At 36.3% G+C, this 72,089-nt stretch overlaps 2 protein-coding genes and 1 pseudogene across 2 annotated transcripts; all 3 read right to left on the reverse strand.

The window, feature by feature from the left end:
- Window positions 1-31,420: 31,420 nt before the first annotated feature.
- On the reverse strand, window positions 31,421-33,321 carry LOC113282531 (sec14 cytosolic factor-like). Its single transcript, XM_026531558.1, has 6 exons — window positions 33,099-33,321; window positions 32,731-32,995; window positions 32,595-32,631; window positions 32,390-32,510; window positions 32,188-32,298; window positions 31,421-31,989 (listed from the first exon to the last, which is right to left on the reverse strand). The coding sequence occupies exons 1-6, from the start codon at window positions 33,168-33,170 to the stop codon at window positions 31,843-31,845; spliced, it is 753 nt and encodes a 250-aa protein (XP_026387343.1). The 5' UTR covers window positions 33,171-33,321; the 3' UTR covers window positions 31,421-31,842.
- Window positions 33,322-40,199: 6,878 nt separating this feature from the next.
- On the reverse strand, window positions 40,200-41,708 carry LOC113279525 (CRAL-TRIO domain-containing protein YKL091C-like). Its single transcript, XM_026528218.1, has 6 exons — window positions 41,637-41,708; window positions 41,279-41,537; window positions 41,081-41,117; window positions 40,828-40,945; window positions 40,564-40,674; window positions 40,200-40,349 (listed from the first exon to the last, which is right to left on the reverse strand). Exons 1-6 carry the CDS (start codon window positions 41,706-41,708, stop codon window positions 40,200-40,202), a joined length of 747 nt encoding a protein of 248 aa, XP_026384003.1.
- A 17,210-nt stretch (window positions 41,709-58,918) lies between these two features.
- Window positions 58,919-60,417, reverse strand: LOC113277743 (annotated as a pseudogene).
- Between the last annotated feature and the right edge of the window lie 11,672 nt (window positions 60,418-72,089).

The raw sequence follows: 72,089 nt of genomic DNA on the forward strand, positions 1-72,089 counted from the left end.
ACCAAAATATATCTCAAGCTTTAAGGAAGATGGAGATACTACATAATAACATAGTTAAAATGCAACTCCTCATATCACATTATTTAGATGATATCACATAGTAATAAATACTTAACGCTCATCCTAGGAGATTAAAAAGATACAAGCATCCCCTTTTAAATTACACAGCCACACTCCCCACAAAGATATAGCAATTAAACACAAGTTCATTTAAGAACTCTCCCCCCCATAAATTGTCATTCCCGAGAGAACAATGTGATTGACCTTATTTTGTGAAAGATAGGGATTTTGGTGGACATTCAAAAATCACAAGGATTTGTATCCATAGTATCGACATAAATCAATCTCAACGCTAGTTTCGAACAACGAGACAATTTTACTCGATTTTACTCAACATAAGAGAATCTTACGGAATGTCAAGAAGCAAAACACGAAAGTGTGATCACAAAAAGATCAATGCTGCGAGAAAAAATATAAAAAAGTTTGTTCTATTTTCCGATTATAAAAAATAATAGATTTAACTTCTGAGCTTATATGAAATATTAACTCGATTTACGAAAACCTAAAGGCAAAATATTTCATAAAATTTTTGCAATAATCAAACCAATAATGATTACATCCTGAAATTTCATCTTCCAACAACTCTAGAATTTAAATAAATAAATCTAAAAACATGCAAGATGAAAAACGTTGGAATGGTTGTTAGAGCATTGCTCGGTCGAACTCGCATCCTTTGCTATCTCAAGCATGTTTGTCAATGTTAGTGATCAAAGCTATAAGTCTTGATTTCTAGTCTATTATAGCTAAGTCTCGGACTAGGATAGAAAGTGTAGTTGATCTCAAGGACTTCATGGCGATTCATCATACAAGTAGAAGAACTACTCAAGGAACCGGTGGAACTTCTCGTCAAAAAGGTATGTGAAGACTTGAACTTATCTGTCACTCAAAAGTCTATCTACTCTATCTCCTACTTTTTGAGACAAAAAGTCGTATGCTATATATATAGACTTAGATTATACACATTTGGTATTTTGAGACGAGTATACCTCGCCTATCTATATCTCTAAATATGTGTTGGTAAGCTTTTCGTTTCGACCAAGTTTATCTTTACCTAGTGACGAAAGTCATGATAGGTTTCAATCATCTTGAAAATTGCTTTGACGAGAAATGGTATAACAACTATATAACGTCCTCTAAGAATATTTCAATGATTGGAATAAGAGTTTAGATTACATAACCAATGATGGACATAAGCATTGTTGTGGAAACACATTTAGGGATAAATCCTATTCCTTGAACCAAAGTTTGCGAACTTTGTTGATCAAGAGAAACCGGAAGAATGGCTTGTTGCCAAGTCCGAAAACTCAGTCCCTGAACTGCCGAAGTTCTCAAACCCGAGAATTTCTGTTGGAGTTGACAAACTACTTGCGTGATCTAAGTCCGCGAACCCAGTCCGTGAACCGGCGGAAGGTGTCTTGCCGAGATTTTCTGCTGGAGTTTGTAAACTCTGCCGGTTGCTTAAACCCGTGAACCTAGTGTGCGAACTTAATAAGGTTATATATCTGAAGATGATTTCTGAACTTAAACTTTAAAAAGACTAAGGAATGCAGCTTGAAAACCGTGGCTATAAAAGTTCATGAATCGATTCAAAGTGAATCAAATCATCTTTGCTTCAATTATGGCTTGTGTAGTTACATAAGATTTCCTTGCAATTGAACAACTCTCTAACTAGTTCATTAGAGTCATTTGAACTAGTTATGGTGATGTAGTTGCAGGAAATCCTACACTACACCCCTCATATGATTTCATTAGTATTCAACTCATTTTTAGATTTAAAATCTTAATTTTATTGATGAATCTTTGAATATTCATACAAGAAAAGATAAAAGAATCAAGAATAACCTCTGCTCTATACTTTCTCTCTCATATTTACTTATTTATTACTCAAAAAATATCTCTCCCTCTTTCCTCGCAGCTGAACGACTATTTATAGGGAAATACATAGTGGATGACAGCTAATCTGTCCTTTATTTTCGGATATGGCTTGCGACATTCTCGCAACCTTACAAATGTTAATCTCGCAAACTCTCTAATTTTCGCAGGATCATCACATCTTTCTCATGATTTTAGTTGACGTCGTTTATTATATCGTTTCTGAAATTGTTCTGCGACGCTGTTGTGTTGTGTTGTTGATAATTTCGCTGAAATATTATTGCTGCGAGATTCTGATCCTACATCTTGCCTCTTCTCATATCTTCTCTGCAAAGTATAGAATGATGTGAGAAATGCCGCAGCTGTTCATTTCTTCATATTCTGCATTTATCACACGTATTATTTCTTCCATCTGTTTCTTGACACGTCTTTTGTAACCGCTGCTTTTTAACCGCTTATATCTTTCCGTATTAATCGTGTTTATCTTCTCGAAGAAAAATTACCTCTATATATACTCTTTCTCATTCTCTTTTTCTTTTTTTTTTGTTTCCTCTGCAACTTCATCGTTCTTCTGCAAATTCCGTTATTGCAACTTTTCCTCTTTCTTCTTCAATCTTTTTAAATTCTTCTTCATCTTCATACTATTTCCTCTGCAGATCTTCATCATTCGTAATTTTCTTCGAAATAATCTTCCTGCTAGTGTTTTCCGTGGATTCATCAAGGTTAGTTTTCTTTTTTCTTCTTTATGGGTTTTGCTGAAATTGATCTTGTTTACTGCCTTATTTGATGTTGTTTATGTGATTCCCATACTGTTGTTATTTCAGCAAAAGCGCCTCCAACACTAAATTTACGGTTCAGAACCCTAATATTCCCAAACCGCAACATAAGATTGTTGCGCATAAAAGAAAGTCTGCGAATCAGAAGGTAGTAAGAAACATTATCCTTTTCTAATAACAATATTGTTTCCTCTGTTTCTTATCTGGATTGTAATTCGCAGGGTGATAAGGATGTCAATAAACCTCTCAAGAAATCTTGCCACCTTATAACTGTTGAAACTTCTGTTCCATTCCACTTACTTATCTCTTCTAAATCTCCTGCAACATCTTCGCAAGATAAACCATCATCTCCAATTCGCGAAAAAGCTGCCTCAGACTTCATTTCTTCAGCTCACCTTTCAATGATTGAAACTCCCATTATTGATCCCTCTGTAAATGAAACTTCTTCTCTTTCTATTGATAATATTTCTCAACCTTCTATCATTGCCAGTTCTCTACCTGAGTCTCTTCCCTTTTCGAAAGAAACCGTGGAAGGAATAGATATTGCTTTCAAAGTTTTGTCTGAGGTCCTGGATGATGGCAAGAAGTCTTCCATTGATCCTGTCAAATCTAGTATGTGCGAAATTCTGAGTAGGTATTTCGGTTCTGACAGAGCTGCTTCGCAAACAGCTTTGGAAAAAGAGTGCAATGCTCTTCGTCTCGAAAATCAAAACCTTCAGAATGTCTTGTTGGATCGTGACAACCTTCGCAAGAAGAATGATGAATTGAGAGGTATGATTTTCTTATCTGTGTCTTCAATTTTCCTTTTTAATGGTTTTATCCTTCCCATATTTAATTATCCTTGAAATCCCTCTTTCGCATGTTAAGCCTTAAACCAGAAACGAATAATGGAGAGATATCAATTTGAATCTTCTGTTGAAGAAGCCCGTGTTGATAAAGAAATTTTGATGGATCAATATAACCAATTAGATAACCTCTGTTCATATTCTCTTGATCATATAAATAATCTTACCAATGAAAATACCCAATTAGTTTAGAGGCAAGATTTATTAAGTAATCAAGTATCTCGCCTTTCTTATTCTTTAACTAAACCTAATTTAGGAATGGAAACTTTATCAGGATGACAATAAAACCTTATCTCAAGAGAAGCGAACTTGTTTAAACAAGATGGCGATATCTTCGCAACAACTTAGTATTCTTCAGAAAGTATGTGATGACCAAGAGCAATCTCTTCGCTCTTTGAGAAATGAACTTAAAGAAATAACAGAATCATCTATCAATGAAAGAGATACACTCATTCAAGGTAGAATAGCTTTAAGTGTAAAGGCGAATCAACTTAAAGAACAATATTCCAAATTATAAGAATCTTATTCTTCTCTTGCGAAGAAAAATGCCTTTCTTATTTCTAAAGAGAAAAATCTTCAGTCTCAACTTAAAGGTTTAGTTGGAGATAAATTTGATGACGCAATGGACCGTTGGGAAAATAGTTGTCTGACCTTGATTCAACACCTTGTTTCGAAAATAGAAGGTAGTCATAATAGTTTGACTGCCTTAACTATCTTTTCTTTGTCATATCTTTTTGAGTTCTTCATCTTATTGAAATTTTGTATTCTACCTTTCGCAGAGTCTGAGAAGAATCTTCATTCCTCCATTTATGTTTTGGAGGCTAAATATTCCAAAATTCGCAAAGAAAATGCATTGCTCGTCTCTGCCCTTACTGGTTCTCGCGACCGAGCAGAAAGAAGACTTGATTTTTTTTATCTTGCGTATTTTAAGGATATTCAAGATAAGAATCATCAGAGAGCACTTCTTCGTCAAGTTCATCTCCGGGCTGAAGTTCTTGTAAATGATATTTTATTGTCTAAATATCTTCCTCCTACATCAATCGAACCTTTGGAAGTAGAAGATGATGAAGTTCCTTGTTCTGCTGATAGTGATTATGATTATGAAAGTGGTGCAGATGATAATCTCTTGGAAGATGAAGAAGAAATTCCTTCTAAGGAAGCATCTGCTGGTGTTAATCAAAATGAGAATGAAAAAGAAATCTCTTCTGAAGAAGTACTTGCTGGCGATAATCAAGGTGATAATCAAGGCGAAGATCAGAATCGAAATGAAGGAGAGGCTTGCGATAATAAGAACATTGGCGAAGAACGTCTATTATCTCCTTCTACTGGAATTAATATTGAAGCATGAGCTTTTTATCTAGTTCTATCTTCTTGAATTGTCTTATCTTTATTACTTTTTGCGAATAATATTCTTCAACCAACTTTGGAATCAATTTTCCTTTTTAGTATTTTGCTGGTGAGAAAGATAATGCTTCTTGTTTATTGATTCCCATACTTGCCTCTCATTATCTTTCTTGCGAAAAATAATCTGTTATGAATACTTATAAATATTTTGTTTTGTCATGTGGTCTTATTTTTCCTTCCTAATTAAAGGTCTTATTATGCCACCTCTTGTCATTGCGACAAAATCTCAGGACGTCCTTGCACTTTCATGCAAAAACCCATTGATCTTGCCTTAAAATTTTCTTTTGTATTATGGCATCTTCAGGAATGTTGCGACAATATGACAGGCCTAAATATTCTTGCGAAAATAAAGCCCCATGAAATTGCCATCTTGCGACGAAATCGCAGGACGTCTTCGCAATTTCATGCGAAAACCCATTGATCTCGTCTTATCTTTTTCTTTTGTATTATTGCCTCTTCAGGATTTTTGCACAAATATGACAAGCCTTAATACCCTTGCGAGTAAAAATCCTCATGACATTTGCGTCTTAAGAAACTTAGCAGCTCCCTAATGGAGGGTGCCGCCCTTATCTTCCCCTGGTTGCCCCTTCAAGGAGGCGTACTTCTACTATACAAGGTTAGCTCCTCCCATCCAGTCTTAACAACAACCAGTCTTAACAACAACCAGTTGTTTTCGCAGCCTCTTATCCCTTTTACCTATAGGGATTATGGTTACGAGACTGCACCCTATGTGGGGTTTTCTTCAGGACGAGTGCAGTATAAGCCAAGACTTGCCAAGAATGGCAAGGTACGCTTCAAACGCCCCTGGCACTCTTGACTCAACCGTGTACCTCGGCTCCTTGATCAGATATGCACTCCTTGGGAGAGTCCTTATTACCTTAGTCACCCAACCTAAGTCATATGCTTAAGCTGAGAATCCAAGGTGCCTCTCCCGGATGGGCTTTATTGACCCCAAATCTCCATGACTCAGGTTCCGGTGGCGGTGTAGCCTTTCCCTGAGCCATGCAACAGGTACCCCCTAATATGACGTACTTTAGGTCTTACATTTGCCTCTTGCGAAATTTTATTCGCGAACTAAGGTGTACGCCATAAAGGTTCGCCCCTTTCTTTTATGTCATTGTTCTGTGATTATCTCTGCGAAAATTTCGCACATCATGATCTTGTTTTGATATGAATAATCTTGCAATTATTCTTTCAGAATCCATAACTTCTCAAAGCTTCTTACGGATAATATTTTTTTAAGTACAACATGTTCCATGGTTTGTCAAGTCTATGACCAATATCTCTACCTTCTGGATCCATTAATCTATAAGCTCCTGTTCCAACTATCTCCTTAATGATGTAAGGTCCATCCCATTTTTTCGCTAATTTTCCACCATTTTCTCGCTGATATATTGGTGTCTCTCGCAGAACTAAATCTCCTGGTTGGAATTCGCGCACTTTGACACGTTTATTATATTCTCGGGCTAATCTTCGCTGATAATTCTCCATATGTTGTAAAGCTTTTTCTCTTCTTTCTTCTAATTCATCAAGTTTGTTTAAGATCAAACCCGCACTAATATTTTTCTCCCAAGCTTCTCTCTTTGTTGTCGGAATAACAACTTTTGTTGGTAACACCCCTTCAACTCCGTATGTTAAACAAAAAGGTGACATTCAAGTAGCTTCTCTTCTGGTTGTATTATAAGCCCATACTGCATTATGTACTTGTTCGCACCATGCTCTGTGATGTCCTTCCAATTTATTCTTTAATATATCTATGATTGTTTTGTTTGTTGCTTCTACCTGTCCATTAGCTTGTGGATACAAAGGAGTAGACTTTCCACATTTTATTTTAAATGCATTGAGTAACATTTCTATGTTCTGTCCTTCAAACTGTTTCCCATTATCAGATACCAATTGCGCAGGAATTCCTAATCTGCAAATGATATCTTCGAATATGAATGTAAAGATATCTTTGTCGCGAATATGTTGTACTGCCTTAACTTTTGTCCATTTTGTGAAATAATCTGTTGCGACTATTAAGTATCTTCTTTTTCCAGAACCTGGTAAAAATGGCCCCACAATATCTAAGCCCCACTTCCCAAAAGGCCATACACTGGTTGAAGATGAAAATGGTGCTCCAGGTGCATGTATTTTCTTTCCATGTCGCTGACAATCTTCGCAACGTATTGATATTTGTTTTGCATCTTCGTGCATGTATGGCCAGTAATAGCCTTGCATTTTTGCTATATGTGCCAAAGATCTTCCCCCGCTATGATTGCCAGCATCCCCACTGTGTAATATTTTTAGCACTTTTTCTCCTTCCTCTCGTGTCAAACATCTGAGTGATGGTTCATTAAAGTATTTTCGGTATAGCAGCCCATCTCTTAATTCATAATTCGTTGCATGGATTTTTAACTTGTGTGTTTCCAATCTATTCCTTGGTGTTTCTCCTTTCGCCAAGTATGCATGAATTTCCATTCTCCAGTCTGCGATATTGTTCGTTTGTTCTTCTTCTTCATCGTTTATTATCATCACGTCCACTTCTTCTTCTTCTTTATTGATTGATGGTTACATAAGTGTTTGTATTTTTATGCATCTCGCAGTTGGATCTGTCATCATACTTGAGATAAAAGCAAAAGCGTCTGCGAGTCTGTTATCCTTCCTTGAAATGTGCCTTCATTTTATTTTTGGGATTTTCGCTGACAATTCTGCAACGAGCTTCTTGAATTTCTTCAAAGATGGTTCATTTGTAGTATATTCTCCCTTTATTTGGCAATAACTAGCTGCTAATCACTAGTGATCCTGGCATTTTCTAGTTTCATTTCTATTGTGAATTTTAATGCATGTATCACAACTTCATATTCCGTTTCGTTATTAGTGGACGCGAATTCCAATCTGAATGAAAAGCCATCTTTATTCCTTCTGGCGAAATTAAAACAATTCCAACTCCATTGGCTTCTCCATTTGATGATCCATATACCAATATCTCCCATCTATTTGGTTCTGTTAATAAATCTTTTGGATCTCCGTGTTCTTCTTCTATATCCATCATTTCTTCTACCGCTTCGTCTTCTTCTAAAGGAAATTCTGCCAAGAAATATGCAACAACTTGTGATTTTGGTGAAGATAAAATTTCATATTTAATATCAAAGTGTCCTACTTGTGCATTCCATATCTCCACTCTTCCTGATCTTTTAGAATTCTTCATCACTGATTCAATTGGTACTTTCGTTAATACCTTTATCTTGTGCGCTTGAAAATATATGCGGAGTTTAAATGATGCATAAACTAATGCTAATATCAACTTCTCAATCTTTGAATAATTCTTCTCGGCAGTATTAAAAGTTTTTTTAATGTAATAAATGGGTTTCTCCAGTCCTGCGTCTACTCGCAATAACACATCACTTAATGCATGCGACGTCGTCGCAAGATAGATCAATAATTCTTCTCCTGATTCTGCTTTTTGTAAAATAGTTGTATTCATAAGGTGTTCTTTGATCCCTTGAAAAGCTTTTTCGCATTCATCAGTCCATTTGAATTTCGCACCCTTCTTGAGTATATCGAAAAAATATTTGCATTTGTCTGATGATCGCGAAATGAATCTCCCCAGCGAAGCTCGAAGCCCATTCAACTTCTGTACATCTTTTATTGTTGCTGGTGTTGGCATGTCACGAACTGCTTGCACTTTTTATGGATCAACCTGTATTCCTTCCTTTGATACAATGTAGCCTAAATTTTTTCCCGATGCAACTCCAATAGTACACTTCTCAAGATTCAGTTTAATGTTATACTGCCGTATTTGTTCAAAAATCTCCCTCAAGTCCTGTACATGGTCTTTAGCTTCTTTACTCTTTACTAACATGTCATCCACGTATACTTCTAATGTTTTGTGTATCCATTTTTCGAATACCTTCTCTACCATTCTTTGGTATGTCGCTCCCGCATTTCGCAAACTAAATGGCATTTTCGTGTAACAATATAAACCTCTAGGGGCAAAGAAAGTAGTGTGTTCTTGATCTTCTTCAGCGAGAGGGATTTGGTTATACCCTTTGTACCCATCTAAAGACGATACCATATCATTTCCCACTGCGGATTCCACCATTTGAGGAATATCTGGTAAAGGAAAACTATCTTTAGGGCAAGCTTTGTTTAAATCAGTGAAATCTATGCAAATCCTTATTCCTTTGTTTTTCTTTGGGACAATGACCATATTCGCTATCCATTCTGGGTATTTAGCTTCTCTTATGATTCCCGCATCAAGCATTTTCTGTAGTTCTTCTTCTATTTGGGAATGGTAAGTTGTTGCAATTTATCTTATTCTTTGTTTAAATGGTCTCACATTTTTGTTAATCTCCAAATTTTGGTATGCAATTGATGGATCTATTCACGGTATCTCATCCATGCTTCCTGCAAAAACGTCTTTATATTCTCGCAAAAGGTTAACAGTTCTTTCTTCTTCTTATACATCCATCTTGGTTCCAATTCTCAATATTATAGGTTCTTCTATAGTTCCAATGTTTATTTCTTTTGTTGGTTCTGCGGCAGTGTAACTGGGCTTGGGTTCTCCCATTGGTGTTGGTTCTTTTATTGTTTTCACAGGTCCTTCTCCTTCTTCCGAAATTTCGCTGGGTATTCCCTTGCCTTCTTTTGCCCTTATCATATATACTCTAAATTCTTCTTCTTTCTTTGCTTCCTTTGCCAATTGTCTGCGAAATTGTTTCCTTTTTGCTTGTCCTTCATAATGCTTTACTTCAATTTGATGACATAATTTCGCATTGTCAACATCTCCTCTGATTTCTCCTATTCCATTCAGTGTGGGGAATTTAATACATTGATGCAACGTTGATACTACACTTTTTATCGCATGTATCCATGGTCTTCCTAGCAATATTATATGGCGATTCCATATCCACCACGCATAATGTTACATGTGTTTCGATCTCTCCTAGTGGAATTCGTACCAATATTTCTCCTTTAGGTTTTGTTGTGGATTTTCCAAAGCCATGAACAAAATATGTTGAATTGGACATTTCTTCATCTTTAAATCCCATTCCCCTGAATGCATGATAGAATATTATATCCACTGAACTTCCTGTATCGATTAAAGTTCTGTTCAATATCCATTCTCCCGTAGATTTTGTTGTTGTCTCCTTCTCTTTTCGCGTAATAGGCAATGTAATAACCAATGGAGATGTGTGGTTCAAATTTTCTTTTGGTATTTCTGCCGCCATGAATGTGATTTTTTGCTTTTCCCAATCTTTCAAGGGTGATGTCTTTTCTACCGCCACAACCTTCCTTCCTTCAAAATTTCGTTTATGTATTCTTCCTTTGAGGTTTTCATGAAATTCATTAACCATTGTTTTTGTTATCATATTACACTCCAATCTTTTTTCATCTTCATTGACTCTAATCATTTTCCTTTTAACTGTTTCACTGATTTATTTAATCACTTTCTTGATTTGAATAATCTCAACAACAATCTTTAACTTTTGATCTTCAGCTTCCCAATTTCTAGCGTCATTATGTAGTTGCAGGAAATCCTACACTACACCCCTCATATGATTTCATTAATATTCAACTCATTTTTAGATTTACAATCTTAATTTTATTGATGAATTTTTGAATATTCTTACAAGAAAAGATAAAAGAATCAAGAATAACCTCTACTCTAGACTTTCTTTCTCCTATTTACTTATTTCTTACTCAAAAAATATCTCTCCCTCTTTCCTCACAGATGAACGACTATTTATAGGGAAATACATAGTGGATGACAACTAATCTGTCCTTTATTTTCGGATATGGCTTGCGACATTCTCGCAACCTTACAAATGTTAATCTCGCAAACTCTCTAATTTTCTCAGGATCATCACATCTTTCTCATGATTTTAGCTGACGTCGTTTATTATATCGCTTCTGAAATTGTTCTGCGACGCTGTTGTGTTGTGTTGTTGATAATTTCGCTGAAATATTATTTCTGCGAGATTCTGATCCTACAGGTGAAGAAGAACATGGTTGATATGAAATGCTCATATGGATAACCTTTTGGTTAACTATTGTTGAACCAAAAATGTACACGTTTGGGTACGGTTAACAAACCTAGAAGCGTGCAGTTCATTTGTGTATAACTGATAGACGCATTTATGTGTCTATTATAGATCATTTGTATATATTGTTAGTGCTCGATATCGTACTTATTTGGTTATTTTATTTATTTGTAGGTGTTTTTGGAAGAATAAGGCTTTGTGGAGAAATTGGCTAAAAATGCGGCATTTGGACCTCCGTTGATAACTACCAGAAGCACCTCAGAAATACCCCGGAGGAACCCCGAAAAAGTGCGGAAAACATCCCAGAAGAATTGCTAAAGGCACCCCTAAGTTGGATAAGGGGCACCCATTTCAGGGCATGTACTAAGGGGACATCAGGATTGGATAAGGGGGACACCTTCTTCACGGTTTAAAAGAAAAATTGGCGGGAAATGTTGTTGCAGTGAAGAACAGCGAAGAGTTCGAATCATTGGGCTATTTTTATCGTGGCTGGACTTCATAGAGGATAAAAGACCATGTACATGTGTTTGGACCCAGCCAATTGGGCTGGAATAGCCGGAGAAACAAAACAGAACCCAAACAGGTCACGTACGCTGCTGTTCAAGTTTCAAAGATTTGTGAGAGATATTTGGGAGAGTTTGACGCTGGAAATTCATGTATTTAGTCTTGTTCACGTCTTAAGAAGAGTTTGGCACCTATTTAATAGCTAACAGAGCGTGAAAAAGCAAAACAGAACGGATTATCGTTCCAACTGGCAGATAAGAGAAATCAGAGATTTGATCGAATTTAAGGGACTCTGTGAGCTATAAATAGGTGGTTTCGGGTCTTAGTGAAAAAAAGAGAGTTTTGGAGAGAGTTTAGAGGTCAGGAGAGACGAGAGAATCGAGTTACAGAGAGATATTGTTGCTGCTGCTGCCGCCATTGAAGACCTTCAAGAACACGAAGAATAGACAAGCTAAGGCAGTCGTTTTTCAACAGTCTTAAAAGAGAAACAGAGTGTCGTTGTTTTACAGCAACAAAAATATATCATTTACAGCTACACTTATCTTTGTAACAGTGACGCTGTAACACCATTACAGCGTTGCAAACTTCTTTTTACACTATTTCATCAATAAAAACACTTATTAAGTCATGAACACATCTTTTGATTATGTTTTGGGATGAGGAGCTAAACCCATTAGACGAGGCAACGGAGGAAGCCATTGTTCCAGATTAATTGGTATAATTCTATTTTTATTATTTATTTGCAATATTTTTTATATGATTATTTGCATGGAATTGAAATAGATAAATTGATTTTTATTGAGTAGTTGTGAATTATTTTGATGAAGCATGCTGGGTTTTTTAAAACTTTTGATGTTTCATACTCTGTGATTACAATTATTACTTCAAAAATTTATTATAGGCAAATATTAGAATCACTTGAAAAGGAAAAAAATGCATGAATATTGAATAGAATTTATCATTTAATGGGACAATGGTGGAATCCAGAGTCTTGGTGTTTTTCTCTATAACTTTGAACAACTTTATTTAATTGTCTAGTTTAATTTAAATCTAAAAAGTGTTTTCTTCACAAGTCTGAAAAGAACCTTTTTACCACTACTACAATCACTTTTGAAACACCATCAAATTTTTGGCGCCGCAGCCGGGGATTTGTGTTTAGGTAGCATTTTTTTAGATTTATTTTATTTTTATTATTATTTTTGTTCTTCTTTACGTTTTTGGGTTTTTTGTTTCCTTGCAGATTTTTGAAGATTGGAGCGAAAGACAATTTTGCCAAAGCTTGTGGTGATTTACTTAAAGTCTGGGAGTGAAAAGCAAAGCTAAAGGAGCGAAAGAAGAAGATTTTCTTTATTTTGTAAAAAAGAGAAAAAAGAAGAAGAGAGATTTCTGTTTTTTTTTTAGGCTTTCATTTTTATTTTTGCACTTTATTTATTTTTGAACATTGGGACTGTATTTATTTATTTTTTAAAACCCTACGGAAGGGTTAATTAATTAATAAAAAAAATATTTAAACTGTGTGCAGGGAAGGACGGTGATTACAATATCACCTCGGCCCCTCGGGTTCGCACATGACAAAGGAGTCGTGGCCCGAGTCGACTGCAACGGTTCATCCCCCGTCTGGTACGGGAGGTAAGTCCAATCGAAACACTCGCGAATCTCCTGCAAGCGGGTTACTATATTCCTTAAGGTGATAATTGTTTGAGGACGAACCAGACTGTATTTTTTTATATATTCCTAGTAAAGGGAAAGGCATGGCCTAGACAAGATAAGGGTGTGGATTTCATCACCGCTCCCTTTTTGCCCGCCTTAGGAAAATTTCATTATGATCAGAGAATTAATATGTAGTTCACACTACAAATACATATGGTCTTCGGAGTATTGACTAAGGGGGAGTGGTTTCCATGTGAGATGGAGTATTGACTAAGGGGGAGTGATACATATAACCATAGTATTATTGTTGAAGTTGTGATACAATTGAACTTTGACGATGTGTAATAATACTATGACACTGTATAACAATGATCTAGACCGATGCTTTCTCATTGTTATAGCTACAGATCTTCAACATCGGTGATGCTAAACTTACAACTTTTGGGATCATTGGAATACTTGGAAGTGACGAAGATTTCGAGGAATGTTGAAGATTAGACATGTGGAATATGAGCTACTTAAGTTTTTTTTATCTTTTTTGTATTCCATATGTATTGATAGTTTTGTCATTAAAATTGACAAAGGGGGATATTGTTAGAGCATTTCTCGGTCGAACTCGCATGCGTTGTTATCTCAAGCATGTTTGTCAATGTTAGTGATCAAAACTATAAGTCTTGATTTCTAGTCTATTATAGCTAAGTCTCGGACTAGGATAGAAAGTGTAGTTGAGCTCAAGGACTTCATGGCGATTCATCATACAAGTAGAAGAACTACTCAAGGAATCGGTAGAACTTCTCGACAAAAAGGTATGTGAAGACTTGAACTTATCTGTCACTCAAAAGTCTATCCACTCTATCTCCTACTTCTTGAGAAAAAAAGTCGTATGCTATATATATAGACTTAGATTATACACATTTGGTATTTCGAGCCGAGTATACCTCGCCTATCTATATTTCGAAATATGTGTTTGTAAGCTTTTCGCTTCGACCAAGTTTATCTTTACCTAGTGACGAAAGTCATGCTATGTTTCAATCATCTTGAAAATTGCTTTGACGAGAAATGGTGTAACAACTATATAACGTCCTCTAAGAATGTTTCAATGATTGGAATGAGAGTTTAGATTACATAACCAATGATGGACATAAGCATTGTTGTGGAAACACATTTATGAATTAGTCCTATTCCTTGAACCAAAGTTTGCGAACTTTGTTGATCAGGAGAAACCGGAAGAATGGCTTGTTGCCAAGTCCGCGAACTTCCGAAGTTCTCAAACCCGAGATTTTCTGCTGGAGTTGACAAACTACTTGCGTGAGCTAAGTCCGCAAACCCAGTCCGCGAACCGGCGGAAGGTCTCTTGTCGAGATTTTCTGCTGGAGTTTGTAAACTTTGCCGGTTGCTTAAGTCCGCGAACCTAGTGTGCGAACTTAAGAAGGTTATATATCTGAAGATGATTTCTGAACTTAAACTTTAAAAAGACTAAGGAATGTAATTTCCAAGCTGTGGCTATAAAAGTTCATGAACCGATACAAAGTGAATCAAATCATCTTTGCTTCAGTTGCGTCTTGTGTAGTTACATAAGTTTCTTTGCAATTGAACAACTCCCTAACTAGTTCATTTGAGTCATTTGAACTAGTTATGGTGAAGAAGAACATGGTTGATATGAGATGCTCATATGGCTAACCTTTTGGTTAACTATTGTTGAACCAACAATGTACATGTTTGGGTACGGTTAACAAACCTAGAAGCCTGCAGTTCATTTGTGTATAACAAGCTAAGCTTTCGATATAACGGTTGAGAATATTAGCTTGAATCTAAATCAGGTTTTCATCTAACGGTGAATATTGATTGCTTTGTTACCAAGGCAAAACCCTGATTTGAAAGACTATATAAAGGAGACATCTAGTATTGTGCAAAACTAATCCCCACACCTTACGTGTGATACTATTTTGCGTACTAGAGTGAGTTCTCCTTTAAACTTTGGTTTTCTTCTTCTAAAACCAGGTTAACGACTTAAAGACTTCATTGGGATTGTGAGCCAGACCGATACTACTTTTATCGTAGTTGTGTGATCTGATCTTGCATCTTCTATCGTACGAGTACAATCAGATTGATTGGCTTGAGATTTGATATCTCCGATAGGCAAGATATAAAAAGTAATCACAAACATCTTCGTATCATTGTTTGTTATTCCACAACATCTTGTTTCGCTACCATACGATTAAGATTGTTGTGAGGTGATTGATTAATCTAGGCTGTTCTTCGAGAATACAAGACCGGATTATCAATTGGTTCCTGTTCACCTTGATTATTATCAAAAGATGGAACAAAAACTTTAGGGTTTTTCTGTGGGAGACAAATTGATCCTTTGATAGACTTGTTTGTATGAGACAGATTTGTTTATTGTCAAAGCCTGCGATTTTGGGTCGTAGCAACTCTTAGTTGTGGGTGAGATCAGTTAAGGGAATCAAGTGCGCATTATCCTGCTGGGATCAGAGGCGTAGGGAGTACAAATGTACCTTGGATCAGTGGTAGATTGATTGGGGTTCAACTACAGTCCAGTCCGAAGTTAGCTTGGAGTAGGCTAGTGTCTGTAACGGCTTAATACAGTGTGTGTTCAATCTGGACTAGGTCCCGGGGTTTTTCTGCATTGGCGGTTTCCTCGTTAACAAAATTTCTGGTGTCTGTGTTATTTCAATTTCCGCATTATATTGTTTTATCTTTATAATTGAAATAATACATGTTGTGCGTTAGATCAATCAATTGGAGAATTCGACCTAACGGTTGTTGACTGATATTGATTGACACTTGGATATTGGTCTTTGGTATCATCCAAGTTGTTCCTTGTATTTGATTAGTACTCGCAGTTTCTGTTTGAGGAAATAAAATCAAGAGAGGGATATAAACTCGTTGATATACTTTTAATTGATTGAGTCATGTTGATTCTCTTAAAAGTATATTCGAGTTTGTCCATACAGATTGCTAAGAGAAATATTGGGTGTTGTTGTTAGACCCCCGCTTTTTCAATAGCTATGTGTAATCACAATCTTTGCTATACCAAACCCTAATTATCCTTCTCAAGAATAAAATCCTCAAAAAAAGTGTCCTAGTATATTAAGTATTTGAATAATTCATTATCAATGACTGGTAAAAGAGCATATCGTTCATGAATGAAAGAGTTAGTTCCTGGAAACCTGGTAGGCTGCTGATTGGCAAGAGCATCTTGTATTTTGAGAGATTTTTATAAAATCTTCTTTAGTCCCCACACCTCATTCTTGGTTTTCTTAAGTTCTTCCAGAATATTTTCAAACCTTTCTGATTGGAGTAATCCGATCTAGGTTTCTTCTGATTCTTCATTTTTTCTCTTAAGGGACGAGACCAAAGGAAGAGATTTATCTTTCTCCTTGTTAGTTAGAACAATATCAACAACCATTGGAGCATAGATTTCACGAGAAGATATCATGCTTGGAGCCTTCATGATACGTGAGAGCAAAAAATGGATTTGTGAAACACAAATGTATGGCTCAACAAGAAACGCTTCTAGTTAAGGAGATATCAGTCTTGTAGAGCAAGACATTTCTCATGCAGGATTTCAGAACTTATAAAAGTTCACGCACTGGAACATAAAAACCTAAAATTGAATGAAAATGTCATTTTTACCCCTTCTTTAAGTTTAGCAGACCAAAATTTCCAATACCATTAATTGAGACATAGAAAAGGATGAACAAATAAAGGTGGATATCCAAGTAAAAATATTCAATTTTGATCCCAAGAATTGATGTGCAAAGTTCTTATGTCTTCCAAGGGCACATGAGATAAGATGCACATTGCAACACAATTAGATTGTGTTGAGGTGAGCACTAGATTGTTCACCACCAGATTCCTGCATGGAATTTATAATATCCTTCAAAACGGAACGTTTAGTCCAGACTCTTCTCTTTATTTGCGATGTTTTCCTTATCCTTTGAATCAGTTAATTTCTTAGAAGATGAAGAGTTAACTTTGTGTACCTCAGGGTTGGACTTTTGAACAAGCTCAAGCGCATTTGCCAACCGACTAGCCCTCTGATGCAGTTTGTTGACATACCTTAGCTTATGTTTGTATTTGAAACATTGTAAGAGTCCGTGACTTTTAGTGGTACAATATGGACATGTGATCAGATTGGAGATTGTTTCAGGAACAGCCTTAGTAGTTAAACAGATGGTACATGGAATAATATCAGAACTCTCATTAGTATACGAAAAACCCATAACATTCTCCAATGATTTTGATGAAGAATCATCAATTAAATTATCAAAATTGATATGAGTATTGTTACAATTATCAAAATTTAAATTCCAGCCAAGAGTGCTACACTTGAATTTTCTTCCTCTTCGGAATCATAATGATATGAGGTTTCATCAAGTGTTTCAGCCAAACTCTTGTTGCCAGTGTATTTTCTTCGATTTGGACACTCATTGGCAAAGTGGCTGAATCCTTTACACTTGAAGCATTGTGGCATATCCTCGTCATCATTGTTCTTGGAATCTTTGTTTTTAGCAGAAATACGATTATGTGGTTTAGTTGACATTGGAGGTTTGTCTCTGGAGAATCGTTTATTTCTCTTCCTTAGAAGTTCTCTAAACTGTCTTATGATCTGAGAAACCGAGTTATCAAGATCTTCATCTGAAAAATCAGGATCGACAAGATCATCTCCAGAGTTGTCAACACTTTCACTTTTAGGGTTCTTGTGTTTTTTAGTGCCTTAAACGCAATATCCTTTCCGTTTTTGGATTGTAGTTCATGATCAAAGATCTTCAATTTCTAACAAGAGTGTTCCTGGAAAGTGTATCAAGGTTATTTCCTTCCATGATGGCATGTTTCTTAGACTCGTATCTTGCTGGTAAGGATCGAAGAATTTTCGTCACACTGTCCTTTTGGGAGATAGTCTTCCCTAATGCAAGACAAGCATTAACAATTAAAAATGTGGGGGTATAACAACCACACCCAATAATTCGCTCGACAATATTTATGGACTAACTCCAATACAATTCCGAGAGCTCTAACTTAATAGTAAGCTCAATCAAGGAATATATCAAAGAGTTATGTCTCTATTCTCAATACAATCTGCAATCGAACAGATAAAAATCTATGAGCCCGATTAATATGAGAAATGACTTGGACGGTACCAAAGACCAATGCCCAAGTGTCAATCAATTTATATCCAACAACCAAAGGTCGGATTTGCTAATTGATTGAACTACGCACAACCTGTGATATTTCAATTATATAAACAAATATAATGCGGAAAAAAATAAGACATACAGCAGAAGTTTTCTTAATGAGGAAACCGCAAATGCAGGAAAAATCCGGGACCTAGTCCAGACTTGAACACCACAGTGTATTAAGCCGCTACAGACACTAGCCTACTACAAGTTAACTTCGGGCTGGAATGTAGTTGATCCCTAACCAAGTCTCACACCGACTAAGGTACAGTTGCGTCCCTTACGTCTCTGAATCCCAGCATGACTCTATGCACTTGATTCCCTTAGTTGATCTCACCGACAACTAAGACCCAAAGTCGAAGACTAATAAACCAATCTGTTTCCCACAGAAAAGTCCATTTTGATAGATAAATCTTCTCCCACAGAAGTACCTATGAAGTTTGTGTTCCGTCTTTTGATGAACAAGAACCAATTGATAATCCGGTCTTATATTCCCAACGAACAACCTAGAAATATGAAACACCTCACAATAACTTAACTATATGGTAGTAGAAGAAGTTATTATGGAATCACAAAGAATGAGACGAAGAGATTTGTGATTACTTTTTATATCTTACATATCGGAGATAAATCTCGAGCAAATCTTAGAGAAGATAGTACTCAATACGATATAACAAGTAAGATAAGAATACACAACTACAGAGAAAATAGTTGGATATGGCTTCACGAATCCCAAATGAAGTTTTCAAGTCGTTAACCTATAATGGTTTTGGATAAACCTAGGTTAAAGGAGAATCGTCTCTAGTCGTATCTAGGATACAGGAAAGTGCTGGGATTAGGTTTTTTTAAGTTGCCAGAGTGCTATCAGGGTTTGCTTTCAATCAAAGCTAAGACAGCTTAGTAACAAAGCAGTCAATATTCACCGTTAGATGAAAACCTGATTTAAGATTCAAGCTAAGTTTGCTTAAAACCAAAGCTATATCTCTCCACCGTTAGATGGTCTTAACTTGTTACACACAAATGAAATATAACTTCATTTAGATATCGGTAACCGTATCTAAACGTGTATATTGAGTTGGTTCAATAACAGTTAACCGAAGTTAGCCATATGAACACTTTTGTCTTAACCACATTCATCTAGCACTTCTAGATCAAATATGATGATCAATCAATCATGAAAGATAATCAAATGAATCTAATTGTGTTACTCATAGAGTTGTTCAATTGTTTATATGTCATAAAAGTATATAAGAACCAACTGAAACAAAATCGGATTGATTCGTAATTGAAATCAATTCATGAACATTAAGCCACGGTTTGAAAAGATTGCATTCCTTAATTTATCAATGTATTTGGTCATGAATATGAAAACATAATGAACCAATTTTAGAACTTAAACCACTAAGTTTGCAAACTTGTACACAAACTATAGTTCCGGACTTTGGTCTTGTCCAGCCGTTTTCAAACAGGTACGCAAACAGTCATCCCGGACCTAACTCAGGTAGAACCGTTCGCATATTGGTATGCAAACTTGGTTCCTAGATTTTAACAGTTAATAACGTCCGCATACTGGTATGCAAACACGGTTTTCGAACCTGAATCATACCAAAACAGTTTGCATATTGGTATGCATACTGTGTTGTATCCAGACAAAGGTTAATTGTTATAAACTCCTATTTCAATCACTGAAACATCCTTAGAAGGCAACAATGACTGTCTCACACATATATTAACTCATAAGTAGTTCTCAAGTGATCGAATGATCAATACGAAACTTTCCGAGTCGACATCGAATGATTGACTCACGTAAATCATGTAAATGTTTCAAGGAAATTTTCACATGGTCATCTTTTGACTTATTATTTTCTTTCCAACAAATAAATTTTTTCCAACTAAACTCGTCAAGAATAATGATGAACGTAGCTAAAGAAAAAAGCTTCCAACACATATTTCGAGAAATAGATAAGCGAGATAAACTCGACACGAAATATCAAATGTGTATAATATAAAAGTCTATATAGCTATACGATTTAGTCTCATTAGGAGATAGAATAAAATAGACTTCTAAGTGATAGATAAGTTTTAGTCTCTAGATACCTTTTGTTGATGAAGTTCCTCCGTGCTCTCCTCAGTAGATCTTCGTCTTCAATCAATGTGTTAGAGCATAGCTCGGTCGACCTCGCATGCGTTGCAATCTCAAGCATGTTTGTCAATGTTAGTGATCAAAAGTATGAGTCTTGATTTCTAGTCTACATAGCTAAGTCTCGGACTAGGATAGAAAAGTGTAGTTGAGCTCAAGGACTTCATGGCGATTCATCATACAACGACGAAGATCTACTCAAGGAACCGTGGAACTTCATCAACAAAAAGGTATGTGGAGACTTGAACTTATCTATCACTCAAAAGTCTATCTCTTCTATCTCCTACTTCTTGTGAGACAAAAGTCGTATGCTATATAGACTTGATCATACACATTTGATATTTCGAGCCGAGTATGTCTCGTCTATCTATATCTCGAAATCATGTGTTGTCAAAGCATTTCGCTTTGATCGGGTTTATCTTCACCTAATGACGAAAGTCATAATGTTTCAATCACTTTGAAAATCGCTTTGACGAGAAATAGTGTAACAAATGTATAACGTCCTCCAAGAATGTTTCAATGGTTGGAGTGAGAGTTTAGGTCTATATAACCAATGATGGATATAAGCATTGTGTAGAAACACATATGTGCATAAGTCCTATTCCTTAATCCGAAGTTTGCGAACTTTGTTGATTAAGAGAAACCGGAGGAATTGTCTTTGCCAAGTCCGCGAACTGACGGAAGTTCTCTTGCCGAGAATTTCTGCTGGAATTTTCCAAAAACTCGTTTGCGTGTTTAGTCCGCGAACTGACGGAAGTCTCCTTGCCGAGATTTTCTGCCGAGTTTGGAAAACTCTGCCGGTTGTCTTAAGTCCGCGAACTTGTTTGCATACTTGAGTGGGTTATGATCTAAAGATGTGCTCTGAACATGAAACTTAAATTACTAAGGAATGCAGTATGCAAACCGTGGCTATAAAGTTCATGAGCCGATTCAATTGAATCGAATCATCTTTGTTTCAATTGTGTATTGTGTAGTTACATATCTCATAGCAATTAAACAACTCTCTAACTAGTTCATTTGAGTCAACTAAACTAGTTATCGTTAAGAAGAACAAGGTTAATATGAAATGCTCATATGGTTGACCTTTTGGGTTACTATGTTGAACCAACATACACGTACACGTTTGGTCACGTTTTTCACAAACCCAGTAAACGTATATCTCAAGTGTGTGAGACAAGCTAAGTTTTCGATCTAACGGTTGAGAAATATTAGCTTGAATCTAAATCAGGTTTTCATCTAACAGTGAATATTGATTGCTTTGCAACTAAGGAAAAACCCTGATTTGAAGACTATATATATGAGACATCTAGCATTGGGCAAAAATAATCCTCACACGTCTGTGTGATACTAGTGCGCTCGCTAGAGTCGATTCTCCTCTAACCTTTGGTTTTCTTCTCTAAAACCAGGTTAACGACTTAAAGACTTCATTGGGATTGTGAAGCAGACCGATACTACTTTTATCGTAGTTGTGTGATCTGATCTTTCATTGTAGTTGCAGGAAATCCTACAACACACCCCTTGTATTATCATGACTATGATTTCTAGATCTAAACTTATTTGATATGAAAATAAAGATAAAGATAATGAAAATAGAAAATAAGACACAAGATTTACGTGGTTCGATCAATTTGATCTACATCCATGGGGTTAGGTTTCACTATGATCATTGAATTACATATGAATTACTTTGAGACTCCATTAATGAGTATTTGGAGCTCTCTCCCTCTCTCTAGTTTTTGGGTAAGAATAAGAAGATAATAATAATACAAGTTCCCTTTCTCTCTCCTACCTTTCTCTTTATATAGGATACTATCTAGTGGATGACAACTCATATACAGCTAAGATTTCCCCTAATTTCGGATCTGGCTTGCGATGATATCGCAAGTTTACAAATGTTAATTTCGCAGATCTTCTAATCTTCGCAAAGTTATTACGTTTTTCTTATGTTTAAGCTAATATCACCTATTGTGTCGTTTCTCAAAGTGCTCTGCGACATTTTTGTAATGCGTTGTTAAGAATTTCGCGAGCGTATCGTTTTCGCGAAATTCTGATCCTACATTCATCTTCTATCGTACGAGTACAATCTTATTGATTGGCTTCATATCGTGAGAGTTCTCCGATAGGCAAGATAAAGAAGTCACAAACATCTTCGTCTCACTATTTGTGATTCCTCGACGTCCTCTTGTTTATACAAGTAAGACTGTTGTGAGGTGATTGATTAATCTATGATGTTCTTCGGGAATATAAGACCGGATTATCAATTGTTTCCTGTTCACCTTGATTTCATATCATAAGACGGAACAAAAACCTAGGGTTCTTCTGTGGGAGACAGATTTATCCTTTGATAGACTTTTCTGTGTGGGACACATTTGTTTATTATCAAGTATGCGATTTTGGGTTGCAGCAACTCTTAGTTGTGGGTGAGATCAGCTAAGGGAATCAAGTGCGCAGTGTCCTGCTGGTATCAGAGGCGTAGGGAATACACCTGTACCTTGAATTAGTGGGAGAATGATTGGGGTTCAACTATAGTCCAGTCCGAAGTTAGTTTGGAGTAGGCTAGTGTCTGTAGCGACTTAATACAGTGTGTATTCAATTTGGACTAGGTCCCGGGGTTTTTCTGCATTTGCGGTTTCCTCGTTAACAAAATTTCTGGTGTCTGTGTTATTTCATTTTCCGCATTATATTTTTTATCTTTATAATTGAAATAATACAAGTTGTGCGTTAATGTTTTATCGATTATAAATCCGACCTTGTGGTTGTTGATTTCATTGATTAACACTTGGACATTGGTCTTTGGTACCGTCCAAGTTATTCGTTGTATTTGATAAAGACTCGCTATTGTTTTTAGCTTGAGTAAAAATCAAATCAAGAGAGAGATATTAACTCCTTGAGATACTTTTATCTAGATTGAGTCTGACTTTCTAGTTGATTCTCTAGTAAAGTATTTCGGAGTTAGTCCATACAGATCGCTAAGCGAAATATTGGGTGGTTTTCTTAGACCCCCGCTTTTTCAATTGGTATCAGAGCTAGCAAACACGGTTAAGACCTTACAAGTCTGTGTTTGTAGCGATTTGAGTCTATGGACAAGAGTACTATCTCTGATAAACACGTTACCAGTAATAAAGGTTCTCTCTCGCCTAAATCTATTAAAGAGAAAAGTTTAATCTCGAATATAGAGAAACCTTGTGGTTCGACGAGATAGACAAACAATGGCATGAGTGTTTATGATTACCCTTCGAAATAGACCTTCTCTCCTAATGAATGGGATACAGGTGAAGAGAGTAAATTGATTCTAAATCTTGTTAGAATCCAAGCTGTTAGAATGAATCAGTTAAAACACCATGTCAATGCTCTTCTTGGTATTGTAAGAGATTGCAAAGTCCATGGCAACGCTGAAAATCAGTCTTCATGCTTGACTCTTGAGGCCATCCTCGAAAAGGATGCCTTGGATATTGAACGTCGCTTGAATAAACTCTCCATTCAAGGATGTTCAAAGAAATCTAATGTACCAAGAACTTCTGATGCTTTACATTCAGAAGTAAATACAGATGTTCCTAATGTTTCCTCCAATCATGAACTTGGGACATTCTGTAAAAGAGACAACTCTTCTGACGGTAATATTAAGACTACATCCTCCAATCATTCCTATGGTCAAAAGGTATGTCTTGTTTGTGATACCAAGTGTTCTGTTAGACAGAAGAGAAACTCCAAGTTGAATAAAGACTCCTTAGTTCAACTTCAACACACCCTAGATTTGATTCTCAAAGGTGTGACTGACATCCGTATGATTGAGCCAATTGGTTTTCGTACCTATCGTGTGTATGCAACCAGGAAAGTCAGTACAGTGAGTTCCTCCAATGTTCAAGGGCAGAATAGACGTCCTAATAAACATCGTCCTAAGGAAGTTCAACGCTTTGTCTCTAAATGAAACATTGTTCCTTTTGAGAAGATCATTCCAGGAGAAAGGAAAATTGATAAGATAAGAAAGGATATTAAAGAGATAATTGTAAGATACAAAGAGCTTGTCAACAGATTATCTTCTTCCTCATATCAATGCACTTCTGGTAAGAACTCTAATTATGTCTCTTACTTTGACGACAATAAATTTTATGATAATTTCTCATGTCAAACAGGATCCCTCTCTAAGACTAAGAGGAAAAACAAACTTAACCTAAGACATAAACCTCGTAATGAGCCTGTAGGCTCGCAATTGTGCTAATTAATCACAAGGTTCGAGAACTTACTCATATAAAATCTTGTTGAGTAAGCTGTGTTAAAAACAGGTATACTTGTTGCTTGCATCTGTTAAGTTAAGCTATTTTCTTATCGTCCATAGCTAAACTTTTGTTGACAGATCCGCTAAGATCAAGTATTGGTTAAGTCAAAAGAAAATGTTGCACACTGTCTTAAAATTTGTTTTTAGGACCTGTTTTCAAATGTTTGAAGGACTTTATTTCTTGCGTATTTGTTGTACTCGAACGGATTCCGTTCTGGCCCGAGTCAACAATTTATTTGAAACCCTAAATTGTTGTCCCCAAGGATAAAATATCCAACCTCTTAGGGTTACAAGTCACGTACGTGTACCTCTGGTGGTTTTTGGATTTTCAAAGAATGTCTTCCTCCTCTTCGTTCTATGGTGATTTCTTAACAAAAGTGTTGAGGTTGATTCCAGGAGGAAGAGAATACTTGTAGATGAAGATCATCCCAATGCTTCATGATTCTTTGCTTATTCTCATGAAGATGTTGAGAAGGATGATATGATATCTGCTGAAGTTGTTCATGACTTTCTTAAGTACTTTGGGGAAGCAAAACAACAGCTTGTTGATACTTTAAAAGGTCTTGATAAGGTGAAAACTGAGTTGGAAAAGGTTGTGTCTGACCTTGGTCTCATAAAATCTCAAATCAATGATCTTCGTAAAGAGAATCATCTCTCTGATGAAGCAGAAAAGGCTGGCGTTCACAATCCCGAAGACTCCATGTCTTGCGAGGATCCTGTACTTCCCATATCCCTATTCGCTTTCAGGGAAACGATGGAGTCTGATTCTCTCTAGCTTGTCTTTTTGTTGCCTAGTATGTCTTCTTTTTGGATTAGTTGGAAGAATAACTAGCGTTTTCAATAGCGAAGATTGTGACTACACATAGCTATTTTGTTTTCATCTTCTTATGTTTATGTTTTAGGTTTATTGGTTTTAAATTCTAAAAATATTTGGAGGATGATGTTATTGAAGTATTAATCTTTATGATTTTGTGATATTGCAATATTTTTATGGGATATGTATTTTTTGCGTCCGTGAACTTGAAGGTCCCATATGTTGTCAAAAGTAAAGTCGTTCATGAATTGGTTTTCGTATTGATGAAAGGACGAATGGACTTTTGAAAAATACAAAAGTTATGCCTATGCAATCATTTATTTGATGGAAAATAGGATAAAATCTTTTGTGTGACAAGGATAAAGTCTATTATGTCATTATGCATATAGTGATGGAAAGATAGAATAGATCCTTGTATGTATTCCACGGTATTGATCTTCATTGATCCATTCTTTTTGTATTACCGTGAAGGCACCATTGTGTGTCTTATGTTGAGCACGATAAAACTAAGTCGATTATTCTTATTGACTTTGTTGGTTGTTACATAAGATGCTACATGTTGAGCATTATGAACTAAATTAATCATCTTGGTTGGTTATTTAGTTATTTGCTCAGAAAGTCTTCTTTTGTCGAGCAAAACTTTTGACAATTAAATTGATTACCTTCGTGATTAGTTTGGTTGTTTGTATTCCAATTAGATTAATTATGGGTTCTCTTGTAATTAGTCTAGTTGAGTTTTCATATAGTCCACAAGTTCTTGTGTTGAGTATATGAACGGCTATATGTTCTATTGGTTGATGTAGTCGTATATTCTGTAAGGTTTTCCTTATGTTGAGTATGTGAACGATTAAGTTAGTCATCTCTGTATGATTACCTTAGTCGTAGCTCCGTAAGTTTACTTATGTTGAGAACAATCAATTAAATTGATCACTTTTTTGGTTTGATTTGGTTGCGTATTCCAATGAAATTAATCATGGGTTTACTTGTGATTAATTTGATTGAGTTTTGGATATAGAAAATCATTTTCCTATGGTTTTTGGTGTCCAATTAAAAATCCTTCTTTTCTTTCGAAATTAAGGTCGCTCTTGTTGTTATCTCGGGAATGACATCAAATGGGGGAGAGTTCTTTTGAACTTATGCTTAATGGTAATATCTTGCGGGTTGTGCGGCTGTGGAATTTTATAGGTCTTATCTTGTATCTTAAAACTCCTTGATAAATGCATTTAGCTTCGGCTTTATGATTGCATCTAAATTAAGTTGGTATGTATTTCTTCTTTTAGTCTATGAAATGTCTCTTCTCGGAAATTTCATTAGGAACCCGTTCTTGTACCTTTGCCAATTTTATTGACAAAAAGGGGGAGAATTAATGTGTAGTTCTACTATATATACATATAGTTTTTGGATCATTGTGTAAGGGGGAGTGGTTTCCATGTGAAATGGAGTATTGACTAAGGGGGAGTGATACATATCACCGTAGTATTATTGTTAAAGTCGTGATGCAATTAGACTTTGATGTTACATAATAATACTATGTCACTGTATAATAATGATCGAGAATCTCAATTTCTCTCTGTGTTATAGATATGGATCTTCAAAAACGGTGATGCTAAACTTACAACCTTTGGGATCATTTGAGTACTTGGAAGGACGAAGATTTCAGGGAACGTTGAAGATTAGACTATGGAATAGGAGCCACTAAAGTTTATTTTTTTGTATTCCATATGTATTAATAGTTTTGTCACTAAAATTGACAAAGGGGGTGATTGTTAGAGCATAGCTCGGTCGACCTCGTATGCGTTGCTATCTCAAGCATGTTTGTCAATGTTAGTGATCAAAACTATGAGTCTTGATTTCTAGTATGCATAGCTAAGTCTCGGTCTAGGATAGAAAAGTGTAGTTGAGCTCAAGGACTTCATGGCGATTCATTATACAACGACGAAGATCTACTCAAGGAACCATGGAACTTCATCAACAAAAAGGTATGTGGAGACTTGAACTTATCTATCACTCAAAAGTCTATCTCTTCTATCTCCTACTTCTTATGAGACAAAAGTCGTATGCGATATAGACTTGATCATACACATTTGATATTTCAAGCCGAATATATATCGCCTATCTATATATCGAAATCATGTGTTGGTAAAGCATTTCGCTTTCATCGGGTTTATCTTCACCTAATGACGAAATTCATAATGTTTCAATCACTTTGAAAATCGCTTTGACGAGAAATAGTGTAACAACTATATAACGTCCTCTAAGAATGTTTCTATGGTTGGAATGAAAGTTTAGGTCTATATAACCAATGATGGATATAAGCATTGTGTGGAAACACATATGTGCATAAGTCTTATTCCTTAATTCGAAGTTTGCGAACTTTGTTGATTAAGAGAAACCGGAGGAATTGGCTTTGCCAAGTCCGCGAACTGACGGAAGTTCTCTTGCCGAGAATTTCTGTTGGGATTTTCTAAAAACTCGTTTGCGTATTTAGTCCGCGAACTCAGTCTGCGAACCTAGTCCGTGAACTGGCGGAAGTCTCCTTGCCGAGATTTTCTGCTGAGTTTGGAAAACTCTGCCGGTTGTCTTAAGTCCGCGAACTTGTTTGCGTACTTAAGTGGGTTATGATCTAAAGATGTGCTCTGAACATGAAACTTAAATTACTAAGGAATGCAGTATGCAAACCGTGGATATAAAGTTCATGAGCCGATTCAATTGAATCGAATCATCTTTGTTTCAGTTGTGTCGTGTGTAGTTACATAAGATCTCATAGAAACTGAACAACTCTCTAACTAGTTCATTTGAGTCAATTGAACTAGTTATGGTGAAGAAGAACAAGGTTAATATGAAATGCTCATATGGTTGACCTTTTGGGTTACTATGTTGAACCAACATACACGTACACGTTTGGGCACGGTTTTCACAAACCCAGTAAACGTATATCTCAAGTGTGTGTGACAAGCTAAGTTTTCGATGTAACAGTTGAGAAATATTAGCTTGAATCTAAATCAGGTTTTCATCTAACGGTGAATATTGATTGCTTTGCAACTAAGGCAAAACCCTGATTTGAAGATTATATATAGGAGACATCTAGCATTGGGTAAGACTAATCCCCACACGTTTGTGTGATACTAGTGCGCTCGCTAGAGTTGATTCTCCTCTAACCTTTGGTTTTCTTCTCTAAAACCAGGTTAACGACTTAAAAACTTCATTGGGATTGTGAAGCCAGACCGATACTACTTTTATCGTAGTTGTGTGAACTGATCTTGTATCTTCTATCGTACGAGTACAACCTTATTGATTGGCTTGAGATCGTGAGAGTTCTCCGATAGGAAAGATAAATAAGTCACAAACATCTTCGTCTCACTGTTTGTGATTCCTCGACGTCCTCTTGTTTATACAAGTAAGACTATTGTGAGGTGATTGATTAATCTAGGATGTTCTTCGGGAATATAAGACCGGATTATCAATTGGTTCATGTTCACCTTGATTTCATATCATAAGACGGAACAAAAACCTAGGGTTCTTCTGTGGGAAACAGATTTATCCTTTGATAGACTTTTCAGTGTGAGACAGATTTGTTTATTATCAAGTCTGCGATTTTGGGTTGCATCAACTCTTAGTTGTGGGTGAGATCAGCTAAGGGAATCAAGTGCGCAGTATCCTGCTGGGATCAGAGGCGTAGGGAGTACAACTGTACCTTGAATTAGTGGGAGACTGATTGGGGTTCAACTGTAATCCAATCCGAAGTTAGCTTGGAGTAGGCTAGTGTCTGTAGCGGCTTAATACAGTGTGTATTCAATCTGGACTAGGTCCCGGGGTTTTTCTGCATTTGCGGTTTCCTCATTAACAAAATTTCTGGTATCTGTGTTATTTCATTTTTCGCATTATATTGTTTATCTTTATAATTGAAATAATACAGGTTGTGCGTTAAAGTTTAATCGATTAGAGATCCGACATTGTGGTTGTTGATTTCATACACTTGGACATTGGTCTTTGGTACCGTCCAAGTTATTCCTTGTATTTGATAAAGACTCGCTATTGTTTTTAGCTTGAGTAAAAGTCAAATCAAGCGAGAGATATTAGCTCCTTGAGATACTTTTATCTAGATTGAGTCTGACTGTCTATTTGATTCTCTAGCAAAGTATTTCAGAGTTAGTCCATACAGATTGCTGAGCGAAATATTGGGTGGTGTTGTTAGACCCCCGCTTTTTCACAATGAACGCGGTGAAGTCTAAAGCCTAACTACACATTCTATCATAATCCGAGACATAACTATAAGTAGACTAGAAATCAAGACTTATAGTTTTGATCTCCTAAACTTGACAAAAAAGCTTGAGATAGCAATGCTTGCGAGTTCGACTGAGCTGTGCTCTAACAATCTCCCACTTTGTCAATTTTAGTGACAAAACTATCAACACATATGGATTACAAAACAAATAAACTTTGTAGCTTCTCATCTAACATGCTTGATTTCCTTGGTTCTTCAACATTCCCTGAATTCTCGTCACTTTAACTACTTCAGCGATTCTGAACGTGTTCAACTCAGCATCATTGTTGTTGAAGATCTGTAACCATAACAATAAGAAAGTTGGTGGTGTATTTGGTACCCTCACCTTTTCACTTTGATCGATATGTTGTGCCATATTACCGAAGGATAGGTTCACATATTTCGGCAATGGCGGCTACATGATATGGTGAGAGGAATCCTCTAGTGCAGGTACCAGAGTAAACTCCATCACCAGGACCACGACAAGCACGAACTGGTTGTTATACTCTCCAACTCAACTGACTAGGCTGAGGCAGAAATGCACAGAACCAGGAGTGGTCATCCTTACCAGCAACAACATGCAGGTTGATTTAGAGCATGGAGGATAAGCTGAGAACAATGATGGTGAATTTCTCTAACAACTTTAATTTTCTGAACATAATTTCTTTCGGGTAACATTATTGGTGTGCTATTTTTTATTTATTTTTTGGATTATAGTTGTGTCCATATGTGGATGACGGTTAAGTTGGTGTTTGCTGAACATGGTTGAATGGTTTTTACCATTTTCTAGATTAGAATGGTTAGATCTATTATGGGTATTGATGGTTAATTTGATAGGGTGATTTCTTTAGTTGCATGAGTTAAAAATTGTGGATGGTTTGGTGTAAAGGCTTTATCAATTATAGAAAAGTTGATATAATTGATATGATCTTCACAAAATTGGTTAAAAAGACCAAAATCAACAATTCCTGGGTGAAAAGGACAGTTAGATTTTGGTACTGTTTAAATGGACAAAAATGTAAAAATAGCCAGGATGTAAACAATTTCATCCTACCCATTTTCAGATACTTTTTCTTATTTTTAATTTACATCAGGATGCATCCAGTTTCATCCTTACTATTTTTTAAGTTTAAGTCAGGATGAATCCAGTTTCATCCTTACTATTTTTTTAGTGTCCATTTCACCCATACTAATTTTTACTCGTCCATTTGAACCATGTTTTAAAAATATTTGGTTTGTATGATCTTTTATTGTTAAAATATTTTTTCAAGTAATGTAAAAACCCCAAAATTCTAATTTTGCTTTGCGATCATATAACACACGAGCGGCCCTGAATTTATTCTACTGGCAATAACAAGTAACAACTCATAACCCAGCAGTAATTTTTTGATTACACCTCTTTTACACTTGGGTGGTTTCACTTCCGGCAGACACTTCCTGCTTAGACAGTAGAATCTGGCCAACTAAACCTTTAAGTTTGTTCTCACAATTGTCAAGAATGTTGTGAAAGGAATCCACCTTGGAATGACCTTGAAGAAGCCATGTGAAGATATTTGTACCAAAATAGGGATCCACTTATTCGTGGAAATATTCAACAACCAACCAACATCACTTTTCCAAGTAAAAATGTGAGAATATAATTACAACATTTATCACACTAAGCAATGCGCACATGATGCAAACACTGTCAACTGGAAGATTTCACAACAACAAAGAAAAGCTGCAATATACCTACATTACTCTACTAAGAACAACAGTTGCCATCCCTATCCATTTTTTCTTAGTATAGCGCGGAATACCTCTTCATCGTAGTGCTGCTCTTAGATCACTGTGTATGTCATAGTTCCTTGAGATAAAACTAACTCGAAAAGTAGTCTTATTAGCAATTGGGGCTTTTAAAACTCAAATATTACAATACTGATACATTAATTATCTATTTAATTATATTTCTAGCAGCAGCAGCTCATGTTGGTTTTATTCCTTGAAGAAAAGAACAGTACTAAAAATTTACTAATTTGATTCCGGCAAGTGGTGAACTGTAACATCTTGAATTGCTGTAAGTTTGGCTAAACCACCGTACTCCTCAGGTAAAGTATCCTCTCCAATTTCGTTGATGAAGCTTTTTCGTTCATCTTCGTCATTGCCCACTATAACAATCTGGACACATACAACATTATAATTAACAACAACTAATGCCAAGCTAAATCACCAGAAGCTCAAAGCAGCAATTCTTAAGTGAAAGTGTTAACATTCACAAGTCAATGAGATGAATACTAGTTCATGTTTGTCATTTATGGAATCATCGGTCACTTTAGTATTGCACAAGATGAAAGCTAGTTACAGATGAATACTTACTTTCTCCAGAGTCGTTTTCTCTAAGAAAACAGAAATCATCTTCCAGACGCTAACAAAGAACCAGGGCATACTTATTATATAACACTTGGCCAATCTCTCTGGATAGTAACTCTGCAAAATTTATCATGCTTCATCAGTATGCCTCACAAATAATAGACAAAATGGGATTTGTTACTGAACACAGCTAAATGAAGTTACTTACCTGCAAGAATTGAAAACCAGTAATCAAAGCACGAGGATCAACATTTTTATAAGTAATATTTCCCAAATCTAGAATGGCAATCAGCTTCTCGTCCCCTTTTTCTTTGCCCTCCATGAAAGAGCTTCAAAATTCATGATAAATTTCAAACCAGTAACTTGCAAATTGCTTTATCCAAAAAAACTTTAAATTCTTTCACTAGTCTTACCTTGCAATTGATTTTTCCAAAAAATGTACTACAAACTCTGCATATTGATAGAAATGCAAAATTTTAACAAGTCAAATAGTGTGCAATAACTGATTTCAGGAAATTAACACAAGAGACAAGAATTTGAAAAAATTACTCTTGAATTGGAGTTGATCTTTGGATGAGAAATGTTTGTTAGTCTTGACAATTACAACAGGATGATCATGGGGTGCATTACTAGAAGGTATCTGCAAATAAACCTTTCTAGAGCCCAATTCATCTGGTACTTCACTCTCAGGAATGAAACCGGATGGCAAAAAATCATCCCTCCACTTTTTCCACTGAGTGAACATTTTAGCAGCCTTTTCTATGTCCATTGATCTTGCAATTAAGAACCTCATAAGTGTCAAATCATTATAGTTCTGTTGCAACACATGAAAATATCATCAACATTAGAAGTACTAGTGATAAATATGCTGCTGGGGTCAAACTGAGAGAGGAGGAGATTTTAATATTTTAGCTTACCTCCGTTGAGCATCCAAGCTTTTCAACTGATTTCCTCATTTGGGTTACTGCAATTTCATGTTTTTCCTCCATGATGATTCTGATGTTTTGCAGAAAGAGATAAAGAGTTTGTTGGAGTTGTGACTTCTGAAGTATGATGTCTTGAGTCCTGACCAGGAGTAAGGTAAGAGTGTTAGACAGCACAAGTTAGGAGAGCCGTGCACCACATGAAGATGATAGAGACTTTAAAAGAGAAGGGGGATGGGAGAGGAAAAAGCTTTAATTATTGGTTTGGTTGGAGTTGGACCAACATGCAGTTGAGAGCTCTTACTCTAGACATTTTAGTTTATACGTGGAATTTTTTTTTCTTTCGAAAACATTGACTCGATGATCTAGGCCGGGAATATTATGGATTAAACTAGTCCAGATTTTTGGATCAAACGTAAAAAAATTCTCTAGTTAAGTTTTAGTAGAGGGCAAATTGGCTTGTCAAGCTCTTTCGACGAGGGAAATCTGGACGGGTGAATCATTTCAATCAGCATAGGGGATAAAAATGAAAATGAATGCCAACTGATAAGCATATGAAGCTGCTTGTAAAGTATAATGAAAACAAATAGTATCGACCATTTAAACTTGTGCATCGTATGCATTTTCTTGACCACTGGTTCTGTAGTGGTTAGATTTTGACTTTTCATGTTTAATTAGCAAGACTTTTGTGTCTCTGGAAAGACCACGTAGAATCAATTACGGACTTTAGACCCATTTGTCTAGTGTCAAATTTGACCTTTTTTTTTTCACAAAATTGATTAAAAAGACCAAAATCAACAATTTCTGGATGAAAAAGACATGTAAAATTTGATACTGTTTAAATGGACGAGAATGTAAAAATACCCAGGATGTAAACAGTTGCAGCCTCTTGTAAAAGGAGAAGATATAGAAGGAGACACAAAGTAGATGGGAAGAAGAAAGGAGAAATCTTATTATCATGTGTGTGTTTACAAAGGTTTGGGACTCTATTTATAGAGTTTACATACTTGGTTCCCAAATAATGGGATCCCGCTAAAGTGGGCATCTACCAAATAAACTTCCGTTTATAACACTCCCCCTAGATGACCACTGTAATTGCCTCATTAAAACCTTATCAGGAAAATCCGAAGGGACAAAACCTGACTGAAGGGAAAAGAGTATAATTATTAGAAAACTTAGAACAAAGTTGGACATGCATATGTTGCCTCATTAAAACCTTGACAAAGAAAAACCCAGTGGGACAAAACCTTGACGAAGGAAAAAGAGTACAACGTGATAGTCCAGTAAAATACCTTTTATTATGATGCTCCCCCTGAAAAGTGCTTCAGTTAAATCTTGGCTTGCAAATCTTCGAATCAACACTTCCCAATTTCGATAAACGAATTTCTTGAATGTTGGAGATAAAAATGCTTTCGTGAAAAATCTGCCAGTTGATGAAGTCTTCTTTTGTTTAGTCTTTTAATAGTAGTGTTCTCGAGTCTTCATTTTTCTTTCAACACATTAAGTACTTGTGTCTGGATTGCAAATTTCTTGGAGATGATTTGGAGAAATAGTTGATGTAGTTTCTTCAACAAAGTGCCAAGATATGGATATTTTATCATACGTGAACAAAAATCGTATTTGTGAGAAGGATCTCCAAATTCTTAGGAGATGATTAAGTTGATTTGGTTAATCAAATGTGGGAATCCACTAAACAACCAAAATTGATACAACTCCCCCTTGGATGACCATCATGTTGAATTAAATTGCCTTACTAAAACCTTGCCAGTAAAACCCGATGGGAAAAAAATTAGGCGAAGGAAAAAGAGCATAAATATCAACATTTTGAAAGAAAATTAAACGTCAATGAGATGTTGCCTCATTAAAACCTTGTCAGAAAAACCACATGGGACAAAACCTGAAACAAAGGGAAAAGAGTACAACTTTTGACGTAAATATGGATGCTAACTCAACTACATGAGTTTTTCAAAAAATAAGCATCAAAATAATAACTCTAGTCTATCTTAAAGACGAGTTTGTGCTAGCATAATTCTACTGCAAATTTAAGAAAGGAAAAAAATAGAATTTATGCTGCTAAAACGTAGGTTTTTGTGTTTTTAAGGACCCTTCAAAAGACTTATAAAGTTGATATCTTCAATTGATTAATCCGGATATTTGGTTTTGTACCGATGTACCAAATTTCTAAAAAACACTTAAAGGATTGTTAAACCTGATAATTGAGTCAGGTGGCTGCCATAATATAATTTGAATCCTACAAGGATTACAAATACGAATATGGTATTTGGATACATACCAGTCATTCAAAGACTACCACGCCAAATGCATCATATAAAGAGAACAATTATTAAACCAATCCTGCGGTTTGAGGAAAAAAAACCCTCAAATCGTTTTTACAACGAAAATATTTCTCATATGAAGCCGCAATATCACTACACCAACCTGTAATTAATAGGCTTGGCATGTATAGGGTATTAAGTTTGGATCCAAAATTGCATCTATCGAGAAATTAATCCAACCTAATTGGATTTGTATGCCAACCAATGTCGATAATCATAAATGAACAACAACCGTCTTTATTATTTTAGTAACTACCATAAATGAACATTTGACAACCATGTTAGCTTATCACGATCTCACACAACTTCCAGTGTATGCATACTTTGAAAATTTCAAAATTTACTGGTACCAGCGACCATGGGCATGATAATCTCCTACTATTCAAATTAGGAGATACGAATTTTGAGAATGTGAATCGTATTATGATAGACTCTGTTGGAGCTATCTGTAGCCTATATAAAAATGATACTTGCTTACTATATGTGATTGAATTTTCTTTTTTAAACGACATAAGCTTATATAAAAGCTATATGAGATATTTTCACGCCTAGTAGACAGTCTTTTTCAATTTGATCAAAATGGGAGAGGAACGTCTGGTAATGTATAGTCTCCCCCTAATTATGGAGGAAATATAATCATCTCATATATGAAAACAAGTTCGCAGAGTATTATGCGATTAAATCGAGGACATATACTCGTAATAACATCTGGATTTTAACAACACCAGTTGGACCGTAGATAATGACTTCAAAAAGCCATAAAAGAAATGTCCAAATAAATAAATAAAATTGTAGTCTACTTGACATAGAAATTTAACATCAACCATGGATTCGTTGGTTAGAGCAATAAAAACATAAATCTCTAATGACCTATAGGGCCGACGAGATATTCATTCACCTAAGAATGAAATTATAGACACTTTATTTCATTCAAAGAAATTAATATTGAGACCAATATAGTCACCACAAAGACTAATTAATGATTTAGGCTAATAAGTCGGGGGCGCACCCATTGATTTTTTATGTCCTATATATTCCAATATCAAGTTGAATGGTCCCAATTTTGGTGAGTAGCATTAGGGAAGAAAAAATAATAATATAAAAAAAAATGCTCCATATCCCTCGAAATCTAGCAATTAGTGTTTGCAATTGTGAATACATAATAACCAATCTATCCTTTTAGGATCCATAGAGAAATCTAATTCCAATCGGTTTATATGATTTTTTTGAGGAAAATAAAGAAATCATTATCGTATTCTTTGTAGATAAAAATCTACTTTTTGGTTGATGAAGATTTCTTTGAAAGAACATAAATCAACCAATATTGGTTAAAAGTTTTTAGGATTACAATTTTTACATCTCATTAAGGAGAATTGATGGGGAAAAACCAACACCAATTGATTTGTACAATTCACAAAACTGTGTCGACAAATTAAAAAAATTTATCGTTTTCAGTATCGCATAGCCAGCTGACGGACGGTTTTATAAAAGAAAAAAAAAGAAACCATCAATCACATGATCTTCGTCTAATGGACTAAGATACCAATTAAATTGGACGTAGGTTTTTCAACCATGCATGTGAATAATTACCGTGAAGGTAATCAAATTGCATACCAATTATTTGGTGATTACAGTTTCATTAGAGGAATAGAAACTGTAAACCATCTTTGATGGATTTTTCTTTTCTTTCTCTATAGAAAAAAATTAGAGAAGAAAGAAAAATCAAACTTATTTTACAACGTTGATCACCTACACCCTAGATATATAGACGATATGTCTATTTAGGATTCACCAATGGATAGTAGCTACACCCAGATTAAATGGATAATGGGTTATAATAATGTTGGTGATGCGGATGTAAATAAAACCCATCCACCATGAGATCTTACACTTGGTGATTGATAGAGCCATCATCGAGTACATATAATACAACACTAGAAGAGAATAATATAAACTATTAATAACCTAGTTTAATTGGGGGCCCCAAAAAAAACAATTAGGGGCCTCATCCATTTTATTTGCACCCCAAATTTTTCAGGGGTGTATTAAAATTTTGTCAAAAATACTATTTTACCCTTCACTAAAAATTAATCTTAAAAATCTATTAACCCTTAATCCTAAGCCCCAATTCATTTCTAGTTCTAACAAAAAAATCACTCCCTCCCCTCTCACCCTCTCAACTCTTCTTTTCTCCACCATTAACGACTCCAAGAAAAGAAAAAAAATCTTCACCCGAAAAATTTCAGTTACAGTAAAAGGGTCGTCAATTCGACAAGCCTAAACCCTAACGATTTTTCATATGCATGTAGAGACCATAAAAAATCGTTAAGGTATATGATGATCAAGATAACGACCATATTTCTGGTTTTCATATTTTTTACCATAGATTAGAGTAGTTAACATAATATAGAAACCTATGACGATCCTGTATGAACGACCCTTTTTTAAACGTTAACGACCTCACGCGAAAAACAAACAGTCTCTCTGTCCCAAAAAATTTCAGAGTCGTCTTGGTATAAACACACAAAATAACGACTCTTTCTGACCCAAGCTAAGAGTAGTCAGGGTATATCATATTACCCTGACGATTTTTCATAACCTGGAAAAGTTGCAGGTTTGAGTTGTCATTTTTGGTGTCAATACATTGACGACTTTATAGATTCGTTGAGGTATACATCCCTCGACATTGACGACTCTTTCTCTGTGTTGTGACATATATCCAATCCATGAGAGAATTTAAGATAATCTTACCATCAACACAATCATCTTTGTTGCTTGAACCTTCCCAACATCATTTCCCCTACTTGAATTACTCATTTCTAAAATCCCTATTTCTTCCTCTAAAACCTCCTCTTCTTCTTCTCAACTCACAAAAAAAATAAAAAAAATTGATTCTAAAATCTGATTTTAATCTAACATAATCTAACCCCACTAATTAACTTAACTTGATCAAGTTTTAATACTAATCATTCAGGGGCATTTTAGCCATTTAAAAATATTTTGATTAAGGGGTGACTCAAATTAGGTTTTAATGATCTTTTTTGTCCTCTAGTGGGAGGCTCCTAATTATTTTTTGAGGCCCCAATTAAACTAGGATTAATAAAAGAATAGAACGAGCTATGGATGTTGTTTTTGGCAAATCTTACCACCCTGCACATCCACAAAGTGATACTTCCGTGCACAACTGCTTGTCTTACCACCACCTTTCAAAATCAAAAGTCGGTGCCGGTAGACTCCATATAGTTTATTTAGCACAAACCTATATTAAAGAAGATAAAATCATATCGGAAATCCTTTCAATAAATTAAATAAAAAGAAAAAAAGGTCAAACCAAACCAAAGAAAATAGAAGATATAATCAGTTTTTTTTTCTTTCTTATTCTTTTATTGGTAGAGCAACGTGCGTGATGACGTCTTGTAAAAGGAGAAGATATAGAAGGAGACACAAAGTAGATGGGAAGAAGAAAGGAGAAATCTTATTATCATGTGTGTGTGTTTACAAAGGTTTGGGACTCTATTTGTAGAGTTTACATACTTGGTGCCCAAGTAATGGGATCTCACTAAAGTGGGCATCTATCAAATAAACATCCGTTTATAACACATCCTACCCATTTTCAAATATTTTTCTTATTTTTAATTTACATCACGATGCATCCAGTTTCATCCTCGCCCTTTTTTAAGTTTAAGCCAGGATGAATCCAGTTTCATTCTTGCTATTTTTTTTGTGTCCGTTTCACCCATACTAAGTTTTACTCGTCCATTAGAACCATGTTTTAAAAATATTTGGACAAATGACCCATTTTCCGTTTTCTTTTTTTAGGTACAAGTCGATATCAAAAGTTATGTCTAACAGATTTTAGGAGAATTATGGATAAAGTCACTAATCAGAATCAAGGTGTTTTCGTGCACGGAAGATAAATTTCAAATGGGGCCTTAAAAGCATGATTGCTAAAGGAGGGTACCACCATTGCTCGAGCTGGTACAATCGAGATATTCAACCATGAGTATTATTTTGTTTTATATTGCATATGCCTGTAACAATCAAGATATTGTTTTATTATTTTGTTAAGTTAGATATGAAAACAGCTTCTAACAAGTGACATCTTGAACTAGGTATATTCTCTCACAGTTATGGGTTTTGGTTGGAAATGGAGTCAAGGGACTTTAACAAGGTAAGAGTGTTAGGCAGCACAGGTGAGGAGACCCATGCACCGCACAAGTATTCCTTTTGTGGAACTATTTTTGAAAACATGACTTAATCTAATATGTAATGTACAAAATCAGTGATGAGAGTTATTATTTTAAACATTCAAGTTCGGAATAAATTTCTTGGAGCAGTGAAATTCAGGTTTGGGAGTTAATACTAAAATCTCTCTCCAGATAAATTATAGAAGAATATTGGTGGGTGAATCATTTTCAATACTTGCATGTACGTTTGCCAAAACTTTGAAGGTGGGGGGTAAAAATGAAATTCAATGCCAACTGACTGATAGTGATAAGGCTATGGAACTGTTTTTTACATGCTTTTGCTTGACCACTAGTTGTGTAGTGGTTGGATTTTCAGTTTTTATGGTTGATACTTCTTTTATTTTTGTCGTGGCTTTAGTTACGCAATTTGGCGCCCAACCAAAGGATCAAAGTCAAAACAGCATACTTATAGCTGGAAAGAAAATATATGAATCCTTTCTAATCAAGTAATGCTGAGAATGTGGGTTAGTTTATTCGTTAAATAAAAAACTCGGTCGACCACGGATTTTTACTCATTTCTTGCTGGGAATTGGGAAATGATCAACTGTAACGTCTTGAACAAGTACAAGCTTTCCTCGACCACCATAATCCTCTGTCAGCGCATCCTCCCCAACTTGGTAAACGAAATCTTTACGCTGTTCCTCATTGCAAACAATAACAATCTGCAATTAATAGTCACATAATCAACACAACTAATTAGGTATTAGGTGAATGTTTATTCGTAATTGTTTGGCGCTCTCCTTAGCCAACTACTAGGAAAAGAAAACACACACTGCCAGCTTGGCTTTCTATCATTTGGGAGGGTGGTAATTTTTAAAATCGTTTCGTTTACTTGGGAATAAAATGGATCTTGATAGTTGCAAAAGATACACATACCTTTTCTTGAGTAGCTTTCTCCAAGAAGTAAGAAATCATCTTCCAAACACGTACAAAGAACCATGGCATATTTAACAAGTATGCTTTTGCTAGTCTTTCTGGATAATATGCCTGCATCGTATGGCATTTCATCAATAAAACCTTGAGAGCCTTTTGTGCTCATGTTGGAACCATTAGTACCATTTTTTTTGGTTGATATCAAGTTAGCTATGTATGTAAATGGAGGAGTAATTTACGAGTAGGTTTAAATGTAACAACGCCTACCTGTAAAAATTGAAAGCCAATAATAAAGCCACGAGCATCGACGTTCTTGTAACTTATTTTCTCCAAGTCCAAAATTGAGATCAGCTTCTCATTTCCTATTTCTTTTCCATCCTTAAAGAACTAAACCATGAACATATAGAAATTAGGAAGAAAAAAAAAATACTACCTCCGTTTATATAGATTTATTTTTTTAAAAAACGGAGGGAGTAACCTGCAAATTTCGACCAGAACTATTTGGTTTGATCGTGCGTACCTGGCAATAGTTTTATCTAAAAGATGCACTACAAACTCTGCAAGGTTAAAACTCATGTGAATGCAGTAAGAAAGAGTTTAAGTAATTGCACAAAATACGCTTGAGAATTTGAAATCCCATTTCTAACAAAGGATTTGCTTCTATCCAAAACAATATATGTCAATCAATAATTTGAAAGAGGGAGGGAAAAAGAAGTACTTTTAAATTGAAGTTGATCCTTGGAGGGAAAATGTTTGCTAGCTTTGCACATCAAGACTGGGTGTTGACCAATTGCAGACAGACCTTGCAAATACATCTTTTCATCACCCAATTCATCTGGTACTTCACTGTCGGGTATGAAACCTAATGGCACAAATTCATCCCTCCATCTTGTCCATTCATCAAACATCTTTGTTGCTTTTCCGATATCTATTGATCTTGCTATCAAGAATCTTAATAGTGTAGCATCATTATAATTCTGTCATTTCCCAAGAAAATAAATAAAAATGAATTAATAGCAACAATTTTTAAGGAACAAAAAACTGGGCTAACTATGTACACTTAGTTGCACCCATACCTGAGTTGAGATTCCTAATTTTTCAAGTGATTTCCTCATCTGGGTTATTGCCGTCTCATGGTTCTTCTCCATTGCTGAGGATTTTTATGAAATCATGTTTCTCTCTCATCCATTCTCTCCTCCATTCTCCAGAACCTTAGCATTCTTCATCCCTGTTAGTGATTAGTCCCCTTAGATCCCAGTTAGTGATTAGTCCCCTTAGATCCCTTAGCTTTGAAGCCTTAGACTCTTTAGATCCTGTAGAAACCATGTCCTCAGAACATTGTTACATCAAAATTGATAGGAAATATTTTAGGGTAACCTGTAGCCAATCCATTCCAGCCTCCCCCATTACTCTTACAGAGTTCCATTCTAATGGAAAACTGATAGGTTACTTCACCAATAAACTAGCCATTGATTTGCAGAAGTTATTCTTTGAAGCAACAAAAAATGGAGACCTGGGAAGAAAAGTCTGGAAACATGAAGATAATCAAAAATGGTTCAGCGCATTGAAACTCTCTAATGCTCATGGATATTATCTCCAGATTTTCTTATCTAGGCCAAACCCTAAATCCTACCCTGTCTCTTTTTACATTCCATCCGGAGAACGATTTGAAGGTTGGTTTCAAATGGCTGCTGCAATGGAATCCATCATCAATTATTCATCATCTCTTTCAAAACATAAGCCACAGCCATTAACTACACATTTACATCCAACTCGGTTTGAGAATTTCACCAGATCAAACACTACTTATGCCCAATCTCTGTTCTCTCAGAATTTGAAACCTACCCAGACAAAACATCATCCCAAGCAAACTCTTTCACCATTTCCCTGTGATTGGAATGCTGCACCATTCTCTATCAAAACAAAAAACTCCAGATATGGAAAATTTATCCAAGTAGAACATAATCCTACAAACTTTGGAAAATAGGATAAGGCTTTCATCATCTCATCCTCTGTTAAGGTCAAATCATGGTCCAATATTGGGAAATTACTATCCATTGAGTTACATGTTTCGAATTCATTTGAGTTGTTTCCAATTAATTCCACACAGGCTATATTCTATGTCGATGAAAACTTCTACAGGGCGGATCTAGAGTTCAAGTTCACAGTAAACAATGTCCATTATTCTGTATTCCGATGGCATAACAAGATTTGGGGCAGTGCGGCTGTGCATCATTATGAATTCAACCTTGAAATTTTTGGAATACCATTTCATTATTGGTCTCTGGAACTTATTCATGCTATTGGTAAACTCTGTGGTGAGTTGCTTATGATCGATAAAAATACCCTTAAGCTTACCAATCTCCAGGCCATGCGTATGAAGATTAGAAATGTGAATGGCATCAATTCTATCCCACGAGTAATCAAGATCTTTACTGGAAATCAAATGTTTAATGCTCATATCGCAATTAACGGAAGGTCCTCCCATGCTGACTGTAGTTTCCTTATCATACCGTCTGAAAGTCAAGATTCATCCAACTGCATACCAGACTCACATGATTTACGGGATATTAACGGAGCCAAGAAAAGAAAGTTTCGCCAGAATTTCAATATTATATCGGATACATGCAGGAAATCTTCTCAGTCAATGGATTCTATTGCTAATACCACGGATATTAAATCTGGTATTCCTAGTACGGAAACTGCACAGCTCAGGTCAAGGAGGAAAAAGAGGACTAGGAAAGCACACCGAAAGAGGAAATCCAAGCTCAAACCCATGGCTCAAGTTTGGCAACAAGTTAACTATACTGATATGTTAACCCGTGTATCTGATATTTCCGTTAATGAAACAGAAGAAGGAACTGCACTGGCAGTTGATGTGGCTGCTGACATGGAAATAGAGGATGAAACAGAAGAGGAATCTGCACTGGCAGTTGATGTGTCTGCTAACATGGAATTAAAGGATGCATGTATTGCGGTAATCCATAATGCTTCTTTTAAACTTTCTGTCCCAGAAGTTTCTGTAGACGTTCAGTCTGCATAAAAGATTGATACATTATTAGTTTCGAGACAGCAGAAATCTCAAAGATACCCAAACACATACCTCAAATACATTATCAATAATCACTTTCAATACCCTAAACCTACATCTCTTCACCTTCAACCAACTATCAGTCAAAGCCCTTCAAATATAGGACCAAACAGACACACTTACAATAACCCACAGACAGCGGTTTTGTTACCAAATAATAAGCAGAAATTGCTTCACACCGCGATACCATCCTGGTTAACAACTGAAGTCAATCGTCTATTTGCGCTGGGTGTTACACTTGGTATTGGATTCCCATCACTGGAAAATCATACAAGGAAGTACCTATTCTCTAAGGTATCAAAATCAGGCCCTGTACTGAAACCAATTCCCTCCCTGCCAACAAAGAAGCAAATACATAAAGATTTTGCTGTTCAAACCTTTATCAGCATTGATGGTGTAGACATTCTACCTGTGCATGAAGAACGGAAAATATCTTTACCCCTATTGGGTCTGGAGAACTCTTTTTTATCATCTAGTGAATACCCACCGGGCTTTGAGCCGGCAGCAGCAGATAACTCAGCAGCAGTAGCAGACATCTCAGCCGCAGAAGAAACCTCAGCAGCAGCAGACATCACAGATGATGATTGTTCTGGTATTCATTTAGTGAATGACTCACAACAGGTGATACCAAGGAAGTTGCGGAATGAACTAAAAAGACTTGGTATGACTATTGAGGTGGTTTCTTCTCCTACCTCTAGAACCAAGCGGGCAGTAACATCAAGGGGTAAATTCTGTTTCAAATGAATCTCAAAATACTTACTTGGAATGTCAGAGGTTTAAATTCAAGAAGTAGGCGTATGGTGGTTCACAAAATGTTGCAGTTGATTAGAGCTCCTATCATTATACTTCAGGAGACCAAAATGACGCAGTGCTCATCTTGGGACATTAAGCAAATTTGTGGTTTCAAGAATGTGGGTTAGACTCTTCAACAATCTATAGGAAGTTCAGGTGGCATGTTAATTCTTTGGGATAAGGATTTCGTGGATGTCACTGATTCACTTGTGGGCGAGTATACGCTTTCAATCCTCTGTTCTTATAAGAGTGATAATTTCCAGTGGGTGCTTACAAATGTTTATGGGCCAAACAACTCAGTGGAAAGGAGTGAATTTTGGCTAGAACTCGATAATGTTTGTAGTTACTGGATTAATCTTCCATGGTGCATTGGGGGAGACTTCAACACAATTGCTAAGTGTGATGAAAAAAAGAATTGTAAGAAGATTTCCAGAAGTATGAGGAAGTTCAACAAATTTATTATTGAACATGACCTCATTGACCTACCCCTGAAGGGTGCCAGATACACTTGGTCGAATGGTCAATCAAACCCGGTTATGTGCAGATTAGATAGGTTTCTTATTTCCCCATCTTTTGAACAAAACTATCCTTTTGTCACCCAATTAGCCAAATCCAGACCTACTTCTGATCACATCCCCCTCCTTCTAGACATCTCTGATCCCTCTTGGGGACCTAGTCCTTTTAGGTTTGATGTTATGTGGTTCAAGGAGAATGGTTTCTTACAATTACTACAAGATTGGTGGTCATCTTTTTGTTTTGCAGGTACACCTAGTACTGTGCTTTGGTTAAAGCTAAAGGCACTGAAATAAAAGCTAAAAGTATGGAACAAGGAAGTTTTTGGTCACACCAGCACCAAGTTAAAGACTATTCTCTCGGATATTCAATCTCTAGATATGCTAGCCGAAGACAATATCCTAACTGAAGAAGAACGGAATGTGCATCTACAAAATAAAGCTGAATTCGAAAGGATTTCTAAAATGGAGGAAACATCATGGAAAATCAAATCAAAGACCAAATGGCTTCAAGAGGGAGATCGTAATACTTATTTCTTCATCAGTAATGCCTCTGCTAGACGTAGATACAACAGAATTAGGCAACTATACATCGGTAATGTTCTTGTGTCTGACAGGAAGTTGCTACAAGATCATATAGTGGGATTCTACAAAACACTGTTCACTGAAGAAGAAGTCATAAGGCCTGTTTTAGAAGGGATTCATTTTGATTCAATCACGGCTACAGAGGCTTTTATCTTAGACGCTGATTTTAATGAAGAAGAGGTCACTCATGCCATCATGGCCTTAGGAAATGATAAAGCCCCGGGTCCAGATGGTTTTCCTATACTCTTCTTCCAAAAGTGCTGGCATTTCATCAAAGAGGATATCATGGCTACTGTGAATGAATTTTGCACAACAGGTAATATTAATTCTAAGCACAATTCTACTTTCATTACTCTGGTGCCAAAAAAAGACCACATTGAGACAATCAAGGATTGTAGACCTATATGCCTCCTTACCAGTATATACAAGATCATTTCAAAAGTTCTAGCCATGAGGCTCAAACTTGTCTTAGATAAGCTCATCTCCCCAACGCAATGTGCATATATTGAAGGAAGACAAATTATTGATGGTACCTTAATAGCCAACGAGTTGGTAGATTCTAGGCTAAAGTCTGGAAATGCAGGGATTGTGTGCAAAATTGATCTTGAAAAGGCATTTGATAGAATAAATTGGAAATATCTAGAATTTGTGCTTATTCAGATGGGGTTTAGCAGGAAGTGGCGCAACTGGTTGAGGTTTTGTTATTCTACTTCGTCATTCTCAGTTCTAATTAATGGTTCCTCTTTCGGTTATTTTACTAGTACAAGGGGCGTTAGACAGGGATGCCCTGTTTCTCCTCTATTGTTCAACATTGCGATGGAGGGTTTTTCCAGATACATAGACAGAGCAGCCAATCAGAATCTTTTTAGTGGTTTCTCAGTTACACCTGCAAGTATCTTAATCAATCACCTTCATTATGCCGATGATACGATATTCTTTATTGATAATAACAAAGAGGAGTTACATAACCTGTTTTCAGCTTTACAATGTTTTGAGTACATTGCAGGTTTAAACGTAAACACTTCTAAAACAAGGCTTATCTCTGTTGGGGAAGTATCAAACTTATCCTTGTGGGCTGAGGAATTTGGTTGTGCAATAGATTGTTTACCTTTTCAGTATTTGGGAATGCCGCTAGGTGCTAGGTCCGGTTCGAAAAGAATTTGGGACCCAATTATAGAGAGGTTTGATGCTAGATTATCCGTCTGGAGACGTATTTCTTTATCAAAGGGAGGTAAGCTTGTTCTTCTTAAATGCATTTTACCTCTCTCCCCACGTATTATTTCTCGTTGTTCAAAGCCCCCATTTCAGTTATTAAAATCCTAGAGAAGAAGATGCGCAACTTCTTATGGGAATACAAAGAGGGTGTTAAGACTTCTCACCTGGTTAACTGGGATTTGGTTTGTGCAACTAAGGAAAGAGGTGGCCTAGGTGTTTGCAATCTTCGATTAATGAATTTATCTTTACTTGCAAAATGGTGTTGGAGGTTTGGTGTTGAAAAGAACAATCTTTGGTACAAGATAATAGTTGATAAATATGGATCTGAGTACTCATATTGGTCCCCTGGAAAGATCACCCAGACCTATGGTGTCTCTTGTTGGCGAGCCATTGCGGAAACTGCTGATCTTGTGAGTATGAATTCTACTTTATATTTACATTCTGGGAGCTTAATTTCTTTTTGGAATGACATTTGGTGTGGGGATTCGTCATTTGCAAAAACTTATTCTAACATCTTTAAGCTTTCCCGGGATAAAAATATTACTGTGGATGCCATGATATCTTTAGAAGGTGGATGGAAGTTTGATTTCAGGCGAGACCTTACAAATTCAGAGGTGCAAGAACTCGCTACTCTTCTTACTGTAATAGGGGATAGCCCACCAGTTCGGGATGGTCTTCTTGATACACGTAGATGGAAACTTCATTCCACAGGAGTTTTTACTGTCAAATCCCTTTATGCTAAGTTAATGGAAGAAGTTGGAGTTGATCATTTTCCTCACTTGTTCGTCTGGAAACCAGCAATTCCACCTAAGGTTAATATATTAATGTGGTGCTTGATTCACGGACGACTGAATACAATTGACATCTTGCAACATAAAGGTATGGATCTTTATAATTCCTGTGTTCTGTGTGGCATTGGTGTTGAAACACAGGAACATCTTTTCTTACATTGTAAGATTGCTTACAAGATTTGGTCGAGTATTCTGCCTATTACAGGTTGGGTATGGGTTTTACCTGGTTCCATGAGAACCTTGGCAGACAGTTGGCATTATGGATACTTTTCTCAGTCAAAGAATTATATATGGGGTTTGATACCAGCTGCGATTGTCCATACCATTTGGAATGAAAGAAACTGTAGACGATTTGAGGAACAATATCTCTACAAAACGGATGATGATTTAATTTTGTCTGTAAAATCCTTAGTTCTAGCTTGGGCAGTAGCAGCAGGTCGCCTAGAATCTTCTCAATTTCAAATTTTGCGTACCTGGGATTCTATCTTCTTGTAATTTGATTATTGTTCTTTTACTTTCTTCAATCTACCTCTGGTAGAACCCCTTGTACATTCTTTTATCTCAATATATCTTCTCTTTCGATCAAAAAAAAAAAGTTGGAAGAGAAGAAGAAGAAATATATTGGCGATTTGTCGTCGATATGAGCCACTTATTACACTGGATAGAGAATTATTGTTTTTGGTGGGTCTTAGGATACCAACAGATAATCTAAGTGAATATTTCAACTCTTTCATTAAAGCATCATTTGTTGCTGATTCCTTGTAACTTAACAACAAAAATAATAACGTTGAAACAAATAATAATATTGAAACAACAAAGACATGCACCACCATTGCAATTGATAAGTTTTTTAAGTTAGATGATTTTTCCAATACATTATCAAGGGCCAGGGAGGGAATTGCAGCTGGCAGTTCTTGATTCTTATCTTATACAGATTTTACAGATTTATTAACCTTTTGTTTGATAGTTGTTGCTGATGTTGGTGGTATAAAGACTCGATCTCACACATCTTATACGTGGTCGCACGTCATCACAAGTTAAACAACCACTCAGGTGGTGGGAACCTGGTTATTATTTATTCAGCCTGTTGAATTTAAGTACAAAAGTCTGTAGAATTTTGTTTATTGCTTTCCCAAAATCATGTATTACTGTTTGAGATAATGTTTTCTATTACGATGAATGCACATGTTTTGCATCCTAATCTAGAAAAGATGAGACCGAAAGAGTTGAAGGAAGGATGGTAACCGACCATTTGGATACAAATCTGCTTCTGGCTTCTGACTTCTGACTTCTGTTTTTCTAGAAGTCGAAGTTAGAAACAGAAGTCAGAAATAAAACTATTTTGTTTCACAAAAAGTTAGTCAATTTTTCGACTTTTAGAAGTCGTTTTGAAATTTAACACCCAAACTGACTTCTGACATTTTGATTTCTAAAAGTCGAAAAACTATTTTTATGTGTTATCCAAACAGGCTACAAGGGAACTCCCGAGAAAGTAGCTGCAAATTTCACATGTGCAGTATTTATTTACCTCATGTTATTGCTCAAAGATGCTAGGAAAATTTCTCATATATTTTGTTTTTGAATCATGTGTGCAGACTGCAGACATAAACTTTACATAAATTTTGCGTGTTCAGCATGTCCTATAAATGTGGCTCCTCTTTTCATCAGTTCGCGGACATAAACTGGACAAATGTTTTGGTTTGTTTGGACCAATATAACGATAAGAGTTCTTACTTTAGAATTTTAAATTCATTCAAAATCAATCCGTAGAGTGGTTTTCCACACCTACCGGAAAACAATCGCATTATGTTTTCACGGAACTGTTTTGGAGGCATGACTTGATAAGTGAAGTCTAGATTTTTAAAGTAATAGTTAAATCTCAAATGGAAATGAATGCCAACTGATAAACTACAAAGCTGCTTGTAAATAATAGCAACATACTTACTGAGTGACGCTTCTCTTAAACTTCATTACAACCTGTTCCACTCGGTCACTGCTAGCTGTCACTACTAGTGACGTGTTGCTTTCTTATTGGCTAGACCTGATTGGTCATTAACTGTGTGCGACCGTTATCTGTATTAATATTTGTTTTCTCTTCTTATTTCTTTAAGCAAGCCAATTACTTTGAGTAATTTCAGATACCATTAATCAGTTCTTCATAAACTTGTAATTCATTCTATTGAATAATACAATTATGGTATCAAGAGCACCAGAGATCCTCACTTCCGCTCAATATCTATGATCTTTTTTTCTTTTTGTTTTTCTTTACCAAATCTTGTTGATGTCTTTCTTTTTCTAATCTTCATTCTTCTTCATCAATGGCTTTGAATCTTTGTGAATCACAAATCTCTCACATTCCTCTCAATCAGATCACCAGTATCATCAACTTTAAACTCAAGGATGACAACTTTATCACATGGAAGAATCTCATATTACCTTTGTTGAAGAGATACAAATTTCTTGGTTTCATTGATGGTTCAATTCGTTGTCCTCCTATATATATATATCATTCAAGATGATCTAGCACAAGGAAACATATATGCAAACTATACTGCTTGGATCGATGATGACAATATCCTAATTTTATGGCTTCAATCAACAGTTTCAGATGTTGTTATTCCATACGTAGTTGGTGCTGATTCATCAAGAGAACTTTGGCTCAGTATTGATTCCAGGTTTGCAAGAACTTCAACCACTCATCCTATTCAATTATGCACAAAATTGCAATCGTTGAAGCTTGGATCTGGAACTATCACTCAATTCTTAGGAGAAATCAAGAAAACATCAGATCAACTTTCCGCTGCAGGATCTGTTGTTTCTGATGATGAATTAGTTGTTTTGATTTTGAATGGAATTGGGAATGATTACAATGCTTTTAGTACTTCGATTCGTGTACGCAATCCACCAATGTCATTTGATGAACTTCACAACTTATTGCTCAGTGAAGAAATTGTTGTCAATGAAAGATCCAAATCTCTCTTAATTGAAGCAAATAGTAAAGCTTTTGCAGCTTTTCAGTCTCAACAAGCTTTCTTAGCTCAGCAGAAATCCACTCCTTATTCTTCATCTTACAGGAATCGTGGTAGAGGTAATCATGCTTATAATCCTTCATTTAGAAGCAATTTTCAGTTACTTGCTAGAGCATCTACTTCAAATACCTTCTCATTTCATTCTCAACCACCACCACCAAATCCTACACCACCACCAAATACTTTTTCACCAAATGTAGCTACTGGTTTAGACAATGTCATTTGTCATATTTTCAATAAAGGAGGTCATACAGCTTTTTTTCTTGTAGACACAAACTTAATTTTGTCTATCTAAATATCAATACTCCACAAAATTTGAGTGTTATGTTATCTATAGCTAACATTCTAGGAGTGAATCCCTGGTATGTTGATACTGAAGCAAAAAACCACATCACATCTTATGGTTCTGAACTAAAATTTGCTTCTACTTATGATGGTGATGAACTCACTCAAACAGCTAATGGTGAAGGTATGAGAATAACTAATACTGTTTTTAATTTAAAGTCTACTCCTAATCGTACATTTAAGCTATCAAATTTTCTTCTGGTGCCACAAGCCTCTCAAAACTTGTTATTTGTTCACAAGTTTACCTCGGATAATAACTGCTCAATTACATTTGACCCTAATGGTTTCAATGTGAAAGACTTATCAACTAGGAAGATAATTTTACAAGACCCTCATCATAATGGTCTTTATCCTCTACATTTTCTGCATGAATTCTCTAATAAATCTCTTGTTGGTGTGACATCTACAACCTCCACTGATATCTGGCACAGAAGATTTGGACATCCTTCTTTTCAAACATTGCAGCATATTTGTAGGACTTCATCTCTTCCTAATGTAATGCAAACTCCTTTGTTTTTTCATGAATATAGTATTGGTAGAAGTCACAAGTTACCTTTTGCAGAGTTTTGTCATTGTAGAACAAAGCCTCTGGAGCTTTTACACTTAGATATGTGGGGTCTTAGTCCTGTAAAATCCAACTCATGATATAGATATTATGTGAACATCATAGATGACTTCTCCAAATACTGTTGGATTTTCCCTTTATATGAAAAGTCAGATTTTAAGCAAATCTTTCTTCTATCCAAAGCTAAAGTTGAAAATATTATTAATGTTCATATTGGGCCTATAAGAACAGACGGTGGAGGAGATTTCTTACATAAAGATTTATCAGCTTTTCTTATCAGTAGTGGCATTGTTCGTAAAATCTTTTGTGCACATACACCTGAACAGAATGGTGTTGCAGAGTCTAAGCACAGACATTTAGTAGATGTTGGGAGAACATTCGTGCTTCAATCTGGTTTATCAAACTCATTTTGGATAGAGTATTTTCATACTGCTAATTTCACTTTCAATAGATTACCTACTAGAGCAATTGGTAATAAGACTCCACATGAACTTCATTTTCATCATAAGCCAGATTATACATTTATCAAATCTTTTAGTTGCTTATGCTACCCTTGGATTAGACCTTATTCTTCCTCTAAACTTGATCCTAGAAGTACTGCTTGCATTTTTATTGGTTATAGTCAACAACACAAAGGTTATAGATGTCTAGATACTACTTCATGGAGGGTTTATGTGTGAAGACATGTGATTTTTCAAGAGACTATTTTTCCACTGAAGACTACTGCAGTACCTTCTTCTTTATCAAGTGATCATTCAGATGAACTCAATACTTTTATATCCCCATCACCAGTTCATATTTCTACTACTGGTATTGTTCTTGACATATCATTAAGCCATAATTTACAGGGAAAAAATGATCTTTTGGATTCCACCAATGCTACTACTTCTCAACATTGTACTTCTCAGAGTGGTCTTCCTGATATTTCAGTTCCCTTTTCTACTGGTTCTATTGCTCAGCAATCTCCAGTACCAATCACATTTGATACTCACCAGATGATTACTAAGAGGAAAAATGGAGTGTTTAAACCAAAGTTTATTTTACAAAATGTTAGAGCATTGCTCGGTCGAACTCGCATGCGTTGCTATCTCAAGCATGTTTGTCAATGTTAGTGATCAAAACTATAAGTCTTTATTTCTAGCCTACATAGCTAAAGGTCTCGGACTAGGATAGAAAGTGTAGTTGAGCTCAAGAACTCCATGGCAATTATAATACAAGACGAAGGACTACTCAAGGAACTGGTGGATCTTCATTGACTAAAAGGTATGTGGAGACTTGAACTTATCTGTCAATCAAAAGTCTATCTATTCTATCTCCTACTCTTGAGGCGAAAGTCGTTTTGATATATAGATTTTCATTATGCATATTTGCTATTTCGAGACGAGTTTATCTCGCCTATCTATTTCTCGAAATACGTGTTGGTAAGCTTTCGCTTTAGCCGAATTCATCTTTACCTAGTGACGAAAGTCATGTTATATTTCAATCACTTTGAAAATTGTTCTAACGAAAAATTTTCTGTGAATAACGACTATATCCATCCTCTGAGAATGTTTCAATGATTGAAATGAGAGTTTAGATTACATAAACATTGGTAGGATATACGCATTGTTGTGGAAACACATATATGTATAAGTCCTTATTCCTTGAACCAAAGTTTGCGAACTTTGTTGATCAAGAGAAATGGAAGTGGCGTGAGCCAAGTCCGCGAACTGGCGGAAGTTCTCGACCCGAGAATTTCTGCTGGAGTTTGTGAACTCCTTCCATGAGCTTAAGTCCGCGAACCCAGTCCGCGAACTTGAGCAAGTTATATCTAAAACCGGTTTTTCTTGAACTCATGTTTATTTAAACTAAGGAATGCTTTTGAAAACCGTGGTTATAAAGTTCATGAACCGATTCAAGTGAATCAAACCATTTTTGCTTCGATTGTGTCTTGTGTAGTTACATAAGATCTAAGCAATTGAACAACTCTCTAACTAGTTCATTTGAGTCATTTGAACTAGTTATGGTGAAGAATAATATGGTTGATATGAAAGTAATCATATGGCTAACCATTTGGTTAACAATTGTTGAACCAACAAATGTTAATGTTTGGGAACGGTTCGTAAACCCAAAATTGGACATTTCATTTGTGTGTAACAAGCTAAGTTTTCGATTCAACGATTGAGAAATATTCGCTTGAATCTAATCATGTTTTCATCTAACGGTGAATATTGAATGCTTTGTTACCAAGCTAACATTGATTGCAAACCCTGATTTGAAAAACTATATAAGGGAGAACTCTAACAACTGGGAAACCTAATCTCCACACCTTACATGTGATACTAGTTGCATAGCTAGAGTCGATTCTCCTTTAACCTTTGGTTTCTTCTTCTAAACCAGGTTAACGACTTAAAGACTTCATGGGATTGTGAACCCAGACCGATACTACTTTTCTTGTAGTTGTGTGATCTGATCTTGTTGTTTCTATCGTACGAGTACAATTGAAGTAATTGGCTTGAGATTTTATATCTCCGATAGACAAGATAGAAAAGTAATCACAAACACTTTGTCTCATCGTTTGTGATTCCATAATATATTTTTTCGATGCGCCGATTAAGATTATTGTGAGGTGATCAATAATACTAGGATGTTCTTCGGGAATATAAGACCGGTTTATTGATTGGTTCCTGTTCACCTTGATTTATCAAAAGACGGAACAAAACTCGTAGGTATATTCGTGGGAGACGGATTTATCTATTGTCGTAGACTTTTCTGTGTGATAAAGATTTGTTTATTGAAGTCTCCGACTTTGGGTCATAACAACTCTTAGTTGCGGGTGAGATCAGCTAAGGGAATCAAGTATGTAGCATCCTGCTGGGATCAGAGGCGTAGGAGCATAACTGTACCTTGGATCAATGTGAGATTGATTTGGGTTCAACTACAATCCAGACCGAAGTTAATTTGGAGTTGGCTAGTGTCTGTAGCGGCTTAATACAGTGTGTGTTCAATCTGGACTAGGTCCCTGGGTTTTTCTGCATTTGCGGTTTCCTCGTTAACAAAATTTTGGTGTCTGTGTTATTTCTTTTCCACATTATATTTATTTATATAATTGAAATATCACAGGTTGTGCGTTGTTCAATCAATTAGAATATCCGACCTTTTGGTTGTTGATTTAAATTGATTGACACTTGGATATTGGTCTTTGGTACCATCAAAGTTATTTTTCCAGTATTTGATAAAGACTCGCAGATTTCTATTTGCTTGAGTATATATCAAATCGAGAGATTGAGATATAAACTCTTTGATATACTTTTTATCTAGATTGAGTCTGACTGTCTAATTAATTCTCTAGAAAGTATATTGGAGTTTTTCCATACAGATTGCTAAGAGAAATATTGGGTGTGGTTGTTGTACCCCCGCTTTTTCACAAAACATGCACTATCTGCTGCAATGACATACAATATTTCTCCTACTGCACCAACTTGCTTTACTCAAGCTAAGAAGAGTCCAGTTTGGCAATAGTCCATGAAAGAAGAACATACTTCTCTCAAATATGCAGGTACATTCTCTCTTGTTCCTCCATATCCTTCCCAAAACTTGGTTGGTTGTAAATGGGTTTACAAAATTAAACAAAATCCAGATGGCACCATTTCTAGATTTAAGTCCAGACTAGTTTCTAAAGGATTTCATCAAAAAGAGGGACTTGATTATACAGAGACTTTCGGTCATGTAGTTAAACCAACAACTATAAGACTTGTATTTGCTCTTGCAGTTCACTTTGGTTAGTTTATTTCTCAAGCTGATATCAGTAATACCTTCTTACGTGATGATTTATCTAAAGATGTCTATATCACTCAGCCGCCTGGCTTTGTTGATGGCAACTAAAACAGACTATGTTTGTAATCTACATAAGTCCTTATATGGTTTAAAACAAGCACCAAGGGCTTGGTACCAAAAGCTGATAGATGTCTTACTTTCATTTGGTTTTCAAGATTCAACAACAGATACTTCTCTCTTTGTTCAGAAAATAGGTTCATGACTGACAATTATTTTGGTTTATGTTGACGATATTCTGATCACTGGGAGCTCCAAAGCATATTTCTCTTCTTTGATTTCTTCACTTGGTGACCACTTTCCTTTCAAATATTTGGGTGCAGTCCATTATTTCCTTGGCTTTGAAGTTAAGAGAAACTCAAATGGACTTTTTTTTTTGTCTCAAACAAAATATGCTCTTGACTTATTGGATAAATTTGATATGTCTGGTGCCAAACCTTATAATTCTCCAATTCCTGTCAGCTGTAAACTCACTGCTACATCATGAACTCTCTTATTAGGTCTTTAGTTGGTGAATTACAGTATTTAACATGGACAAGACCAGAGATTAGTTATGCTTTCAATCAAGTATGTCAACATACACAACAACCAACTACTGATCATTTCATAGATGCTAAAAAGGATTCTCAGTTATTTTCAAAGGCTTCTTGCTGTTCATGGATTTAGTGATGCTGACTGGGCTAGAGATCCAGATACAAGAAGAAGTACTTGTGGTTTCTGCATCTTTTTTTGGCTCTAGTCCTATTTCATGGCCTAGTAAGAAACAAAATACAGTGGCCAGATCATCTACTGAAGCTGAATATAGGAGTTTAACTCATTGCAGCAGAGTTGTCTTGGGTTTGCCAGTTGCTTAAAGACCTGCACATCTTCATCCCTATGGCTCCTACTCTACATTGTGACAATTTAAGTGCCATCTCCTATTCTTCCAATCATGTTTTTCACAGTCGCATGAAACATATGACTGTTGAATTTCACTTTGTGAGGGAATTAGTTCAGGATAAAGATTTGCAAGTCTCTTATATTTGCACTCTTGATCAGCTAGATGATATTTTCACTAAGGGTTTGTTTGCACCAAGATTTGGTTATCTGCGAGACAAGTTCCAGGTGCTCTCTTCATCTCACTACACCTTGAGGGGGGCTAATAGCAACACACTTACTGAGTGACACTTCTCTTACACTCCATTACAGCCTGTTCCACTCAGTCATTGCTAGCTGTCACTACTAGTGACATGTTGCTCTCTTATTGGCTTAGTTAGATCTAGACCTGATTGGTCATTAACTGTGTGCAACAGTTATCTGTATTAATATCTGTTTTCTCTTCTTGTTTCTTTAAGCAAGACAATTACTTTGAGTAACTGCAAACACCATCAGTCTGTTCTTCATGAACTTGTAATTCATTCCATTGAATAATATAACTAGTAAATAGTGGAAAGTAAAAAGAATCGACCATTTAAATTTGTGCTTCGTATCATTTTCTTGACCGTTAATTGTATAATGGTTAGATTTTCACATTTTGGGGTTGATCATTAATATTTATTGGTTTTATACGATCTGTGATTATGTGAATTAAACGATCAATTAAAGTAGCATATATTAAAGCTAGCAGCATTATCATTTTCCCGAACGGTTTATAAGATCAAAGTTGGTAACCAACTATGCATTTTCAAATCATTAACAACTAACAACTTCACCAAATCTGATTATATAAATGTTCGATATTATTGACAATTTTCGATATTATTGAAAAGTAGAAGCGATTGATGCTCGTAGACATCGAAGGAGACTTCAGAGAAGAGGAACATGGAAGCCATCATGGGGGAAGACTCGAAGTACGACTGAGAGCGATAGTGAAGATGAGGAGAAGAAGGACTATTATGAGGAGGGGAAGGAGGAAAGCAATGACGATTCACATAAGAGAAGGAAGAGGGCAAGAAAAATAAAGAAGGAGAAGAAGAAAAGACAAGAATATGAAGATGCAATGTATGAACGTTATCTTGCAGAGAAGACACACACTCCCCGAAAGTTTTCTCGGACCATGTCAGAACCGCTAAATGTCGACTCTGACGGAGAGGAAATTCAAGGGATGGATATTGATGGAAATTTTGTGTTCTCTGGTCCAATGGTGCTTTGCAGTGATGGTGAAGATAATGTTGAGGATGAAGAATATGAGGATGAAGATCTCCAGGGGCCTTATACAACTTTGGATAGTGATGATGGTAAAGCTCCTTACTACATCTTTGATGAGTTGAACTATACCAGCGACAGTGAGGATGATTCTGAGTAATTATCCCTGAAATACTATCAATTTCCTTAGGACTAGAGTACTGAGAAGCTCTTGAACATCTTCGTAAAAATTTATAAAGAAATTGATGGTATTTAAAGTCACTGAAGAAGTGCCTGGAGAAAGGAGTTTCAACATCTAACATCAGGTGGTAAGATCTTTTATGGTGTTATTTTTTTGTGTGTTAGGATTTCTTATTTTGTGAAGCATGATATGATTTTGGGGTTCTAAAGGAAACAAATGATTGGAACGGGAAGCAGATTGAACTGTTGCAGTAGAAAGGGTAGTATGACTTTGCTTAGCAGTTAGGATTGCAAAATTACAACCTTGGTTTTTGGTTGTACAAAGGGGTTGTAATGAAACTGAAGGATTTTCGGATGTGTTAGATTTAATGTTTTGTTTATTTCTATTTCCTTGTGATGCAATTAATCTGGCGATGTTCTTGTAAAAACTTGAACTTTTCTTAATACTTGAATGGTGCCTGGTGTTGGTTTGTTGTTTATGAAGTATGTTCTCTATCTTTCTAATAACAGTCGAATGAGTAGTGTAAATGTGCAAGCAGGTGAAGATCATACTGAAGAATTTTAGGATTCCAATGACTGTTAGGTAAAGATAAGTGATTGATTTGAACACTGAATTGCAACTGCAGATTTTTTTCATACGTCACAGTGACGGAGCAGAGCTCGAGGAGAGATAAAAAAAACACTTGTATTTACCTCGTATTGTTGCTCAAAAATGCTAGGCATATTTTACATATATTTTTTTTTTGAATTATGTGTGGAGACATAAACTTTACATGTTCAGCACGTCCTACAAATAATGTGGCTCTTCTTTTCATCAGTTGGCGGATAATGTTTTGGTTTGTTTGGACCTATATACCGTTGAGAGCTCTTACTATAAAATTCTAAAATCATTCACAATCAAAAAAAAAAAAAAATCGGATTATCTTTTCACTGAACTGTTTTGGAGGCATGACTTGATAAGTGAAGTTCAGATTTTTAAAGCAACAGTTAAATCTCAAATGAAAATGAATGTTAAGTGATAAGCTACAAAGCTGATTGTAAAGTATACTGGAAGGTGAAAGTATAGACCATTTAAACTTGTGGTTCGTATCATTTTCTTGACCACTAATTGTACGGGGGTTAGATTTTCACATTTTAGGGTTGATCATTTAATTTTTAGTGGTTTTATACGATCTGTGAATTAAACGATCAATTTAAGTAGCATATACTAATGGTAGCAGCATTATCATTTTTCCGATCGGTTTATAAGATCAAAGTTGGTAACTAATTATGCATTTTCAAATCACTAACAACTTCACCAAATCTGATTATATAAATGTTCGATATTATTGACAATTTACACATGGTCTTGCTAGTAGGTGAATTACATAAACACTCATTTATAGCCGGATAAAAACAATATACTGTATAGCCTTTTCTTAATCACTATTTTGGCTCTCATCAGGTAGTTTTGAGAGCAAATGCGCGTTAACTATTGTCGATTAATGAAATAACTTGCTCGGGGAAATGATTAACTGTAACGTCTTGAATAGGTACAAGCTTTCCTCGACCACCATAATCCTCTGTCAACGTATCCTCCCCGATTTGGTTAGCAAAATCTTTACGTTGTTCCTCATTGCTCACTATAATGACCTGCATATAAGCATATTATCACATACACAACAAAACTTTATTTCCGAGTGTTTGCTAATGCTCTTAATTAATGCCTCCATAAGTTATGGATTTTCATCACATAGTGCTTATGTTGCAAAGATACACACATACCTTTTCTAGAGTAGCTTTCTCCAAGAAGTAAGAAATCATCTTCCAAACACGTACGAAGAACCATGGCATATTCAACATGTATATTTTGCTAGTCTTTCTGGATAGTATACCTGCATTGCAAGAAAGATTTCATCATTAAAACCTTGAGAGTCTTTTGTGCATTTTCGATTTAACAACTAACAATGTACCTGGAGAAACTGGAAGCCAATAATCAGGCCACGAGCATCAACATTCTTATAACTTATTTTCTCCAAGTCCAAAACTGCCATCAGCTTCTCATTTCCTATTTCTTTGCCATCCTTGAACGAACTAAGCCATGCACATATAGAAAACATGAGCTACAAAAACTTAATTCTAACACAAACACGAAAACAAAAATCGAAAAGATTTGATCATCCTTGTAAGGGACAAACTATTTGGTTAGATTGTGCGTACCTCGCAATAGTTTTATCTAAAAGATGCACTAAAAACTCTGCAAAGTTGAAAATTCATGTGAATGCGATAAGAGTATGATAACAACTAACAATGACATTCTTTGACTTGTAGTTGTACCTAAAACAAATGTACAGCAATAATATGAAAGAGTGAGAAAAAAAAGAAAGTACTCTTAAATTGAAGTTGATCCTTGGAAGGGAAATGTTTGTTAGCTTTGATCACCATGACCGGGTGTTGACCTATTATTGACAGACCTTGCAAATAAATCTTTTCATCACCCAATTCATCTGGTACTTCACTGTCCGGTATGAATCCTAATGGCACAAATTCATCTCTCCAACTTTTCCACTCAACAAACATCTTTGTTGCTTTTTCAATATCTAATGATCTTGCTATCAAGAACCTTAAAAGTGTAGCATCATTATAATTCTGCCATACCCAAAATTATAATATAAAATGAGTTTATGCATATGATTAAACTGCAAATTAACAAGATGTTAGTTGCAACCATACCTGAGTCGATAATCCGAGTTTCTCAAGTGATTTCCTCATCTGGGTTATTGCCATTTCATGATCCTTTTCCATTGCAGAGGAGAGAGTTGGAACTTGGAACAACAAGCTGAAGAAGAAAAATGCCGACTCTGTTGTTGATATGAGCCACTTATTATATAGAGAATTTTCTTTGGTGGGTCTTAATATGCCAAAAGTCTTCCGAAGTGAATATTTCAGCTCTTGCACTAGAGCATCATTTTAAAGATAATTCTTTGTACACAGTGCCCGAGAGATTTGGGAAACTTCTGCACATGCCATGAGTGGTGAGGCTCGAAAGTCAGAATAGGCTTCCAATGGCGTATAGAAATGTGCACTTACTTGCTAGCTGGTGGCAGATCTTGTATAGATATTTCTTAATTAATTAGTCTTTTGGTTAGTGTGGAAGTTAGTTAATAGACACTTTGTTTATTGAGCTTAGTGCTGGCACAAAAACATGTGTATTATATTTGAAATTAAGCAATTAAATCAGAGGGAGATCCCCTCGTGCTTCTATATTTACACTATCTCACAATTTAGATACTTTTTTTTCGTACAAAAACCATACGGTAGCGTTTTTGACGCTAATATTTCGGTGATATCTTTGTTTTATCACGATCTACATACCCACAAAAAATGATCAAATTCTGAAACGTATAGCTCTACCATCTAGCACTTTGAAAATCAACCGTCGAAAATCAATGAATTTTCCACGGTTAAAATTAAAATCGGTAGATGGTGAGGTTTAGAATTTCGGAATGAGCTCATTTTTTGTGGGTTTATAGAGATTTGTTAGACGAGCATATTCCAAAAATATTAGCTTCATATACTCTACCATTTATGTTTTATCGAGAAAAATATCTCCCAAAGTGTGAGATAATGTGAATATAGAAGTGTGAAGGGATCCTCCCTGGTTAAATCTTGGATCAATTTTTTTTATTACGAGATAACCGTGCGTGTACCTGCTTGAACATGGTATTTATGCACACACAGAAAAAAAAAATCACCCAAAACGCCGAGTGTTCTATAGTTTTATTTGGGACGGGAACCAAAATCTGTTGTTGCAACGCCATAATGCTGAAAATGTATAAACTAGATTATGAAAAAGTGTTCTCAACTACTAAAACCGGTATACAGTGATCAAGATGAGGAACTCATAGAACTGACTTTCCTGGTAGAATACCAGGGTGAGTACTAAAACCAATTGGTTTAGCCATACGAATGTCATTTACACCTTTGAGGATCAAGTCTAAGGTGTGTTGAAGCCTAACAAAGGAATTGTTATTCAACCTAGAGTTTCTCTTTTGCATGACAGACCCTTTTGAATCACAAAAGAGACATACTTTCTGATCACGAGATAGTACAGACTTAACATCATCGTTTGAAGATTTCTTCCTACCATGTGATGTCCAACATCCTTGATTAGTGGATATTCCAGGCACATCTTTTTCAATAGGAAGGGATTCCGGTTTTACTTCTGAAAATGGAAATTTCTCAGTTGCAATAGAAGTAGATGGTATAGAGGATTTTTTGGAACAATTGAATCGAGAGTTTATTCAGGCGATGTTCAATTTACAAGGCATCCTTTTTGAGACTTGCCTCAAGTAGGGTACGTGAAGACTGATCTTCAGCGTTTTTGGAATCACGGTCTCTTATTATACCAAGAAGAACATTGACACTGTTTTTCAACCGATTAAATCTAAAAGCTTGGATTCTAACAAGATTTAGAATCAGTTCACTCTCTTCAGCTGTATCTCTTTCATCAATGGAGGTAGACTCTTTTAAAAGGTAATCAGAGTAACCCAAGTCAGTGTCTGTCTGTCTCGTCCGAACACTAGGTTCTTCTATATTTGAGATTGACGAATCATTCTCTTTGATAGATACTGTCGAGACAGAGATTTTATTTCTTGTGATGCATTTGCAGGAGATATTACTGCCATCCATATAGTCAGATCGCTACAAACACAGACTTATAAGGTCTTTAAACGTGTTTGTGTGCTCTGATACCAATTGAAAAAACTGGGGTCTAACAACCACACCCAATATTTCGCTTAGCAATCTGTATGGACTAACTCCAATATACTTTTAAGAGAATCAACTAGATAGTCAGACTCAATCTTAATAAAAAGTACATGAAGGAGTTATATCTCACTTTCTCGATTCAATACTTACTCAAGCAAATAAAAATCTGCGAGTCTTATTGAATACAAGAGAAATCACTTGAACGGTACCAAAGACCAATGTTCAAGTATCAATCAACAACCAAAGGTTGGATTTACCAATTGATCGATTCAACACATAACCTGTGATATTTCAATTATATAAAAAAATATAATGCGGAAAAGAAATAACACAAACACCAGAAGTTTTGTTAACGAGGAAACCGCAAATGCAGAAAAACCCCAGGACCTAGTCTAGATTGAACACACACTGTATTAAGCCGCTACAGACACTAGACTACTACAAACTAACTTCGGTCTGGATTGTAGTTGAACCCCAATCAATCTCACATGGATCCAAGATACAGTTGTGCTCCTTATGTCTCTGATCCCAGCAGGATACGACGCACTTGATTCCCTTAGCTGATCTCACCCACAACTAAGAGTTGCTACGACCCAAAGTCGAAGACTTTAATAAACAAATCTATATCATAGATAGATCTGTCTCCCACAGAAATACCTACAAGTTTTGTTTCGTCTTTTGATAAATCAAGGTGAACATGAACCAATCGATAACCCAGACTTATATTCCCGAAAAATAGCATAGAATTATCAATCACCTCACAATAATCTAAATTGTATGATGGCGAAACTAGATATTGTGGAACCACAAACGATGAGACGAAGATGTTTGTGACTAATTTTTATCTTGCCTATCGGAGAAATTAATCTCAAGCCAATCTTACGATTGTACTCAAATACGATAGAAACAACAAGATCAGATCACACAACTACAGAGAAAATAGTTGGGTCAGGCTTCGCAGTCCCAATGAAGTCTTCAAGTTGTTGACCTACAGGGTCTCGATAGAAGCCTAAGGTTAAAGGAGAATCGACTCTAGCTTATACAACTAGTATCACACAGGAGGTGTGGGGATTAGGTTTCCCAGTTGCTAGAGTTCTCCTTTATATAGTCTTCAAATCAGGGTTTGCAATCAATGATACCTTGATAACAAAGCATTCAATATTCACCGTTAGATGAAAACCTGATTAGATTCAAGCTAATATCTTTCAACCGTTAGATCGAACTTAGCTTGTTATAAACATATGAAATGTAACTTCTTTTAGGTTTGAGTAACCGTACCTAAACGTGTACAAGTCGTTGGTTCAACGGTAGTTAACCATAGGTTAGCCATATGAGCACTTTCATATCAACCTTATTCTTCTTTACCACAACTAGTTCAAATAACTCAAAGGAACTAGTTAGAGAGTTGTTAAATTTCTTAAATCTCATAGAAGTATACAAGACACAATCGAAACAAAAATAATTTTGATTCACTCGAATCGATTCATGAACATTATAGCCACGACTTGCAAAGATTGCATTCCTTAAAATATAAATGTCTTAGTTCACGAATTAAACTGTTTTTAGAAAATAACCTACTTAAGTACACATACTGGTACGCGGACTTAAGTACCCGGAATAAGTTTGTTTTCAGTTCCCAAACTCCAGCAGAAATTCAGGGGATGTGAACTTCCGACAGTACGCGGACTTTAGTTCCGGTTATCCTGAGCAGCAAAGTACACATACTTTGGTTCAAGGATATTGGATTTACACACATATGAGTTGTCTCACAATGTTTATATCCAACTATGGTTATTTATTTTAAACTCCCATTTCAATCATTGAAACATTCTTAGAGAACGTTACATAGTTGTTTTTCACAAACTATTTTTCGTCAAAGTGATTTTCAAGTGATTGAAACTAATATGACTTTCGTCACTAGTAAAGATGAACTTGGCCAAAGCGAAAGCTTACCAACACATATTTCGAGAAATAGATAAGCGAGATAAACTCAGCTCGAAATAGTACATGTGTATAATCATAGTCTATATAGCAATATGACTTTTGTCTCAAGATAGGAGATAAAATAGACTTTTGAGTGATAGATGAGTTCAAGTCTCCACATACCTTTTTGTCGATGAAGTTCCACCAGTTCCTTGAATAGTTCTCCGTCTTTGCATGATGAACACCGTGGAGTCTTAAAGCTCAACTACACTTTCTATCCTACTACGAGACTTAGCTATTAGTAGACTAGAAATCAAGACTTATAGTTTTGGCAACTAAACTTGATAAACAAGCTTGAGATAGCAACACTTGCGAGTTCGACCGAGCAGTGCTCCAACACATAATTTATTCTCTTTGTTAGGATTTTTTCTTGGGGATTTTCATGTTAATGGATTTCAAAATTATTTGTTGCAATGTGAGAGGCCTTAATGATCTTTGCAGAAGAGATGTAGCTAAAAAGAAAGCAAGAGATTGGAAACCAATTATTCTTTTTCTACAGGAAACTAAAATTCAGCAATGCAGTGATTTGTTGGTCTGGCAAACTTTGGGGAACAAGAATGTGCAATGGCTTGATTGACCTTCAGTAGGAAACTCAGGAGGTATCCTTTGTTGTTGGGATGACTCTAAAATCATAGTTTTAGATTCTTTAATTGGTCACTATTCTATTACTATTTTATATCAAATGTGTGCCACAAAATTTGAATGGATTTTTACTGGGATTTATGCTCCTAATGACAATGATTCTGAAGAAAGGAAACTTTTTTGGAGAGAGCTAGAAGAAGTGAGATGTTATTGAAGTTTACCATGGGTAATTGGAGGTGATTTTAATGAAATAAGATTTTTACATGAAAGATCTTCTATGGGGGTAGCTACAGTGGGTATGAGGAGATTTAACAGATTCATTTCTAAGCATGCTTTGTTTGATTTACCTTTGGATGGAGAAACTTATAGTGGACCAACAATCAGTTTAACGGTATAAGAAGCAGAATTGATAGAATTATCATTTCAGCTACTTGGGAACAACAATTACCTAATGTTCTTCAACAAGCTCTTTCAATACCTTGTAGTGATCATAATCCCATTGCTCTTATTTGTGATGGTGTAAGGACAGGCCCTGGCCCATTCCGCTGTGAGTATTTCTGTTTTACTCATCCTAATTTCATTTCTTTCATCAATTCTTTTTGGATGTCTACTAATGTTTCAGGTGGAGCTGTTTTTACCTTTTGTAAGAAATTACAAATGTTAAAACCCATATTGAGATTATGCAGCAAGCAAGAATATGGAGACTTGGACAATAAGATGGAAGAATTAGAAGATACTTTTGTAACTCTGGATGCACTTGAAAATACAAATAATGGCAGAAGAGCAGTGAGATGAAATATTGAAAGCTAGACAAGATTTTTGCAAGTTATCTACCTTAAAAGCAGAAAAATGGAGAGCAAGGTCAAGGGTTGTCCATATGAAGAATCAGGATGATAACACAAGATACTTTCACAAATTAACAACTGATAGAAGAATAAGAAGTTACATTAGTGCCATTAAGATTAGAGGAGAGATGACTACAGATATTAAGGAGATTAAAGAAGGGATTGTATATTTTTTTCAGAATATATTTCAAACTCAAGCTTCAAGAATTATTTCAATAGATCTTATGGACTTCAAAACAATTTCTGAAGAGAAGAAACTCTGGCTAGAAAGGAATGTGACAGAAGAAGAATGCTTCGGGGCAAGAAAAAGCACCTGGACCAGATGGATTTCCAATTGGTTTCTATGTTCTTTGTTGGGAAATTTTTTAAAATGATTTTTTGCAGGTTTTCCAAGAATTGCAGCAAAAGAATTACTTGGACTGGAGGCTGAAAAATACATTTATAGCTCTCATTCCTCAGAAAGAAATTATTGAATAAGTTAAAGATTTGAGACCTATTAGTCTGGTTCATGGGGTGTACAAGGTTATTTCAAAGGTTCTAGATGAAAGATTCAAGGATACTCTGCCTGATATAATCTCTTCTCATAAAATAGCTCTTATCAAGAAAAGGCAAATTCTAGATGGTGTTTTGGTGGCTAATGAGTTCATAGACTCAAGAATAAGAAGCAAAAAACCAGGTATTTTGATTAAAGTTGATTTTGAAAAAGCTTTTGATCATGTTCATTGGAATTTTATTGATGAAATTCTTGATAAAATGAATTTTGGTGATAAATGGAGGAAATGGTAAGATACTGTGTTGAGTTGGTCAGATTCTCAGTCTTAATGAATGGCTCTTCAACAGGTTAAGGTTACTTTAAAGCAATAAAAGGAATTAGGAAGGGGGATCCCCTTTACCCTTTTCTTTTTCTTTTAGTTGGAGAAGTTGTTTCTTTCAAGATCTCGAAAGCTCAAGAGCAAGGTTTAATTGCTGGTTTTCAAGCAACTGAAGGGGGCAAGACTATTAGTCATTTGCAATTTGCTGATGACACTTTTCTTTTTTAATCTTGTCTTTTGAGCAGCTCACGGGGTCTTAAAATTAACTTTGCCAAAAGTCAAAATTTTGGGGCTAATTATGATGGTGATTTAACTCAGTTTTCTTCAGTTTTGGGCTGTTATTCAAGTCATTTACCAACAACTTATCTGGGATTACCTCTTGGGGACAAATCTGGTGGTGTAGCAAAATGGGATAAGATAATTGAAAAGTTTATTCTCAAACTTGAAGGATGGAAGAAAAAGTTACTGCGTAGAGCAGGGAAAATCAATCTCATCAATAGTGTGCTTGGTAGTTTACCAGTATACTATATGTCCATATTTGTTATGCCAGTCTCAGTTGCAAAAAAATTAGAGAAGCTTATGAGGGATTTCTTGTGGAATGACAACAACGGAAAGAAAAAAATGCATCTGGTGAAGTGGAAGACTCTTTACAAAAGAAAGAAGTATGGTGGATTTGGAATAAAAAATCTAAGACAGATGAACTCATCTCTTGTCTCTAAATGGCAGTGGAGGTTTGTAACAAAAAAAGAAGTTTTATGGAGACAAATAGTTGCTGAAAAATATGGCACAGAGAGGGGATGGCTTTTTAATCTTCCAAAAACTTCTTATGGGAGATCTGTTTGGAAATGAATCATGAAGAATAGTCAATTCTTTAGGAATCATGTTAGATTCAAGATTAATTCTGGTAGTAATACCAGTTTTCGGTTGGACAGTTGGCTGTTTGACATTCCTCTTTACTTGAAGTATCCAAGTTTATATGTTATTTCAAGCGCAAAAAACAAAATGGTGGCAGAGGTTTATGTGGAGGAAGATGCTTCTTGGAATCTTAATGTGCCTAGAAGACTAAATGCAAATGCCAGAAGAGAATATGCAGACTTACAAAGATGTTTAATTTTTGTGACTCTCAACAAGGACGCAAAGGATGTTCTTCAATGGTCTATTGGTCCAAAAGGTCAGTTTACTGTCAAATCCACTTATGATTCTCTGGATATTTTGTAGACTGATGAAAGTCAGGTTCATATCTTTTCTTACATATGGAAGCAAAAATTTCCACATAAAGTGAAGTTTTTCTTATGAACCATTGCTCACAATAGATTACAAACAAGAGATAGGTTAAGTAGAAGGGACATTACTGCTGATAAGAGATGTCGTTTCTGTGACAAAGATGAGTGTGACGGACCGGAAAATTACGCCTTTGGCGCGTTGCCCCGCAGGCCATAACTCCCCCGGTGCGTCATTGATGAAGCTAGGATCCGGGACTTAAGGCTGAGCAAATGCACGTTCATTCGCCCTTGCAAGCATGATCGTGGAGCATGATGCAGCTAACTTAGCTTCCACACCGTTCCAAAGTCACCCTTATCCGCAGAAGGGTATAAGGCCATAAAGTTGTTGCCAAGAGTTCAAGCCATAATGGCTATGGCCAATGTGTATTGCACGCATCACTGGCTGTGACTCAACGTAGGGAATTCATCACTGAATTTCCTATCTAGATGAGCAACCGTCAGCTCCCGAGTCATATCCAGACTTAAGGCATAAACTGTGGACTTAGGCATAGGCCGCTCTAAGCCTATTGTCATTATTTTACTCCGCTTTACTGACTCTTCGTAGCTTGATAGAAAGTATGAGCATCCACTTGATGGCATGAAGCATTCCTCATCAAGTCTGGCCACAATCATCTCTTGCATTGAGTTACCGAGCTTAGATGATATGAGGGGCCAACGTGCTGGACCGGCAATGCTGCAACTCATTGCGGCTGCCTACGTATCCTTCCATACTCTAAAGGAATCAAGCATAGACTGAAGTTCATCCTCGAAGGGACAAAAAACTTAATCCAATTTGTTTGCTAGGTCGTGGCCAAGCAATAGTGGTAATGGCCTAGTCCGTATAGGCCGTTCAGTCAAATACATCTAAGTGATGCATCATCGAGTCCGTGGAATGGCATAGTGATGCCTCAGCATTATATGCTCCATTCGTAAGGCTACGCAACTTAGAATGATCCTTAGGCATCATTCATAGCGTTCCGGCTAAGCTGTAAAGCTTACTTGGTACATGGTCCGCATATGCACCTTCAACCAACTACCCCTCCCTATATATGTTAATTTGACATTTTTACAACTCAAATTGGGGGAGCAAAAATCATTCATCAACTCCCCACTTTTACTATTCATGGTCGTTGCCATATATTTCTGAATAACCAGCCAAGATGGTTGTACATTCAGTTCTGGCTCACATGCCAGCTCATATGCCCGGTCAGGATGGCTGAACACTTCTTGAGCCAAACCCGATGAAGGGCCGTTATGGCTGTATTTCCGATTTTGGCCCATATGCCACTCAAATGTCAACTCGGTGTTCAGCCAGGATGGTTATATTATGGCTTTGGCCCGTAGGCCACTCCTATGTCCAACCGTGATGGCTGTACATTACCAACTCGATGTCCATCCATGTTGGTTGTACATTTTCCACCCGATGTCCAGCCATGTTGGCTGTACATATTCAAGGCCATCTACTCAACTAGCCTAATGCATCATTTGATGCGAGATTGGCTCTTGGCCAATGTAGCCTCCAATTAATGCCATATTGGCCTTAGTCAATATGCATACGCGATGTGCCTTAGTTGGCACCGGATATTGTCCCTGGGCCAGATGTAACTCACATGCAATAGAAGCTTTGTATGAAGCTACATCTCGAGCAATGGCGCATCCTTTAGCATGCGCCATGCTAAAAACATGGGGTCTTACACTCTTCACCCCTTTAAAGAATTTCGTCCCCGAAATTCAAAACAAAACTATTGTGGAAAATCTCTTCGGTTTGGATTTGCTGAACAAAAGTCCCATACCAGATGCTCAGAAATCACGGGTTTCTTCAAGTTGTCATGAACAACAATTTAGACCTTCTGAGCACATATCCCATACCACCTGCCCAGGAATCCAAAAGTGCCCACAACAATACCAAGAATCGCAATTGGCCAGTGCCAAAAGGATATCTCGACCAGTTATCCTGAATGGCGTCCTATACCACCACCCAAGAATCCCTAAGGTTCACAAGTTGAAAAGTGTCATCGAAATGACCAGATTTTAGTACAATACTGTGAGGAACAGTTTCCAGTTGCCCACCGTCCCTGACGGTCATCCAGGTTGCCACTCGTAAGTGGGATGCTAGCCAGGCCTGACAACACACACCCATGGCCAGTGCCATCGTGTGCGGATGATCAGTCCCATTGCCTACCCATCGTCCCAGACGGTCTTCCGGATATCCACTCGTAAGTGGGGTTCCACTTAGGCTAGGCAAACTCACAATACTTAAACAAGCTCAACTCGATTCGCATAGTAACTGGCAAAGCAGTTACATACTCTTTCCGCGCAAAAGTTGGCCTACTCTCCAACTTTATTTCCCTTTGAAGGAAAAATACTCGTTTGACGAGTCCACTCCGCACAGTCCCTAGTGTTTTCTCGGAACTTGCTCTGATACCAACTGTGACGGACCGAAAAATTACGCCTTTGGCGCGTTGCCCTGCAGGCCGTAACTCCCCCGCTGCGCAATTGATGAAGTTACGATTCGGGCCTTAAGGATGGGAAAATGCACGTCCATTCGCCCTTGCAAGCATGCTCGTGGAGCATGATACATCTAGCTTAGCTTCCACACCGTTCCAAAGTCACCCTTGTCCGCAGAAGGGTATAGGGCCATAAGGCCTTTGCCAAGAGTTCAAGCCATGGAGGTTATGGACAATGCGTATTGCACGCATCACTGGCTGTGACTCAACGTAGGGAATTCATCACTGAATTTCCTATCTAGATGAGCAACCGTCAGCTCCCGAGTCATATCCAGACTTAAGGCATAAACCGTGGACTTAGGCATAGGCCGCTCTAAGCGTATTGTCATTATTTTACTCAGCTTTAATGACTCTTTGTAGCTTGATAGAAAGTATGAGAATCCACTTGATGGAATGCAACATTCCTCATCAAGTCTGGTCGCAATCATCTCTTGTATCGAGTTACCGAGCTTAGATGATATGAGGGGCCAACGTGCTGGACCGGCAATGCTGCAACTCATTGCGGATGCCTACGTATACTTCCCTACTCAAAAGGAATCAAGCACAGACCGTAGTTCATCCTCGAAAGGACAGAAACTTAATCCAACTCGTTTGCTAGGTTGTGGCAAAGCAATAGTGGTAATGGCCTAGTCCGTATAAGCCGTTCTGTCAAATACATCCAAGTGATGCATCATCGAGTCCGTGGAATGGCATAGTGATTCCTCAGCATCATATGCTCCATTCGTAAGGCTACGCAACTTAGAATGAGCCTTCGGCATCATTCATAGCGTTCCGGCTAAGCTGTGAAGCTTACTTGGTACATGGTATGCATATGCACCTTCAACCAACTACCCCTCCCTATATATGTGATAGACACATTTTTGTGTCTAATTTGATCTCAATACTATATATTGTTGGTACTCGTTTTTGTACTAATTTTGTTATTTTATGTGTTTGTAGGCATTTTTGGGAAATAAACATTTTTGGAAAATTCGGCTCGAAAAGTTGATTTTGGCACCCGGAGGACACGTGCTATGCGGACTCTCATTTTGGTTAAGGGGAACCTCAAATACTAAGGGCACCTCAGTTGGGCACCTGCTATTCGCACCCCAAAACATGATAGGGGACACCATCTTCTTCATTCAAATTTTAGTTTTTGAAGGGAACTTTTGCAGCCACCGGCCAGAGATTAGGGTTGGCGATTTGAGCTTGTTGCAGTGAGATTCAATGGCTGATTTTTGGTTGGTCGGCTCAATTCAGCTAAACAGGGATGGTGTGGGCTTTAGAATCGGCTAAATTTGGATGGATAATCCGTTCGAAGCAAGACAGGGGAGTATGATGTGCACCGGATTTTGGTCAGATTTCTGCTTTGAATTTCAAAGTGATTTGTTTCTTTTTTTGGATTGATACCACCCTGTTACGAATAAACAACGATGGTAAGTCTTATGTTTTCGAAAGTTACGTGGAGTTAGAAGAAAACAGGGTATATGCACATACCTAAGTTATTTTCGGGATTTTCCGAGTTATTTTTGGAGTTCTGCGTGTGGCTGGAGGAAGTTGGATTCGTGCTGGCTGTTGACTGAGTCTGTCGGAATGTGTCAAAACCATTCAGACGCGCGACAAAGTCGAATATGGAAAGATATTCCGGAGAGTATATTTTCTTTACTTCCGAAGTTATGTGAAGGATTTGGAGATGATTCGAGAAGTTAATGAGGCCCTGTCGAGTATTTAAAGAGTGCTGGGATGTCATAGAAGGGGATGGAGAGTT

This window comes from Papaver somniferum, chromosome 5, assembly GCF_003573695.1.
Source record: "Papaver somniferum cultivar HN1 chromosome 5, ASM357369v1, whole genome shotgun sequence".
Lineage (NCBI taxonomy): Eukaryota > Viridiplantae > Streptophyta > Magnoliopsida > Ranunculales > Papaveraceae > Papaver > Papaver somniferum.

Excerpts from the sequence above, each read along its gene's own strand:
- LOC113279525 (XM_026528218.1), bottom strand. The coding sequence starts at position 41,708 with ATGGAGAAGAACCATGAGACGGCAATAACCCAGATGAGGAAATCACTT. Across the intron at positions 40,675-40,827 it reads TTGGCTTTCAATTTTTACAG|GCATATTATCCAGAAAGACT; the intron begins GTAGGCGTTGTT and ends CATACGATGCAG. Across the intron at positions 40,350-40,563 it reads AGAAAGCTACTCAAGAAAAG|ATTGTTATTGTTTGCAATGA; the intron begins GTATGTGTATCT and ends TATTAATTGCAG.
- LOC113282531 (XM_026531558.1), bottom strand. The coding sequence starts at position 33,170 with ATGGAGGAAAAACATGAAATTGCAGTAACCCAAATGAGGAAATCAGTT. Across the intron at positions 32,632-32,730 it reads AGATCAACTCCAATTCAAGA|AGTTTGTAGTACATTTTTTG; the intron begins GTAATTTTTTCA and ends ATCAATATGCAG. Across the intron at positions 31,990-32,187 it reads AGAAAACGACTCTGGAGAAA|ATTGTTATAGTGGGCAATGA; the intron begins GTAAGTATTCAT and ends GTATGTGTCCAG.